Below are 72,089 nucleotides of genomic sequence, written 5' to 3' on the forward strand. Positions count from 1 at the left end.
AGTCGTAAACTTTGGCACTTCATCAGTGAAATCCGGCTGTTTTACATATACTTATCGATCATTCATGTCTCTCTATAATTTACTAATTCTTGGGATGTAAAAGTATAATAACTATTTAGTTAATTAAGCTGAAAAATAATTATAAACAAGTATTAATCCTACGTCTGCTTACTAACCACTACGGGTGCAAGGGTCGTTAGAACTGTTAGACAGTAACAATTTTCACAGCGGTGTTTGGCGTAATAACTCAACACGAGCTGAGCGACGTTACTTTGTCTTCTCACATGAGAGAACTGGAAGGGAAATACTGGTGAGGTATAGTCTGTCTGTACGCTGCAACGTGAGCAGCGATGAACGGGGTTGTTGCCTTTCTCAAAAGAATGCTACAGCTACTGTGCAGGATGACTAAGAATCAATTTCCACCAGCAATGTAGAACAGCATACAGAGACGTGCGTATATATGCCGTCCACACAGGATTCTTGTGTTAGTATTGTTAGTAAATCATACCGTTATTGCACGATATGTTAGTGCACCTTGTAGAAAATAAACACCCCCAAACATGTCTGCTCACTGAATCGCCAGTGATTCATAAGGCGAACTCCGCAAAGCTCAATATAACTTTGTGCACCCAACAGCCGCTTTCTATTAGGTACTCTGGTAGAGAAACAGAAAATCACCTGCTCGTCCTTCAGTTTACGGACTTGTGAAGGATCGACCCTACCTTCCCTCACCTTTCTAATCTTCACGCCCCTCCCCCTTTCGCCCCTGTTTCATCAACACAACACAATATAGCCCTTAATACGCCTATGCGACGGTTAGGTGTGGTGCACATTTTTAATATTTGTTCTTAGCCCACTTCTCGGAACAATAATCATCAATTAAAATACAATTTTTAACAATCTGCGATTTTTCCACCCCCGTCAACCCAGAAATATTAGTGCTAGTGTAGAAAGTGGACAGGACCTTTTTGGAGGAAATTTAATGCAGTTGTAAGATGTCAGGCAAATTCAACACCTTCCATGAACACCCTGACATGATAAGCAAATCCAGTAGTATGTCACATAACTCCATATAAATCGTGACATTAAATTAACCAAAGTAATACGAGTAACGAGTGAGCAAATGGAATACCACAGACTAACACAAGAATGCCTAAATGCATGTCATACCTTCCCACCGTGAGACATACGCAGTTCCGAGGGGAGAATCGAGAACAGAAGCCGAGAGCAGAACCGTGTTAAGCTAGAAGGCCCTACGATAAGGGACGGACACCCACGTCGCCAGCTAACCACCAGGACCACCCCCCAGCCCATGTTAAAAGCTAGAGCCCTCTAGAAGAACAGTATACATTTTACGATAACACTAAAAGGGCCACACCAGCCACGTGAGACTTTTTTCGTCTCTGTTACGTTGCAGACGTTAAATAACATTGGCCCACCACGAAAAGTAACCGCCAGGACCACCCCCCAGCCCATGTTAAAAGATAGAGCCCTCCAGAAGAACAGTATAGATCTTACGATAACACTAAAAGGGCCACACCAGCTGCAAGTTTTAGCGTGAGACTTTTTCGCGTCTCTGTTACGTTGCAAACTTTAAAAACATTGCCCCACCATGAAAAGTGGATAGACAGAATTTTTGTAGGCGGAGCTTAAGGTTAACATTGAGACCCTGATTTGTCAGATGAAAACACAGCCAGATAGTTTTTTTAAACCAACTTCGGTAAATTGTAGTAAGGAGAAGTTAGGAGAGAGTTGCTTCCGAGATGGCGAGCTGTATGGAGCTGCCCCTGACGTACACTGACAAGGTAATGAACGCACGCCATGCCGCATTTTTGAGCGCATAAGGCTTCACTCAGAACTACAGAAGTCTCATCTGTTACATCCCCTCTTTACGTAATACTTGTGTCGATCGTCAATTGAAGCTCAAGGTATTCAAATTTGCTACGTGAAGTAAAAATTGAAACGCGATGATTGTTCTCTTATATAATTATTGAGAAGCCACATCAGCCACTGTACTTTACGACAAGTTAAATAGATAATTAAAGATAATTGAGGGTCACTGTAGACCATTTTCGATAGTTTTCTCTTTTATGAAACTTAATTTAAACCTAGATTAAAGATTTGATACGGCATAGGACATGCTTCGTTCCATTGTAGAACTTGGAAGCCCATTCAGGGAATATTCGTTCACATTTTTGTTGAACGCAGTTGGTTTTTATTATCCTGTACTAATACATTTTATTTTATCAATAGTGCAATTTATAAACAATGTTTTGTGAGTAGAATAAAATTTCCAGTGGTAAACTTAACTGCTTTTTCGACGTTATTTTACCAGCTAACTAAAAATAGGAAAGCCTTGAACCTCTTCCACTAACTTTAGTTAGTATTAAGAGTCTTTTACAGGGAGTGCAGTGGAGCTGACGCTGAAATCATTAAGGATTTGATTATATCATCGCTAGTCTCACTGAACTCTTCTGAACTCTACATGTCATGTGTGGTCTGGCGTCTCCTTACCAGCAACAGGTCGCAGGTTCAAACTAGTTAATTCCCAAAAAAAACACGCTGAGAGCGTCGTTGCGCGAAAGTGGTAGTGAGACATGACTTAGAACAATCAGAAACCACGCAGAATGTTAGATAGTTAAATTTTGTATATTGGAAACTTTTTTATTACTACACTGTGCGGTTTTCGAGTTATTCAAGAAAAACATGTAAAAGGGACCTTTAAGGCTCCTCCTCCACATGTCCTGTAATTATTTTTAGTAAGTTGTTTGTATCACTTCCTCCTACCAGTGTACAAAAATTTGCAGCTACGTGATTATCTTCCCTTAATTTTTCTTCGTTGGTTTTGCTTGGAATAGTGTACCAACAAGAAATAATAGAGTGGAAAATTCCAAGTTGTTTGGTGCGCATTTTGCGAAAACCAAAACCGAAAACAACATGTAATAGACTTGCTAAAACTTTTAGGTTGTGTTGCTATTGCCATAGGAAAAAGTGCCCCCATTGTAGCTGTAGAAGTCCTCAAGTTAAAATATTCTGCCTATTTTCACTGAATGCTACGGTATGGAATAATATGCTGAGGTAACTCCTCACTTAGAGAAAAAGTATTCATTGCACAAAAGAAAGTTATTAGAATTATGTGTGGGTTTCACGCATGTACTTCTAGCAGGCATCTATTTAACCATAGACTCACAGTAAATGTATTTATTTATTAAATTTGTTATCAACGAGCCACCTGAGTTTGAGAGTAGCAGAGAAATTCACAACACAAAAGAAGATCTGTATTTCTCTTCAGTAAATACAACTTTGGGACCAAAAGGGATGAGAAATAAGGTGTCTGACAAATAACAAAAATGTTTTTAAATTTAGATTAGTGATGGTGCTCTTAACAATTCCTTCTACACCTCTGAGGAATTCTTGAATGGAAGGAATTAATCATTTACGGAAAAAACTTTTAAAGTGATAACCTGTAATAGCTTATAAATATTTTCCATATATACAGAACAATGGAAAAATGGTAGAATATCCACATTAAGAAACAATCTTCGACAGTTATTAAAGAAACGAAAAAACCATACGGCTAAAGAATACTAAATGAAACCGAGGAAGACTTCAAGAGAAATAACACGAGAAATTTCTATATATCATTCATGTAATACCTTCTTCAAAATAACTGACTCATCTCTAGAAACAAATGCTAAAGAAAACTTCAAAATTCTTAAAAAATACTGCGAGAAACCTAAATAAAAATTACACGTCACGAAAACAGTACCAGATCCAACCTCAAAACCACCTATAATCATAGAGGCAGAAGAGGTTAAAGACAACTTAGAAACAGATCCCAGGAGGGGATGGCATTATCTCCGATATCTGGAAACTAACATGACAAAGATAATTCATAAAATTCCTCCAGAAATATGAAATACAGACAAATTCCACAAAAATGGAAAAGTCCGTTGATTCACTCACTCCACAAAAAGACCCACGAGATAGACTCAAGCATTACAGTGGTATTTCATTATTATCGGTCCCTACAAAATTCTCTGCAAGGCGTTAATCGACAGACTAGAATCGCAAGCTTATACAAAGAGTCTTCAGGAAAGGAAGAACCTGTACTGAAAAGATTTGAAACCCGTGAACACTCCCGAAGGCCTGTCAGACGAACAAGCTGTAGTCATCTTCGTGGACTTTAAAAAGGCCTACGACTCTATAGATAGGCAGACTGTGTTTGATGCACTGGAAGAATATGGAATAGACAGAAAGCTAGGGCACTCATACAACACACTCATAGACACCACTTCCAAAATTAAATTTATGGGAGAAATCTCGGAATAATTCGAAATAATTACAGGGTTCAGACAAGGAGATCGTCTCTCATTGCTTTCGTCCAATATGGTCCTGGATAAAATTATCAAACAATGGAAAGAAAAAGTAAAATGGGTTCAGTTAGATAGAACACAAGTAGGCAAGACGATTACAAAATGCGTTGCAATTGTAGATGACCTCGCAATATTCAGCAACAATAAGCAACAGCACAAGAAGCGCTGAAATACTTACAAAAAGTCTCTGGTGAAGCAGGACTACAAATATCGTATAAGAAAACGCAATACATGGAGAGAAAGAACGACACACAAGACATGCACACATAATACGGGAAGGTTCACAGAGAGAAAAACTTCAAATATCTAGGGCAATATATACGAACAGAAGCAGTAAACAATGCATCCATCATAGAACGAATAGAAGAACTTCAGAAAGCGTACAAACTAACATGGACGCACTACAATAAATGAAACACTTCAAGACAGGCCAACCCCAGGCACGACAATGCATTTGTACTACCAGAAGCATGTACGCATCAGAAACGACCACAACTGGAGCATCAGGCATCACAGAGACAGAAAAAAAAGCGGAATGTAAGACCCCCAAAAACATTTTTGGAGTGGTACACCGAGATGATAAGTGGATGAAGAGACCAACCCATGAATGATCATAGAACGTCGACTAACATTCTATAGACAAATACATAGAATGGGAAAAAACAGACTCATAAAGAGGGTTTTTGTATAATAAACAGCTTAGTAAAAAAATCAATAACTGGCTTAAAAATAGAAGAAGACCTAAACCAAGCAAAACTCGGTAGGATAATGACAAATGAAAGAGACAATTTTAGAAACAAAATTATGAACATGAAGTCTGAAGTTGAATAAAGGAAGAAAATAGGGAAAATATGGACAGAGCAAAGGAAACAGAAACAAAGAATGAAGGGATACTGGTAAGAGAGAAAGAAGAAAATAGGCAAATATAATCATGTAACATTCAAGTTAACAAGCACGTAAATAATTAACCATTGTCAAGCTTCGCTATGCTAATATAATTCTTTCAGTGTGAAGCTTTATCTGTTTACAGAAACCAATGTATGATGACCCTGTTAAGTCACAAATAAATTAAATTACGCATTTCGTCTTCTTTTGGAACCAACCTATATTGCTTTCTTTTTCTGGTGATAACGTTTTGGACCTCTTAGTTTCTTGCGACTATGTCTAAAAGTCTAACTGTCTTTCGTTATCGCTAATGTAATACGTGGCTTTGTTAGCCTTGATACATTTAAGAACCAAACAAAAATGAAGACGATTAGATCTGTTTGAAGAATGCGATCAATGTATTCTTCGAGGCAAAAGCGATTTCTTTCCCATGTTAAAGAATAAACAGTACCTTTAAAACATCACGCAAGTCTACTGGGTTAGGAAAGTAGAGATCATGGCTGTCAGTGATAATATTGGGAAACGGTGGACAAAGGGTCGTCGCCTCAAAAGCCACTAAGTTGAAAATTAAATGTAATTTTGCCCAAAAAACGCAGTGTTTCACTGTAAGGTGTAGGAAAGTGCCATCGCGTCAGTCTCATACTCACGTACAGAACTTCATACGAAACTTGATTTTTCCTTTTTTCCTTTTTGTTGTCGTTGCTTCCCAATAATTTCGTTACAGTAATATTTGAATACTGTTCCGAATGTGAACGGCAAAATTTGACTTTACGAGTATATAGCGTAAACATTAATATGTAGGAATTGTATCGCCGGAATGCTAGCCTCTGGGAATATTATGTTTTGTTCTCAACGAATTTTCTGCTTTTGTGAGACTTCAAGCATTCATTAAAAAATTTTAGATGTTTTTATGAATCATTGGTTGCATTTTTATGTACACTGATTAAGTAATCCGACTTACTGACATAGTTTTTGGTTACGCAGTTTCGTTTCAACAACGCCTCTAAGAAAACTGAGTAATAAAAGTCCTAGGGTTATCCAGAGTAAACCTATAGATTCTGTCTAGTCCAATAATGAGTGGAGTGAATTTTCGTATTGTAGTTTCCGTGGTCATCTTACTCGGATATCCGAAGGAGAATGTTCATAAGTTAAACGAGCGGTTTCTGCCGTTGAATGTGACATTTATAAAATTGCGTATATCTCATCATAAATTAACCACAGCATTTTTCATAACTTGCCCTCTCCTACTTCTCTTCTCCTGGCATCAGTGATGGAAATTTCTCGAGTGTACTGAAAACTTAGTCTTTCGTAGTAACTTCTAGATACCTATTCACAAGTCTATCGTTCACTTCTTATATGGCGCTATTTATTGCAGACCTGTGTTGTACCTAGAAGGTACTTATCAGAGCAGCTGCAGATGTATTATTATTTTGTTCTGTTACATTAATCAGTTATATAAATAAAACGCATGTTTAACATTTTCTCGGTATAATGTTGAATGTTAGATTTTTTAGCACAAAATTATTACTTACTAATTACTCTGCCATAAATCACTATTCCATACGGCGCTTTCAGTTCAGCAGAGCGCTTATCAAAATTTTTCGATACGCTGGCAGAATTAGTTTTTGAAATTATTAATGAGTAAAGGAGTATTAACAAACATTGAAGTTTTATTTGAAATTCATTACAAGTGTGGTAACTGTACATACAGAGCTCTCGATAATAGCGAAAAACAGAACAGTTAATTATCAAAGCGGATAGCTCTTAAAAATATCCATATGTAGAGAGCAAGCTACATAAGAATTGGAGAACTGAATAGTATCCGAACAAATCATGATACAACCCTCATACTTCTGCGTTTAGTGTCAACAAACATGAACTAACCAACAACTAACAAACTGTTACCAATCATCTGTTGGTAATTAACCAAAAATAAAATACCTTTTTATAAACGTACTCAGTGAACGTTTGTTTTCATAATTTCGGTTAAGGAGCTGTAGCTGAAAGTATTATTAAGCAAGCAGCTGAGAGATTTTAAGACTTATACTGATAAGATTCACAACATTTTGCAGAACTCCTTGCAGAAATTACACTCACGTACACAAGTTAAACGATCTTTTAATTTCAGGAAAGCATTAGTCACTTTAACTGCATATGTCCTAGTCTGTAAAGTTTTGTTAGGATAATGAGGAACCATGAGGCTTAGCTGGAGCGTCAGACCGAGACTCTTAAGAGTGCCTTTTATAGTACATTTGTACAGATGATTGCCTAAAAATTGTCCTTCAATGGACCGTTCTCCAACTTGTACCATTCTGAGAGTCACAGGAAGCAGGCTTATGTCAGAACTTTATGTCGTTAAATACCAATCCACAGTCTCATCTCATTAAAATTTTGGAAAGTGGTCAGTGACCTCCATTTCCGAACACTTAAGTCACAGCTTTCACGACCAAGTAGCTCATAATTCTCTGTGTAGAAAGCACACTGCTGGAATGGACCTGTTGATAACCGAGTTTCCAAGGTTGTCTTTTGAACTTATTCCCTGGGACAACGCGCAGTTCTTCATTTCCCAAATTTCTCGGAAGGAGCTTGCTGCGTCCGCCATAGCCGCGCCAGAACAACACGTTCTCAGAGTACCTGCTTCTAGCGAATGAGGAGCGCTCTCATGCACCATCAACATCCTGCTTTTAAGTTGCCCCTGCGAGCGGGGTAGCAGAGTGTGCTGGACGCTGCCCCCCTCTCATCTGTTAGCCCTTCAGTTTGCAAGCGGATGTTCTACATACTTCCACCAATTACCAGATGGAGAGGAGATTAATAAAGATAACTTGATCTACACAGTCACAATCACTGTCGTAATCTTCATCATTTGAATGGAAAAATAACGGGTAGATCAGCCTACCCGTGAATGTAATCAGCAACGGATGTGATTTGCATAGTAAAGGAAACGAAAAGTGTCAGAGTGAGAATGGCTTGGCGATTTTCACGTTATAGGACAATAAAAATGTTTCATTTATTTATTTATTTGTTGTGGCCATCTAGGACCACTTTAAGTCTTGTTGCACTTAGCATTGAACCAGGCTGTTTCTGAGCCCAGATTACCCTTATTCGTTGTGAGAGTTCCCGCTTGCGCTCTTTTGTCCAAAGGACACTGAGTCTTCTTTTTTGGTTGCTTGTCTCGGGTTACTTCGTACGTCACTATCTCCTTTCGGAAAAGATCTCTGTAAAAACCATCTTTAGGTTTGATATGTAGCATATGGAGATTTTCTTTGGTGTTTTTAAACCGTGGCATCGTAGTTTTTGGTTTTGGTTCAAAAAATAGAAACGTATTTTTGATTAACCTATTTCCGTCCGCTCGTTTGAGGTGACCATAAAATCGTGCTCGTCTTTCACGGATTGTGTCTGTAATTTTTTCTGTTTTACTGTAGACATTCTTGTTGAATCTTCTCTGATCGCTACCATTCTTGTACTTCGATCTTAGAATTCACCTAATGATTTTGTGCTCTTTTTTCTCCAGTTCTCATACGAGTCTTTTATCAGCGTTTAGGGATAAGGTTTCGGCTGCATACAAAACTATTGGCTTCAAAACTGTTTCGTAGTGACGTATCTTAGTGTTCTGGGAAAGGCATTTCTTATTGTAGATTATGCGGGATGTTTCGTAAGCTGTTTCTAGTTTGCGTATCCGTACCCTAAACACTTCATTGTCCAGTCCATCTTTCATGATGATCTCACCCAGGTACCTGAGTTTGTCTACCCGGGCAGTTTTGGTGGGGCGTCTTTAATGTTAGTCACCACTTCTGTTTTGCAGACCAGTTTGTTCAGCGATTTCTTTTAACAGTTCGATTTGAACACTAGCGGTGTCTACGTCGTTTGACAGAATAGCAATGTCATCGGCAAAAGCCAAGCAGTCTACCCCGATCCCTTTCGATTTGGTTCCAGTTCGCAAAGGGCTATAGTTCGTTTCCACTAATCTTTCACGCTAGGTTCTGAAGATCTTTTCAAGGACGCAGTTGAAAAGCATTGGAGACAGGCCATCACCTAGCCTGACACCTGTTTTGACATCAAAGGAATCCGACAGACACCCGACGAATTTTAGTTTGGGTTTTGTATCTGTTAGGGTTGCTCTAATTAATGCCTGCAGTTTAAGGTCAACTCCGAACTCATTTAGTATGTTCAGCAGCACCTCCAGGTCTATGGAGCCGTATACCATCTTGAACGCCACATTGAGACGTAGCGTTTCGACCTTAGAGTATAACATCTTGTTATTGTTTTGAGGTTGTTGACGTGGTCGGCTGTTGAGCGACTTTTTATGAAGCCCCACTGGTATTCACTTATATGATGAGCGACTTGTACTTCTAAAAGCTACAGAATAGCAAGTGAGAGAATTTTATAGCTTACCAGTAGCAGGGATATTCCTCGGTAGTTGTTAATATCTTTCATGCTGCCTTTCTTGTGCAGGGGATGGATCACGGCCGTTTTCCGATCTTCGGGCAGTGTTTCCCCACTACACATTTTTTCTGTTTGTTTTTGTAAGGTTTCTAGTGATTCATTTGAGGCATATTTCCACGGTTCTGCTACGACTGAGTTTTCTCTAGGGGCATTGTTGTTCTTGAGACTGGCAATGTGGCGCTTGATTTCATCTTTGTCAGGTGGTCTGTACTCTGGGCACCGGAGCAGTGGTTCTTCGGTCTCAATGGGTTTGGGGTTTATCACAGTTCAGTAGGTCCCGAAAGCAGTCTGCTACAATCTGAAAATTTTCTTCATTTGAAGTAGCCAGTGTACCGTCCTTTCGCTGAAAGCATAGTGACGGCGGTTTGTAACCGGTCAGTTTGCTTTTGAAGACGTTGTAGTACTCTCTGGTTTAATTCTTCCTAAAATTTTGCTCTATCTTTTCAATGAGTGATTTTTTGTACTTACGTTCTCTGTTCTGATTGCCCTAGCCGTTTGGGCACGTGGGATTTTGCAGGTTTCCCAGTCAGTTTCCAATTTAGCTGAATAGTATTGTTTGCATGCACTGAGCCTTTCCTTCAGGACTGACTCTCATGTGTCATTCCACCGGGCGTACTTTTTCCTTCTTTTGATTTCTGCAACTTCTTTGGCAGCCTTTACAGTATTTATCTATAATTGTTGTGAAGGAAGACTACCATATTAGTAAGTGACGTTTAAATAAATGTGCAGTGCTAACAAATTACTCTTATTAAGATGCGGTACAGTTTATACAACAGTATTAAGGATGCTGTTAGCTGGTTTACTTACAACTTTGAAGCGAAGGTCTCGCAGTTGTATGCTGTCACATTTACAGTAAAAATTATGTTTTACATGTATTCAGTGGAAGTATCTGGGAACGATTAGTGATTGCAAATCTCTTGTAAATTGCGAAACGGTGTTGTTGTTATTGTTGTGGCATTTAGTCCAAAGACTGGTTTGATACAACGCTCCACGCTAGTGTGTTTTGTGCGAGCCTCTTAGTCTCCAGATAACTGCTGCAATCTATATTCATTTTAACCTGGTAATTGTAGTCAGTCCTTGGCATCTGTCTTTAAGTCACCCAGCCGAATCTTTCCTTTCCCTTGCACACTTCTCTCCGAAACAAAATTAGCGGTTAATTGTGGCGTATCAACCGATACCTACTCTTAATCAAGATGCGTCATAAATTCCTTCTTCTGTGCTTCGATTTAGTACCTCCTCATTACTTATCCGATCTACACATCTGGTCTTCACCATTCTACTGTAGCATCACAGTTTAAAACCTTGTAATCTCTTCTTGCCTGGACGTTTCATTTCTGTACAAGGAAACAGTCCAGACACATAACTTCAGAAAAGAGTTCCTAACATTTAAATTTATAATCGGTGTTAACAAATTTCTCTTTTTCAGAATTACTTCACTCTTTTGGCAGGTGTTAACAAATTTCTCTTTTTCAGAATTACTTAACTTTTTTTGGCAGGTTGCAATTTACACCGTGTCTACTTTGGCATGGTCAGTTATTTTGCTGCCCAAATAGCAAAACTCACAGACTGCTTTTAGTGTCTTATTTCCTAACCTAACTCCTTTGGCTTAGCCTGATTTAGTTAAACTACATTCCATTACCCTTTTTTACCCTGTTTAAGCAAATTAGAAACTTGAAATATATTGACGATATAACGGGTATAGGTGCAGATATTTCTATTAGTGAGTGTGAAATGTGTACTGAACAACATTACATTAGTGTTTATGTCATTTTCGACATAATAATTAGCTGTTTTTAGGTTGGGTAGTCCCTCCAAGAATGTGTGATACAAGCGTCCCATTAATGTTCATTTTCCTAGGGGCAGCAAGTCAGGTGTTGAAGTGTGGACACATGACCACAAAATGATTAGTTTATACTGACAGGCATACAAGTTATGACCATGTGGAAAACATAAGGTCGTAAAGTTGTTTTTGGGAAGACTGTTCGACACAGACAAAAAACAATAAGCCTCTGCTGTGTGTATATGTTAACGTACCACATATAAAAATCTGCACTTTATACCGCATATCTAGGTACACACATAAAAAAAAGTTTTGTATCACCCCAGTTCTCAGAACTGAAGGTAGACATTGACTGTGGATATTGTATCACAGACACAGTCCCTATGACTGTTCAGAGATGTCACTAAACCCGGCCAAAGTTGTAAACAAGCAGGAATGAGCAGCGCCTATTAGTCGGAAGGTGTCCAACAGCCAGTCAGTTCCAGTCAGTCCACCGGGCAGGAGATACACGGCTCGTGTTGTCTGATGTTCAACCATGGTCAGCAGCGCGGTTCGATCGCATCCGCATTACTTTGTGCCAGGAACCAAAGCGATGTTGTTCGGACATGGAGGAGATACAGAGAGACAGGAAATGTCGATGACATGTCTTGCTCAGGCCGCCCAAGGGCTACTACTGCAGTGGATGACCGCCATCTACGGATTATGGCTCGGAGGAACCGTGACAGCAATGCCAGCCTGTTGAATAATGCTTTTCGCGCAGCCACCGGACGTCGTGTTACGACTCACATTGTGCACAATAGGCTGCATGATGCGTAACTTCACTCCCGACGTCCATGGCGAGGTCCATTTTGCAACCACTACACCATGCAGCACGGCACAGATGGGCCCAACAACATACCGAATGGACCGCTGAGGATTAGCATCACGGTATCTTCACCAATGATAGTCGCATATGTATTCATCCAGACAATCGTCGGAGACGTGTTTGTAGGCAACTCAGTCAGGCTGAACGCGTTTAACACATTGTTTAGAGGGGGCAGCAAGGTGGAGGTTCCCTGACGTTTAGGGGTTGCATTATGTGGGACCGATGTACGCCGCTGGTGGTCATGGAAGGCGCCTTAACGGCTGTACAATACGTGAATGCCATCCTCCGACCGACAGTGCAAGTATATCGGCAGGATATTGGCGAGGCATTGGTATTCATCGACGACAATTCGGGCCTCCATCATGCACATCTTGTGAATGACTTCCTTCAGGACAACGACATCGCTCGACTAGAGTGGCCAGCATATTCTCCAGACATGAACCCCACCGAACATGCCTGGGATAGATTGAAAAGGGCTGTGTATGGACGACGTGACCCACCAACCACTCTGAGGGATCTACGCCGAATCGCCATTGAGGAGTGGGACAATCTGGACCAACAATGCCTTGATGATTTTGTGGACAGTATGCCACGACGAATACAGGCAAGCATCAGTGCAAGAGGACGTGCTATTGGGTGTTAGAGGTACCAGTGTGTACAGCAATCTCGTCTACTACCTCTGAGGGTCTCGCTGTATGGTGGTACAACATGCAATGTGTGGTTTTCAAATAAAAAGGTCGGAAATGATGTTTATGTTGATCTTTGTTCCAATTTTCTATACAGGTTCCGGAACCGAGGTGACGCAAAACTTTCCCATTGTACCGTCTATTGTTTTACAAAAATAGAAACGTATTGTGCAAAGGTGGTGAATTTACCTATGTAATTGCGTCGATACTCCACCGTATCTGTATCGGAACTACACATCAGAATAGTATGGTATATTTTTTGAAATAGGTACCTGGCAGCAGGAGGGGAGGGGGCGGAAGGGGGAAGAGATAATAGGGGAGCAGAATGGAGTGAGGGGAATCGGGAGAGAAGGCGGGAAGCACTGGTGAAACGCTTCAAAGGAAACGTAGACAGAATTGTCACATAGCGTGTTAAAGCTTGCTGAGTGTAGCTTCTACTTTGAACAACATTTAATTGATTAATAAATCGCACACACAGACATGAATTCATCAGTTACAATATAGTACTGTAGGTGTTATTTGTAATCAGAATGGTTAAGGCGTCTAAAGAGAGAAATTCGCGCTACCAGTGGAAACCAGTATAAGTATTCAAAGTTCAATAAAAGCCGGGAAACAACAGCAATTAATAAACATGCAATACAAGTGACGCACATTATGACAATTACAGTAATACGCGATGCGCTGTCCCTCTTACAGCTGTGTCTCACCTTCTAGCAACTAAGAATACATATTTTCTCAATGGAACATAGTAATTAGTGAGTACCATTCCAAGTAATAACTCCGTCATCTGATATGAGATAAAAACCGATTACATTCGTGTATCAAATGTAACTTAGCGAAAAAGTACGGTAGTTTTCTGATGCTAAGTTTATTTAATTTCGCGTCTTGATGGAGTAATAACTGTAATTATCTCGGGAACTAAATAAGGTACTGACAATCATTGAAGATGGTTGAAATCAGCGTGAAAGCGTTGAATTTTGCACTCTAAAAACTGTATTTTTGTACAGTTTCTTAATAGCAAAACATAGAGAACAATGTGATAAATCTTTGCAAGAGCGCAAGGTATTTTGAACGTTAGTAGTTTTCAAATTATGACACCGAAAACATTTTTTAATGAAAGTCTTTTTTCTACCACATTTTCCAATGCCTTTGAATAGGGCTTCATTGACAAGACATGTGCGAAATTTGTTTAAATAGTAACGAAATGGCAGCGCCGAAAACCACTGTTTCAACGACAGGGCAAGAGGTTCCACAAACATCTGCCCTACTGTACGAAATGTAAGCATATCAGTAACAAATGTACGGATGGTGTGTTTACCTGTTGTCTTGCAGGCCATCAGTCTGCGATCTGCTGTTATACCGATCAGATAACTCGATCGCAAACCTATTCAAACTTTCAAACTGTACGCTACAGAGAAAAAGTTTACGTGGTTGCGTACGTTAGAAATTTGCTCCATTATCCACTGTAAGTTAGCGATAACCGCACCTGGCCCTGTTCACCCGCCCTCTGTGTGATTGAAGAGACCTGTGTTAGGAGCCTCATCGTGTGTAGGGCGGCGCCCACAGAACCCTATTCACAGGTAATCAAAACGCGTACGGCTGCTATTCCAGTCGATCCCATTGCCGTTGGTTTATAAAAAATGCAAGTATTTATTTTCTTATTCATAACCTATGAGGCTCAGGTGGCCACAAATCCGCCGTAAAGATTGATGTGCCATTATGCGGCGTCTGCAGCTGCTGTTGGGACCCCTACAGTTGTCATGACCTACTTTGTCAGTTGGGACATGGCGCTGTGGGACCGACGAACTGTAAGTACAAGACGAAGAAAATATTTATGTCAAAGAAACATATTACTTTATTTTCTTAAAGTCTCAACTGCACCAAAACAATAAACTGCACATGGTTGTAGCTGTGAGGCGTAACAATAAAACAAGAAATTAATCAAGTCCCGTACTGGCCCTTGAGGAATTTGTGACAACGTATTTTGATGCAGGTAATTTATTACCAGCACCCACCAAGCACACCTTACCCGGCAAACTTGACAATTTCATGCAACAACCTAGGCGTATATTATGAGTAGAAAATTTAAATGGCAGTTCTCATTATACGTGGAAATGAATGAAAGATACACAGTGGTAAAAATACGAAAACTGACTACTACCGATTACATTTAAAATCACTCTGAGAGCTCTGAATAAAAATTAATACAGACCTGATAACATTAAGTGGAAGAACCATTAACATTCGAGAACCTTTCAACAGGCCATAATTAACTTTGATATCAGAGAACGATCACCTACACGAAGATAAACACTTCTTAAATTATGGAATTGATTTACAACCCTTTTTAACACGCTGGCAGAGGAGCAAATATCATGAGAACACAGGCAGAGATAAACTGCATTGCGACGACATTGAAATCAAATGAATACATGAAAGTTCCATAAAAGTTAACTAAAGTTCGTCTTGTATTCAGTTCTGCACACAGGTCACCCGGTGTGGTACACAGGCAACTGAATGCGTGTGTTCTACAAAGTTTCTCACCAGACTGTCTTCAGAGGTGGCCTGGCGGTGCAGCGGACGAAGTCGCTGCCATCGAGTTCCTCCGCTGTAGCTAGCCTCGTTCCGTAACCAGATCGATCCTTCAGGGTCCAGCACGTCTCCTCCAATGGCGCACAGCGAGTGGATCTCCCCTGACGGGCCTGTGTGGGTCATTGGGTTTTGCTTCTATGGAGTGAGCATAACCTATTGTGCATATTATCAACATCAAACAAGTTTAGTGACGTGATTTTGGGACGACGACGCTTGTCTACAGTTTGGGTAATAGCAAAACTTGAGTGTTAGACATATTATCATTGTTTCATACACGTTTGAGTTTTAGTAACAGCTATGATGCAGTACTGTAAAGAGAAGTATATGAAAGGAGGACCAGATACTTTTCATAACTATGTGCAACAAATGTAAAACTGCAAATATCATATTGATATGATACTTTATATGATGAAAAATATCGACGGACGCTATTGTAAAGTCTTGTGTTGTAGAGATAATTCTGCGGTTGTATGACCGTGTGTTTACGAGACAAACGCTACATAAATGGAAAATATGCAGATAAAACTTACACATGACAGTCTGATTAATTTGCTCCAATTTACGCAGGTTCTCGAACTCTTGTGTGTATCTACGTATTTCTGTATGTACAGTGTCATTGTTACGTAATTAATTAAAACAGATTCGTCAGTATGAATCAGTGCAATAGGAAACGTAAAAAATATTGTTGGCTGTCAATTCTTTTATTAGTCCAAAATTCGACCATTGATCTTGTGTTTTGAGTATAGTGTGTCGTTTTACTTTTCTGGTGAGATGGCGAAAGAAATTTTATAGGTATTGTCCCTGTCTGTAAAAAGGAGAAGGGTAAATCAACAAAACCTGACAATAATAATAGACAAGCAGGTGGTGAAAAATGACTTACCGTATGTAACGTAACAGTTTCATAGTTCCAAAAGCGATAGTTTTTGGTGACACTTCGGCGCCATCTATAGTGTCAGTATGATGTAACTAAATAGAACAGAGATTCGACACTGTGAATAAGTGCAATAGAAAACATAAAAAAATGTTGTTGGATGTCACTTCTTATCTCGTGACCAAAAAATCGTAAATAATGTGAAATTTGTGCTAGGAGACTGTGGCGAAAAACCACAGTACCACTTCTCTTTACATTTTTAAGGCAGATTCAGTTCTGGTTTCAAATTATGTCTGTAAAACGTGCATACAGTGTTTCACGGTACTGCTTAAGGTGATCTACAGTACTGGCCATTAAAATTGCTACACCAAGAAGAAATGCACATAAGCAGGTGTTCATTGGACAAATGTATTATACTAGAACTGACATGTGATTACATTTTCACGCAATTTGGGTACATAGATCCTGAGAAATCAGTACCCAGAACAACCACCTCTGGCCGTAATAACGGCCTTGATACGCCTGTCCATTGAGTCAAACAGAGCTTGGATGATGTGTACAGGTACAGCTGCCCATGCAGCTTCAACCAGATACCACAGTGCATCTAGAGTAGTGACTGGCGTATTGTGACAAACCAGTTGCTCGGGCACCATTGACCAGACGTTTTCAATTGGTGAGAGATCTGGAGAATGTGCTGGCCTGGGCAGCAGTCGAACATCTTCTGTATCCATAAAGGCCCGTACAGGACCTGCAACATGCAATCGTGCATTTTCCTGCTGAAATGTAGGGTTTCACAGGGATCGAATGAAGGGTAGAGTCACGGATCGTAACACATCTGAAATGTAACGTCCACTGTTCAAATTGCCGTCAGTGCGAACAAGAGGTGACTAAGACGTGTAACCAATGGCACCCCGTACCATCACGCCATGTGATACGCCAGTAAGGCGATGACGAATGCACGCTTCCAATGTGCGCTCACCGCGATGTCGCCAAACACGGATGCGACCATCATGATGCTGTAAACAGAACCTGCATTCATCCGAAAAAATGACGTTTTGCCATTTGTGCACCTAGGTTCGTCGTTTAGTACATCATCGCAGGCTCTCCTGTCTGTGATGCAGCGTCAAGGGTAACCGCAGCCATGGTCTCCGAGCTGATAGTCCATGTGGCTGCAAACGTCCTCGAACTGTTTGTGCAGATGGTTGTTGTCTTGCAAACGTCCCCATCTGTTGAGACAGGGATCGAGACGTGGCTGCAAGACCCGTTACAGCCATGTGGATAAGATGCCTGTTATCTCGACTGTTGTGATACGAGGCCGTTGGGATCCAGCAGGGCGTTCGGTATTGCCCTCCTGCACCAACCGATTCCATATTCTGCTGACAGTCATTGAATCTCGACCAACGCGAGCAGCAATGTCGCTATATGATAAACCGCAATCGCGAAAGGCTACAATCTGACCTTTATCAAAGTCTGAAACGTGATGGTATGCACTTCTCCTCCTTAGACGAGGCATCACAACAATGTTTCACCAGTCAACGTCGGTCAACTGCTATTTGTGTGTGAGAAATGGGTTGGAAACTTTCCTCATGTCAGCACGTTGTAGGTGTCGCCACCGGCGCCAACCTTATGTGAATGTTCAGAAAAGCCAATCATTTGCATATCACAGCATATTCTTCCCGTCGGTTAAATTTCGCGTCTGTAGCACGTCAGCTTTGTAGTGTAACAATTTTAATGGCCAATAGTGTATCTGTGGGAGCAATGTAATAACACTATGAATACGCTAAGCGCTATACGGGCTAAAATGCGTCGTTCGAAAAATCACGTGATTTGAGCTGCAGGAGATGGTGTGGATAGAATCCTCTTTGTACGCAACCGAATGCTCGCTCCATGGATATTTCTGCCAGTGGTCGTCACACTGCGGCCCGTGGGCCTCATACGGTTCGAATCAAGTATTCATGTCGTCTGTGGTTCTCATCAATATTTTAGAATAACGTATATCTAACAATACGAGCCAGTTCCAAAAGCGTCAACTAACAATAAGAGCTTCTTAACAGTGTAGCTTTCCTGCTTAGAAACAAAAAAAAAAGCTTATAGAGACAATAATATTTTAAGGTATGCGTAATTTTGATTGACTTTGGTGATTTCGGCCTTGAGCTAAGAAGACCTGGCCTATTATCCTAGGGGTAAGCAGCGTGGCCACTCTGTTTTTAGAGGATGTTGTAAGAGGTCCATGATTAAGGAATTTGTTGTTAGCGCACTCGAGCAGATGTAATTTCGATGTATTGCTCACGCGCTGCCTGCGATATGGAAGCTGTAAGAGAATCTGAGACCAAAGAGCAGTGTTGACTGCAGTAGGAACTGTGTGGCAGTAGCAATAAGTAGTTGCTAGCGAGCAGTCTGGTGTATCGTGTTGGCTGGGCCGGTCGTGTGCAGCGATGGCGGAACCTGAGCGTTGTAGGATAAGGTAAAAGCAGCCTCGCGCATATGTAGTATTGTTACATCAAGTCCCATGTAAATGTTTTAAAAAAATCTGTTAATAATAATCTTTTTCATAAAAAGTAACTCTTGATATTCATCTCAATTTAAAGAATTCACTAATTTCTCCAATCCTTGGCCATCCCGATTATTGAAAAGAAAAATCAGTTCTTTCCTTTTATATAAGACAAATCTATCGGCCAGCATTGCACTTAGCTGCGCCAGGAAAATTTCTTATAGGAGCAGATATATACGCGTTATCCGGCGATCTAATTAAGGTAAGATTTTTCAGTTTATTAAGGGCCATGACGCAGCATTGCTGACGTCCAAAATTTACCAGGTTAAATTGACTGTCAATTATTGGAAGGTTATAAGTGACCCACATTTTTTATTGAGAGATTAGTCACATTTTATTGTTGATACGTTACGCAATTTTGCTGTTGGTAGGTTATACTGAATGTGAACGACATAATTATATTCTTTTGCTGTTGAGAGGTTTAGGAATTTTTGTGTTTTGAGGTTACACTAAATGAGAATATTAGTCATATTATTTTATTTTGTTGGGAGGTTACGGAAATTATTTTTTGGGGAGATTACATTTGGTATTTTGTGGGGAGCTTACAATGTGAGATTGCGGAAGTTTCACTTTTCCTCTTCCAGCACTGTCAACCCACGTGCTTGCGCGACTCGTACCGATTAGCTGATATGGTATAAATTTTGATACCGAAGTAACATGGATTCCTGAATGTGTATTATAGAGACGGTCATCTTCAAATGTGGCACATTTTTGTAGCAAGGAATATGACATTAAATTACGGCTGTTGTACCACGACACATTGAGTAGAAGAAAACTGACACGCAAAACATATAATAAACACTTGTGATCATGTCTTACATTTAAGAAAGATAATGTTTAGCGTACCTTCGACATAGAGGTTGGAGCACAAGCTCGGATTAAGGAAAGCTCTGGCTCTAAGCACTACGGGACTTAATATCTGAGGTCATCAGTCCCCTAGACTTAGAACTACTTCAACTGAACTAATCTAAGGACATGACACACATCCATGCCGGAGGCAGGATTCGAACCTGCGACCGTAGTTACGGACTGAAGCGCCTAGAACCGTTCGGCCACATCGGCCGGCGATTAAGGAAGGATGTAGAAGGAAATCGGCCGAGCCCTTTCAAAGTAATCATACCAACATTTGCCTTGAGCGATTTAGGGAAATCACGAAAAACATAAATAACTATGGCCGGTCGCGGATTTGAATCGTCGCTCTGCGGAATGCTAAAAAACAAAGATTAAGGTTTAACGTCCCGTCGACATTGAAGTCATTAAAGACGGAACACAAACTGTGTGTCGGGGATAGGGAAGGAAATCGACCGTGTCCTTGCTGAGGAACCACCCAGGCGTTTGCCTGGAGCGATATAGGAAAATCACTGATAACCCAGATCAGTATGGCCGGACGCCCACCCGAATGCGAGTCCAGTGTGCTAACTATGGTGCCACCTCGCTCAGGCAAGAATGAGAGTCCCGTGTGCTGACCACTGGTGTCTCGTACTGCATACTGCATTTAACTACACTCCTGGAAATTGAAATAAGAACACCGTGAATTCATTGTCCCAGGAACGGGAAACTTTATTGACACATTCCTGGGGTCAGATACATCACATGATCACACTGACAGAACCACAGGCACATAGACACACGCAACAGAGCATGCACAATGTCGGCACTAGTATAGTGTATATCCACCTTTCGCAGCAATGCAGGCTGCTATTCTCCCATGGAGACGATCGTAGAGATGCTGGATGTAGTCCTGTGGAACGGTTTGCCATGCTATTTCCACCTGGCGCCTCAGTTGGACCATCGTTCGTGCTGGACGTGCAGACCGCGTGAGACGACGCTTCATCCAGTCCCAAACACGCTCAATGAGGGACAGATCCGGAGATCTTGCTGGCCAGGCTAGTTGACTTACACCTTCTAGAGCACGTTGGGTGGCACGGGATACATGCGGACGTGCATTGTCCTGTTGGAACAGCAAGTTCCCTTGCCGGTCTAGGAATGGTAGAACGATGGGTTCGATGACGGTTTGGATGTACCGTGCACTATTCAGTGTCCCCTCGACGATCACCAGAGGTGTACGGCCAGTGTAGGAGATCGCTCCCCACACCATGATGTCGGGTGTTGGCCCTGTGTGCCTCGGTCGTATGCAGTCCTGATTGTGGCGCTCACCTGCACGGCGCCAAACACGCATACGACCTTCATTGGCACCAAGGCAGAAGCGACCCTCATCGCTGAAGACAACACGTCTCCATTCGTCCCTCCATTCACGCCTGTCGCGACACCACTGGAGGCGGGCTGCACGATGTTGGGGCGTGAGCGGAAGACGGCCTAACGGTGTGCGGGACCGTAGCCCAGCTTCATGGAGACGGTTGCGAATGGTCCTCGCCGATACCCCAGGAGCAACAGTGTCCCTAATTTGCTGGGAAGTGGCGGTGCGGTCCCCTACGGCACTGCGTAGGATCCTACGGTCTTGGCGTGCATCCGTGCGTCGCTGCGGTCCGGTCCCAGGTCGACAGGCACGTGCACCTTCCACACACCACTGGCGACAACATCGATGTACTGTGGAAACCTCACGCCCCACGTGTTGAGCAATTCGGCGGTACGTCCACCCGGCCTCCCGCATGCCCACTATACGCCCTCGCTCAAAGTCCGTCAACTGCACATACGGTTCACGTTCACGCTGTTGCGGCATGCTACCAGTGTTAAAGACTGCGATGGAGCTCCGTGTGCCACGGCAAACTGGCTGACACTGGCGGCGGCGGTGCACAAATGCTGCGCAGCTAGCGCCATTCGACGGCCAACACCGCGGTTCCTGGTGTGTCCGCTGTGCCGTGCATGTGATCATTGCTTGTACAGCCCTCTCGCAGTGTCCGGAGCAAGTATGGTGGGTCTGACACGCCGGTGTCATTGTGTTCTTTTCTCCATTTCCAGGAGTGTATAAGTACTATTACTGTTACTGGTCAGTTAATGACCTGTTCAGCCAGACAACACAATAATATTTCTGCAGGAAATTATAGTGTCACAACTTTGGGATTACTTATAGTGGAAGCAGTCTGAAGCTGGAAGAGTCGTCATGAAGTATTCCGAATGCGCTGACGGTCGGCCGTCACCATACCGCGCCCTTACTGTAGCTAGTCTGTTAGGGGCTAACAACATACTAATTTTTGTAGATTAGAAATAACCTAGGTGCTAATGAGGCTCTAGGTGTCACTTCCCCCCCCCCCCCCCCCAAAAAAAAAGGAAAAAAATTAAATCCTGCAAAGACACGTTCAAAATGAAAGGGGCCGACTTGTGAGACTCAAGCCGACGGTAGAGGGCTACTGCCTCTCGTCAGCCTGGGCGCAGGTACTCTGATGAGCAGCACTGTCCTACTGGGTACCATTCCGGTGGACCCGAAATTTTTTATATGAGCTGTAGGAAGTGAAGAGAAGTTAAGACGAAATGGCTGTGGGAAAAATGTGAAAAACTCGAAAAAGTTATGATTGTCGGAAGGACTGACTAAGCATATAGGAAAGTCAAAACAACTTTCCGTGAAATTAAAAGCAAGGGTGGTAAAATTAAGAGTGCAGAGGTAATTCCACTGTTAACTGCAGAGGAGAGAGCATATTGCTGGAGAGAGTACATTGAAGGCCTCTGTGAGGAACAAGATTTGTCTGACGTAATAGAAGAAGAAACAGGAGTCGTTTTATAAGAGATACGGAGTCCAGCATTAGAATCAGAATTTAAAAGAGCTTTGGAGGATTTAGGATCGAATAAGGCAGAAGCGGTAGACAAAATTCCATCAGAATTTCTAAAATCATTGGGGGAAGAGGTAACAAAACGACTATCCACGTTAGTGGGTAGAAGTTAAGAGTCCTGCGGCATACAATCTGACTTTCGGAAATATATCATCCACACAATTCCTAAGACTGCAAGAGCTGACAAGTGCGAGAATTATCGCACAATCAGCTCAGCAGCTCATGCCACCAAGTTGCTGACAAGAATAATACACAAAAGAATGGAAAAGAAAATTGAAGATGTGTTAGATGACGATTAGTTTGGCTTTAGAAAAGGTAGAGGCACCAGAGAGGCAATTCTGACGCTGCGGTTGATAATGGAAGAAAGATTAAAGAAAAATCAAGACACGTTCATAGGATATGTCGACCTGGAAAAAGTTTTTGGTAGTGTAAAATGATGCAAGATGTTCGAAATTTTGAGAGAAATTTGGATAAGCTGTAGATACAGACAGGTAATGTACAATATGTACAAGAGCCAAGAACGAAGTGCACGGATTAAAAAGGGTGTAAGACAGGGATGTAGTTTTTCGCTCCTACTGTTCAATCTGTACATCTAAGAAGCAATGATGGAAATAAAAGAAAGATTCAAGAGTCAGATTCAAATTCAAGGCGAAAGGATATCAATTATACGATTTGCTGATGACATTGCTTTACTGAGTGAAAGTGAAGAAGAATTACGTGATTTGCTGAATGGAATGAACAGTCCAGGAGTACACAATATGGACTGAGAGTAAATCGAAGAAAGACGAAAGTAATGAGAAGCAGCAGAAAAGAGAATAGCGGGAAATGTAACAGCAGGATTGTTGGTCAATAAGTAGACGAAGTTAAGGAATTCTACTACCTACACGGCAAAATAACAATGACGGAAGGAGTAAGGAGAACATCAAAAGCAGACTAAAGGTGGCAAAAAGGGTGTTTCTGGCCAAGAGAAGTCTGCTAATATCAAACATATGTCTACCATTGGGTGGTAGTGAAACATGGACTATTGGAAAACCGGAACAGAACGGATTCGAAAAATTTGAGATGCGGTTCTATAGACGAATGTTGACAATTAGGTCGACTTAAAAGATAATGAAAGAGGAGGTTCTGCACACAATCAGTGAGGAAAGTAATGTTTGGAAACACTGACAAGGAGAAGGGACAGGATGACAGAACTAAGCCAAAAACACAGGAGTAATGAACAGTGGAGGGTGTCACCCGTAGCAAGTAAACGGCCGTTTTACAACCAGAGTCCAGGTTGCTCAAAGCTTTCCCGAAGGACACTGTTATCGGCCAAATGACTTCCCGAAAGGCAGGTGAAATGGGAAACAATTTGAGCACATTCGTATCTCCTGCTGCTCCTAGAGAAGCGACGCTATTCAGCTATATTTGTTGTATTTTCGGTCTACCAGAGAAAGCAAGTTGCGTCAACCTGAAGCGATCGACGGTGGTGTGAGATTTTCTTCCACCAAAGGTCTTATTGGGGGATCTTAAAAAAAATGCTCCAGAGTGGTAGACTACTGACTTTCTATAAATTTTGTACACGGGATTATCAGGGATTGAAGGACTAAAAAAGAAATCGATTATATAGGATAGTCAGATAGAATGTTCTAGAAATAGCATTGGTGGGAAGCTGGCTGGTTGGGGAACCTTTTACATTGGTTCTTTAGTCGGAGAACAGACAGTCCCTTAACAATAACTTCACTGGGCAGAATTTGGCACACCTTTTTCCATTGGAGAATTGTGTTTGTGGCGCAGGCTATGCTTAGAGCAGGGACAGGAAATGCAGTAGACAATCCTTGGGGTTAGGACTGAGAGGAGAAGAAGACTTGCTGCTAAGATTTCGAAGAGTACTCTCGTTCAGAATTAAGGCTGGAGTCTTATGACCTTCAGAAATGGGATGCAGCAGCTAGCAGAACTTCTGCTTTGAGAGGCAGATTGTCATTGTCTGACGAGTGGTGGTGGCAACCATCAGGGCCGTACGTAGCTCACGTCTCTGCACATCGACTATGGTGAGCTTATTTGGCGGCGCTGGATGGTTAGGGAGGATTGAAATTAAGCGTTTCTCGGCAGTCGGTTGAATTCATCTGAGCTCATCCATGACCAGGTAACTAGGATTACTTGCGTGTTTGTTTTCTTTCCTCAGTTTGATACGATCTTACAAGCTGTTTGTAGCCACAAGAGGCCATTTTTCCCATGACTGAGTTGTTAGGAAATTAATTACTTCTGAAATCCCCAATTCCTTTTCTGAGAACGTTTCCAAGTTGACTAGAGCTTCTTCTATCTCGTTTGTTCAGTTAAGTGATACTTTTTCAAAAACGCCTAATTAAGACTCATGTTAATGTTATGTTTCATGTATGCACACTGGGAATGACTGTAATAAAATAAGATTCACTTGGGACAAGCCTTTAATTCAGTAGCTTGTGATTCCGTTTTATCCGCCAGTATACTTTTAATGATTTTTGTCAAGCCCAACACCCAGGACCACCAGTTTCCTATCTGCTGCTGCTCTTAGGAAAGTGATGCTATTCAGCCATGTTTGCTGCGTATTCGGTCTTCCAGAGAAAGCAAGTTGCGTCCACTGTAGTTTGAAGTTTTTTTCCGCCACAAGTTGGTAGATGTTCTTTTTAGGCGTTCTTAAAAAATAATTGAGAGTGGAAGGCTATACTTAGTTATTGTCAAATCCACAGCGAACAGTTCTTAATGCAGTATCTGCGTTCTTTGGGAACGATCTGCTTTTCAGTAGCCCAGCTGATGCACATCGGTATAGCAGTTAGAAGGCTCGAGTTCATGGCCTAGTTGGCACTTGTCAAGGTATTCGTAATTTTGTACAGTTTTCAGTTATGTCAGCAGAAAAGACTGAACACATCGCTAATTATTCTCCCCTCACTACAGCCGATGAGACATAGCATTTGAATAATTTAGCTAGTAGATGATAACCTGATTTTAAACTTTTACAAGTCCCTACATGTTGATAACTCGACACGACATACAAGGTTTGTGCGATGAGTAACTGCTGTTTTCATATAATAGACACCAACAGTCCTAGGATCGTCATATATAGAAACTGTAGTTTATTGTTCTGCGATGTTGCTATTTTCACTAGTCGGGAATCAACGACCGTCGTGCAAATATGAAATGGAGGTCTTCATCTCGACACCAGACAGGACCTCAACGGGCCCATCTATCAGTCCCCAGGAGCAGAGACATACTGTTTACTTGCCCATACAGTGCAGTGAAAACAAGGCACATACATCGGGTGAGTAACCAGCCTTTTTTGAAGCAAGAAAAGAATACATACCGACAATGTGTGAATTGTTACACTATTATTTTATCTAAAATTGTCCCATAACTAATATAAAATCAGACTATAAAGACCCCTCAGATCGGAATAATTAATCAACATCGAGAAATAAAATTTACATAAGTAGCAGTGATTGTCAGTAGTTAATTTAGATTTTTACTCGGAATTACATGGTTTGTATAAGTACGAAGCCACTTGAAAGCACATTGGAATGACTTCCCAGTACTCGAGAGCGCAGCGAGGTCACGTAGCGAGACGGGAACACGACCTCTATGGGAATTCTCAGAAGGAGGCGCCAGCAGAGTCACTAAGTTGACCAGACTTTCCTTTGAGATACCACAACTGGATGGCGGGTGCTCCACAGGCAACATATGATGTCATATGAGGTAATGCCTCCAGCAGTGAATGTTTTTACAACTTGAAGGTGGAAAGAGGAGAAATGCTGTTTTTTCGAGGCACTATTCTGAACAAATCTTAGAAAGCTGTGTTTATTTTGAATGCACCAGATGCCATAGATAACATCTAGAAAATGGGATGCGAACTCGCAGTTTGGGACATCTCTACAAACGTGATATGACTTTGAACGTTGGGTCCACAAAAACTAAAAGCTTACATAGTATAAGAAATGCAAGGATTGGCTAATGTAAATAAACTGGATATTAGAGAGAGAAGTTCGACTGTGCTGCTGACTTCTCACTTCACTGACCACAGAAAGAGGACGAGGGTTTTTCAGCAATAAATGGCAGGAAGCTAAGTGCGTTACTGATTATCTGCCTGAAGCAGATTAAGAGAAGTGGACCAGCATCTTTTAAGGAATCTTTTTGCTGTTCGGTGCTCGGAATATTCATAGTCCAACCAATCCAAGCGAAGGAAAGAACGTAAAACGCAAAAGTACAACTCTTCCTTTTTAAGAATCTGTCGGCACAAAATCATAGACTGTCGGCACAATATCACTAGACCTCTGGTAGTCTTCTCCACCGGGAGCCTTCACCATCAGACTTCTGTGGCGACCTTCGTCACTGCCAGGGTCTTTCTCTGAGTAGATGAGTTGAGAGACTTAGAAAGATATTCCGCTGACTTGAACTTAGCTCCAGGCGCAGGTAGTTGGTGACTGATTCTACAGCCGCTTCAACCTCCACCTCCACACTGATATGGTGAGGTCAAGGAACTAGAGTGGCATGATCCGCATGGCCGGTAAAGTCATTTTTATAGAACTTCGATAACTTCAAAGTTCACTCTAAAGTCTTGCTTTCAGGTTCATATGACCAAAATGCTTTCTACTCCAGCCACAGATGTAAAGCAGTTCCTTCACTAGCACTATCTGTCTTTTAAACTGACGACAATCACGGCACGATTTCGCGAATGTAATTGTTTCATTTTGATGCATAAAAATTAGAAGTATTCCCCGGATTCTTTAGTCAGATATGCCACGGTTTTACTTAAGAAATGCTTTTGCTTGTCAGATGATTTATGAGTCACTTTAATGTGATAAACTGGATTAATTGTCATTCTTGTTTCATTTAGTAGTCACTGAATTTCTAATTCATTATTTTGGCGGAAGTATGTTTAATTTATATCAGAAACTAAAATCACGATAATAACTGCACGGCGTATAATAATCGAACCGCAGAAATGTGCCTCAGTTTGAAGTACGTAGGAGAATGAAAGCTGTGTGCGGTGGTGATTGCATTGACATCAGTAATGTGCGACGTTGGGTTGTTCGTGCTCGTAAAGAGGGAAACGATGGACATGTGTGACAGGGCTCGGAGTGGACGACCCCGTACCGCAACTGACAAAACTCATCGGTATCCGCTTGATGAACCCATCAGACAAAATCCTCGGATAATACACACGCAGCTCTCAGTTAAGTACGGCATATCACGAGACCATCATTGCAGAACTGCGTTACAGCAAACTGTGTTTATGGGATTGCCCTGAATGCTAACTCCTGACATGAAGCAGAGAAGATTGGACATCTGTCAACAATTTCATTCCCTTTTGGAGCGTGAGGGTGATGGGTTCCTTAACAACATTGTGACAGGTGATGGAAGTTGGATTCATCATTTTGACCCCAAAAAACAAGAGAGCATCGATGGAGTTCCACCACAAAGTTTTCACCGACCTCCAAAAAGTTCAAGATCATGCCATCACCAGACGAAGTCATGCTGACTGTGTTCTGGGATGCTCAAATGAGGTACATTTGGAATTCATACCTAAAGGCGCGACCATAAACTCTGTAAGGCACTGCGAGACACTCAGGAGACTAACAGAAAGAATTCCACACATGGAACCCCCTCTCCTACAGCATGACAAGCCAGATCACAAATTAAGCGCTGCGACATCTGCGTCAAGTCTTGGGTCCACTGTCATCGATCGTCCTCCATACAGTCCCGACTTGGCCCATACTATTTTCGTCTGTTTCAAAAACTTAAAGAACAGCTTGAAGGACTCCATTTGAATAATGGTGAAGCGGTCAGAGGTGAGATTGTGGTTCTGTCAACAAACATTGTACACTGCCGGTGTCAACAAACTGGTCTCTCATTGGGAGAAATGTGTTCGTCGCCATGGTGACTATGCTGAGAAATAAATATGTAGACACGAAGAACATTATATTTAAAAAGACTTGGAGTTTTCACATAAAGTATTCTGAAGCGTTACTTTTCAGCACGCACTTGTGTTTCAAATGTCATGACGTTCCTTGAGGTAAACAAGGGTTTAGGAAAAATCGTATGCACCATCTTGTAAAGAACAAATTGGATTGAACAGGAACATTCTTTTTTCCTTGATTTCCTAAAGGCATTCGACATTTGATCACATCGTCGACTATAATCATGACACGATGCTGTGGAATAACTCAGCTCAAGGAATATTTGAGTAATGGAAAGGCTAATGTTCAACAGAAACGAAAATAACATCAGCTGAGTTATTTACTTATTTATTTATTTCTCAAGTAAAGACCTGATGCCTGTTGTTATATAGCAGGTCATTCACCTTGTGATTTTACATGTCATATTACACGAATTCTGTTTTATTACTAGTATGTATGATGTCGTGGCTGTGGTAATACTTAATCAATATTGTATTGATTAATTAGTGGAGATTGGGATTGATTTAAAATTTCATAATCAGTAGCATTAGGTGGAGGGCTCGGTAAACACTTGGAGCCAGTCGCACATGACGCCGCGAAAGAAGAAGAAATGTCACAACTTAAGACATGAAATGGTATAACAACCAACCATATAGAGAGTTACAGTTTCAGACTGATTCGATTTTGTGTTGAAGAACCTAAGATTACTTTCGCTATGTTTGTATGTTTATCTCGTCTTCACTTCCTGTGAGTGATGCGGCATCTGATTAGTGTCTATGTTTGTATCTGTGTCGTTTACTATGTCCTGCTGATCGGTCGGACGTGGAGCCTGTCTTATTCTAGTGTACAGTCTCTCCTGTTTGTATGCCGCATATGACGTTCACGATACTTCGTCTGCAGTGTTGTTTATAAGGTTCCAGACATCTTGATTGCGTACTAACTGTGCTATGTCCTGATACCCTAAACTCTGTCTTAAATGTCCTATGGCGTTGTAGATGAGCACTATCTGCCATTCTCACCACAGGCGCAAGTGTGAGTCTCTTAGACGAAGCCTTTGGAGATACACAGGATATATGCCCGTGAGGAAGTGCGCCATGCCGCGTGTTGAATTTATGTACTTCAAATTAACTCTCTCTCGGATATTGGGGAAAACAGACTAGACTCGTCTTCCCTTATCAGTTGTGACCGATTCTGTCTGTCATGTATCAGTTTTCCACTCGTTTAATTTTCCTTTTATCGGTTACGTCTTGTCTAGTTATTTCTCTTTCTTTGTCGCATCTTCCCCTCTTCAGCCCGTAGGCCGCTGGTCTGTGGCGAATTATAATGTCTATAGGGGAAACTCCCAGCACTACACACATTTCCTCAATTGAGATCGTACCGGATGCCCTCGAGCTTCTGAGTAGAAAACTACTCTGATCTTGTCTCACAATGGTTTTATGCATACCTAAGCATAATCGATGTGCCCAAGCACTAGCCGCATAACAAGTTATTTACTCGCTGAGTGCTGTGTAATACATCCTCATTGTCTGTAGTGGTAGTGTGTATCTTATAGTGTTCAGTCTTGCAAATTTATGCATGAGTTTCGTCGCTTTGTCATTTGTCACTCTGGAATGTTCGTTAAATGTAAATGTATGTCAATATAAATGCCGATTTGTCTTCCATAGGCGTCATCTTTATAGATATGCTGCGTAACTTTATAATTAGATTTCTTTTCAGTGTGTCTCTTAGAAGTAGCTAAACAGTTTTGTTAGTCGCTATTCTGAGCTTGTTGTTCGTTCACGATTCACCGATGAACACAAAGAGCCACGTGGCTTTACTGTCTAATTGGGACCTGGAGTTTTCAGATGCCTTGACCAAAGATCATCTGCTTACGCAGCCACCCGGTTTGCAATGTCGTTGTCTTCTAGTGCATCTGTATTGGTTCTATGGCTGTGTCCCAGAAAATCGGTCTGAATATGGATCCTTGCAGACAACTCCCTTGTTACACTCGGTGTAACCTTTTGGCGACCAGTCTTCCGTTACACTATCCTGTTTTTACAATAATCTCTGAGACTGTTGTATAGGGCCAGAGGAATATTCATCTCTCTATGTCTTGCAAACAGCGCCACCCATCAAAGATTGTCGATAGCACCAGCTATTGCAATTAGGATTGCTATTATGCATTTGTCGTGTATCATATGTGTCATTTCTATGGCCTAGTTTACTACGTCTTCGATGGATTTATGTGGTCGAAAACTAAACTGATGTGGACAACGACCGAAGAGCTATCGGTGCGACTGAAGTCTGTCCCACAGCAGTCTCTCCTGTATCTTTGCCATAATATAATGTTAATGAGGCATACTGGTCGTTGTGTCTTAAGGTCAGTCAGATCTTTGTACTCTGCTTTCTTGATTATAACAGCGTTTGCCGTCTTCCATATTTTCGGTATTCGTTCTTCTAGTAGAGCTTCATTCAGTAAGTCTGTCAGGTATGGTACGGTAACTGGATCAGCTTGTTTGATGATTTCGGGGTGGATGCCACCAGGGACCAGAGACTTTTTGTTCTTTACTTTGTGTACTGTCAGTACAACTTCCTCGCGAGATAAGGGGATGGCGATTCCTTAGTTTTCGTACTTGTCGTAAAGTAGCCTGCGAAGGGTGGTGTTAAGTTGGTTGTCCTAAGTGTTGTCATGGTCTGGAAGTAGTTTGTTGAGAAGAAACTATGTTGTGCATGCCAGCCTCTTGTGATAGAACCATCTGGCTTCTTCAGTGTTGATAATGCTGTAGTGGTCTTGATACGTTAAATCTGCACCCCTACCCCCCAGGTATTGATCTGTGAGGTTGTCCTAAGGTATGTGACCCAATGGGCTTTCCTGGTCTTATGGAGTTCGTCTTTGTATCGTGTTTAAGTGTCGTGATAATGTTAAAGGCTAATTTTTCTGTCCTGTGCTGTATTTGATTTTACCGTGAGTGTTTTTTCTTAGTCTTGTTAATAGTGCAGACTACGGTGCCCTTTGTTTGGGTGCGTCGCGTGCTGCAGGTATTGCTGTAGCTTGTGCTCTCTGTAAGATGTTTGTAAGAACGTGAGCCCTGTTATGTAAGCTTCCTTCGGTGACACAAAGAGGAAACTCTTCAGTCACGTGCCTTAGTTTTTGCCAATTTGACTGCAACCTCGGGTGTTATGATGTGTCTGTGTTTGTTTTAGTGTACATAATTATTGCGTTATGATCTCTGAGTATTCTCTTATCGAGCACCTGATAGTTCGCTATGTGTATTAATGATGTGCTGTTAGCCACAGAAATGTCTGTGTTGCTGCTTACTCCATTATTTCCTTGGTGAGTCGCCGATTGGCCTATTTTGTTTAAAATGAAAAGATTACATTCGTTTATAACGTCGACCTTTATTTGTCCCCTGTGGTCCGTTCTGTCAGAGTGGCAAAGGGTGACCAAGCATTTGTGTCTGTTAAGATAACTAGCCGTCTGCCACTTGCAAATCACGCAACTTCTTTTATTACTTCGGCAAAAGCCTCTGTATCAAATGAGCACTGGGCGTAGATCGATACATGTTTTCCCGCCTGAAGTTATCTCGACTGTAAACGTTTGTTGTGAAAAATGTAATGTTATTTATGTTACTGTGATTTTAGTGTTTAGGCCGACCGCTGTGGCCGTGCGGTTCTAGCCGCTGCAGTCCGGAACCGCGGGACTGCTACGATCGCAGGTTCGAATCCTGCCTCGGGCATGGATGTGTGTGATGTCCTCAGGTTAGTTAGGTTTAAGTAGTTCTAAGTTCTAGGGGACTGATGACCTAAGATGTTAAGTCCCATAGTGCTCAGAGCCATTTCAACCATTTGTTAGTGTTTAATATAACGATTGCAGCTTTGGTCTTGTTTGTGCCTGTGATTTGTACGTACTACCTCGGCCAGCCTGGAATTCTTCCCATGTCGTCCTTGTATACACAGTATGTCCGCGTATACCTCATTCACCAGCCTGCAAAGCGCTGCATCCACCGTCGTGCTACCCATACAGTTTACCAGCAAGACTTTCACCATGGATGATAGACATCCGAGACACGGTCATGTCCACCAAGAACAGGATTATACACAGTCGTTAAACACAACACACCAGACTTAACAGAAGTACATAAAAATGACGATAGACGTCCGAGACACTGTCAGTTTAGTAAAAACAAAGTACTTCGCCCAGCTCTGGGTGTAAGCGAGGTACACGTGTGCATGCGCCCTTATCAACTCCTCGTAGACACTCCTTCGGTCACATGATTTGGTTAAAAGGGTACAGAGTTTGAGATTATGTGTCGGAAGATTTTCGGTTCGTAGAATCATTCTGTTTGTTCAGTCGTGAGGTTACACATAGTGTCACCCAATGGATGATTTAGTCTTGTCACCAGTCTTAGCGTAGTTTGAAAAATTCCTTTCTCTTCTAGTCTACATAGTCGCAAGTTCTCTTTGACGTCATCTGGTCTATTTTCTTTCTTACTTCATGGTTTGTAACACTGTTTGATGTTCTGGGACGTGATGTTCATCTACTGATGGAGTTGCCGGTTTTGGGTGATATGATGTCTCGTCAGTTGAAGGTTTGTGGTCACTTTTTGTTGCTTGAAGTTTTCTGCTTGCGTTTGTTTCTCATTGCTAGTTGTTTCTTGCACCTGAATTGTCTTTTAGTGCATATTGCCGCTGTAGACCATGCCTCGGACGTGTATCGTCATTTTTATTTACTTCTGTTAAGTGTGGTTTGTTATGTTTAACGACTGTGTATAATCCGATTCGTTGTGGGCATGACCGTGTCGCGGATATCTATGGCCATTTTTATGTATGTCTGTTGTATGTAGTTTCTTTACTAAGGGTTCTTATACTCTAAGGAAGGTCGCCATTTGGAGTGCTGTCCACTGGAAAAGTTCGTGCTTGCACACTGTAGCCCATGGCGCCGTAGAAACACGCGCTGTCGATGTAATCTGCTAAGTTAAAATATTTTTCTGCACGATATTGCAACTATTGGGGGGATTTATGTACATTGGAGAGTCTGTCGCCAAGAGCAGCCCAAGTTGTTGCCTGCAGGTTACTGCACGTCGCAAAGTTCTTGTTTTGGTTGCTGGTGGTTTGTGTTTGCTTCTGCGAGGTGGCATGCTGGTGTTCATATCTGTGCTTTGTTGAGAGGACGTCTGTACATCTTAGATGTTGATATTTGTTTTCATATCTCCACTTAGGTGTCCAAAGAGTGTTGTCTCACTGCTATTGTTTTGGTGTGTGCTAGTTGACGTTGTTTGTGACATCATACTCTGTTTTTTCTATTTGTCTTTTGTAGAGTTCTTTATACGTAGGCATCCTAATACACCAGCTTTGTTATATGTCCTTTTCCTGCTCTTGCAAGAAATACAGCCAACAACTGTTTCTTCATGATAATCGTTTTTTTATGACCACGTTAACACATTTCCCGTAAATACACTCCTGGAAATTGAAATAAGAACACCGTGAATTCATTGTCCCAGGAACGGGAAACTTTATTGACACATTCCTGCGGTCAGATACATCACATGATCACACTGACAGAACCACAGGCACATAGACACAGGCAACAGAGCATGCACAATGTCGGCACTAGTACAGTGTATATCCATCTTTCGCAGCAATGCAGGCTGCTATTCTCCCATGGAGACGATCGTAGAGATGCTGGATGTAGTCCTGTGGAACGGCTTGCCATGCCATTTCCACCTGGCGCCTCAGTTGGACCAGCGTTCGTGCTGGACGTGCACACCGCGTGAGACGACGCTTCATCCAGTCCCAAACATGCTCAATGGGGGACAGATCCGGTGATCTTGCTGGCCAGGGTAGTTGACTTACACCTTCTAGAGCACGTTGGATGGCACGGGATACATGCGGACGTGCATTGTCCTGTTGGAACAGCAAGTTCCCTTGCCGGTCTAGGAATGGTAGAACGATGGGTTCGATGACGGTTTGGATGTACCGTGCACTATTCAGTGTCCCCTCGACGATCACCAGAGGTGTACGGCCAGTGTAGGAGATCGCTCCCCACACCATGATGCCGGGTGTTGGCCCTGTGTGCCTCGGTCGTATGCAGTCCTGATTGTGGCGCTCACCTGCACGGCGCCAAACACGCATACGACCATCATTGGCACCAAGGTAGAAGCGACTCTCATCGCTGAGACGACACGTCTCCATTCGTCCCTCCATTCACGCCTGTCGCGACACCACTGGAGGCGGGCTGCACGATGTTGGGGCGTGAGCGGAAGACGGCCTAACGGTGTGCGGGACCGTAGCCCAGCTTCATGGAGACGGTTGCGAATGGTCCTCGCCGATACCCCAGGAGCAACAGTGTCTCTAATTTGCTGGGAAGTGGCGGTGCGGTCCCCTACGGCACTGCGTAGGATCCTACGGTCTTGGCGTGCATCCGTCGTCACTGCGGTCCGGTCCCAGGTCGACGGGCACGTGCACCTTCCGCCGACCACTGGCGACAACATCGATGTACTGTGGAGACCTCACGCCCCACGTGTTGAGCAATTCGGCGGTACGTCCACCCGGCCTCCCGCATGCCCACTATACGCCCTCGCTCAAAGTCCGTCAACTGCACATACAGTTCACGTCCACGCTGTCACGGCATGCTACCAGTGTTAAAGACTGCGATGGAGCTCCGCATGCCACGGCAAACTGGCTGACACTGATGGCGGCGGTGCACATATGCTGCGCAGCTAGCGCCATTCGACGGCCAACACCGCGGTTCTTGGTGTGTCCGCTGTGCCGTGCGTGTAATCATTGCTTGTACAGCCCTCTCGCAGTGTCCGGAGCAAGTATGGTGGGTCTGACACACCAGTGTCAATGTGTTCTTTTTTCCATTTCCAGGAGTGTAGCTCGTCTGTCACCTCTTTTCGACGAGTGTCCAAAATCCCAACAGTTGAGGCACTTTTGTACTAACACATAGTCCCTAATGCCGAAGGATTCAGATTGTGTACACACACTAACCATCTGTGGTAACAGTACTCTTACCCTTGGTGTCACCTGTAGAATATTATTTACCATTCTCTTCCCTTTCGGACCTTTACTGAATCGTATTTGGACTTCTTGAAATTTCTTTTTGGTGATGTGGTCGCTGAGATTTATTTCATACAGTTCTTCTAGAAAGTCTTGATCTGTGGTTGTTGTTGGAACATAGTGTACTGCCAGTTGCTGTCTTCGTTTTCTGGGTTCTTCGCATCGAATGTCCTTTAAGTGTGATGTTTTATCAGTAATCTTCCTTTTGTCTGCTTGTGTCTCAGTTTCAATAATTACTGTGTTTGTAGTGTCCTTATTGCTTTAACTTTTATTTTATCAAGTCTAGGGTTTCCCTGGTGCTCTGATTTAAAAAAAGAGTACAGTTGCCTATTAATTTTTGCTAATTTGATTTGTTCTTCAACCCTGGTTTTCGGGTTGGTGACTGGACCACCTGCTCCGACTGGAACGAAAGTCAGTGGTGTTGGCCGAGTTTCAGTGCGTGGTTTTTGGTTTTCTTCCTTGAGGACTGTGATCCCCACTTCAAACGGTGAGTTCAGTGTGTTGCGTCAGGGGCATTTTCTGCGGCTAATTCCCTACACAATCTTTCGTTTTCAGGTCTTGGTTTGTTATTTTGTCCACGAACTCTGACCTGGTTCAAACGGCTTAAGCACTATGGGGCTTAACATATGAGGCCATCAGTCCCCTAGACTTAGAACTAATTAAACCTTAGTAACCTAAGGACATCACACACATCCATGCCCGAGGCAGGATCGAACCTGCGACCGTAGCAGCCGCGCGTTTCCGGACTGAAGCGCCTAGAATCGCTGGGCCACAGCGGCCGGCGAAGTCTGACCTGGCGGAGTGCTAATGCCCATCTTTTGTTCTTGACTGGTGCACCCTTTTCTGCTTTAGTTCTACTTGATAATCCGTCAGAATTTCGTCTGCAGCTGGTTTCATTTTTGATTCCATGCTTGTACGTCTGGGTGTTGAGCCTGTTCGTCTGAGCGCTCCTTGTTCCCCTGTTGGCGTGTTGTCATTCCGGTTTCCTACTGATCTCACTGTACTGTTTAATTTTGTCATCTGACCGCCTTCACCGGTGTTCGATGCAGGCGACGCCAACTTGGCCCACGATGTATGCTCCAGTGTCCGCGTGTTTGAGCGGGCTTGGAGGTTAACGTAGTGGAGAGCCCGATAAGCACGTGCTTAAAATCTTTCACAAGATGAGGTAAAGGGAGCCCACACCGGGCCGTAGTTGTAACCGACAGCCAGCTCCCACCGTCTGCGTCTACTGTAACTGAAAAACAGTCTTAGTCCCGGTAAGCACTGTACACTTGGCTTTCGCGTTGAGGCAGCGTGCCCGTGTGCCGGTATCAAAGGAGCGCGAGGAAATAAGAGCCACATGCTGATTGACAATACCTGCAGCCAGCTTTCCTTAGATGGCGCTCTCTGAGTCGGCCGCTGCTGTCTGGGATGCCTGACACAACGAACAGCTGTGGCCCGTGCAGTCTGCCCGCCGCAAGGCGCGTTTTCAGCACGTTCCGCGTCCTACGTCATCGTAGCCCGCTGCACGCCGCATCGTCAGCAGAAGGCGCCACGCTTCGCCGCCGCCAGGGGGCAATGGCTTCCCGCTCCGCCTAGAGAGCCTGTATACAGAGAGAGTGGCCGTAGGTGAAGTTGCCCGTGATTGGTTGATTAGCTTTGGCGCCATTTTTCTGCCAAACGACTGTCACGCTTCCTAAGTTCGCCGTGCTTTTGAGCTGAATTGAAGTTCAGTGGACTTTTGGAAAAGATTAAAAGGTATTTGAATTATTGAGAGACTTGTTATGCGTTGTGCATGCATGTTAGATTTAGTTGTATATCGTTTTTAGTACGTAATTAGCGTTTGCGATCTTAAATAGGAGTTGAAATAATGAAGCGTTTTGTGATGAAGCCGGTAGGCCCACACGTTTGAAGTAAACACGTTAGTAATTGAAACTTCCCGGCAGATTAAAACTGCGTGCCTTTCGCGGGCAAGTGCTCTACCATCTGAGCTAACGAAGCACGACTCACGCTCGGTCCTCGCAGCTTTACTTCTGCCAGTATATCGTCTCCTACCTTCCAAACTTTACAGAAGTTCTCCTGCGAACCATGCAGAACTAGGAAGTAGGAGACGAGATACTGGCAGAAGTAAAGCTGTGAGGACCGTGCCTGAGTCGTGCTTCGGTAGCTCAGATGATGCCTGCATCTCGTGGTCGTGCGGTAGCGTTCTAGCTTCCCACGCCCGGGTTCCCGGGTTCGATTCCCGGCGGGGTCAGGGATTATCTCTGCCTCGTGATGGCTGGGTGTTGTGTGCTGTCCTTAGGTTAGTTAGGTTTAAGTAGTTCTAAGTTCTAGGGGACTGATGACCATAGATGTTAAGTCCCATAGTACTCAGAGCCATTTCAACCACCATTTTCAAGACTGCCGGCACGGTAACTCAGCGTGTTCGGTCAGAGGGTTAGCTGCCCTCTGTAATAAAAAAACTGAGTTAATGGAACAACGAAGAACTGAAATGGGTGTCTTGCGACGTCCGCCCCGAGCAGGTACACGAACGAAAACGAACAAAAGAAAAAAAAAGCCGGCACGGTAGCTCTGCGTGTTCGGCCGGAGGGTTAGCTGCCCTCTGTAATAAAAAACCGGGTCAATGGAACAACGACGAACTGAAATGGGTGTCTTACGACGTCCGCCCCGAGCAGATGAAACGAACACAAGCGAAAAAAATGAGATTAAAAAAATATATGGTAGAAACCCGCGAAAGGCAAAGGTCTCGAGTTCGAGTCTCGGTCGGGCACACAGTTTTAATTTGCTAGGAAGTTTCATATCAGCGCACACTCTGCTGCAGAGTGAACATCTCATTCTGGACGTTAGTAATTGTACAGTATTGTTTTTGACAACTGTAATTCGTTCTGCAGACGTTCGTAAACGATGCCAGGTTGTGCTGCATTTGGTTGTTCCAATAGAGGCGAAGGTGGATTTCGCATGTTAGCATTTCCACGCAATGAAGAAAAACGAAAGCAGTGGGCAGTCGCAGTTGACAGGGCTGACATAAATCAAACAAGAGCCTTGTGGAAACCAACCAAGTACTCTTATCTATGCGGAGTAAGTCGTTTTTGCTTTTTACTACATATAAAACAACTTGCAATATACATAGTTAAATTTGAAGACAGACCTGTAAATTGGCTGTGTGAAAATTATTATAACACATTATTCTTATAAACATAGGATTAAAATGGGATTGTGTATCTAACGTGTAAAAATTTTGCTAAGCTACAGTCGTCATAATTAGGTCCTTCAGTGTCATAAGGTGTTTTTTTCGTTCCGAATCAGAAAACTAGGCTTTATTTTGGTTTCAGTATTATTGCCTGACTGTTGACGCTGCAAGTTGTAAGCACATTTTCCTCAGTTGTCGTGGTTGCTGAAACATTATTCGTAGTAAATAATTGTAGGTACTCTTGAAGACAGTTTGTAATAGGCCTATTTATTGTGGGTTATGAGGGATACGGTAGTTTTCTTGTTGTATTTGACCGTTAGCCTAAATTTAACATTACCTGATTTTTGTAATCATATATATATATATATATATATATATATATATATATATATATATATATATATATATATATATATAGAAAGAAAGAAGTCGTAAGCAGTTGTTTACTTGTGACATGCAAAAAGTTTGAAGACGTGCCAAGAAGTACTAATACGTCTCACACTTCTTGCATGTCACAAGTAAACAACTGCTTACCACTTTCATTCATCTGACGTAATAAGGGTAGGTTAAATCTTTAGCGTTATGCACTTCCGATACAAAACAAATGCTATACACTATATTTCTTTTATTTACTTTACTTTCATTGCAGTACGTCTAGTAAACGAACTTTAAAGAAGATAAATGCAAGCAACGAATAATTTTTACAGCCACTGTATCAAATTTTTCTTTGCTGTACGTAGTAGGCTACTATGAGTATATTATAGCCGTAAAGAAAGGCATTTAACGAATGATTTAGCCATATTGTCTTCTGATTTTGATTCGCTGAGTGTGTACTCCACTACTGGCCATTCAAAAGTTCCGGCCGCAGTTTGGCAGAAAAATGGCCACCGTATCGCCCAGTTGGCCACTCTCTCGCTATACAGGCTCTCTAGCTCCGCCGACGAAACTTGCCACACTGCTCTTAAGAATACATTCACTACCCCAGAGAAACAAGCTTCTCACGGCCAAACTACAGCCCCGAGCTAGTCTTTGCTGTGTTGCAAGTAAGGGTAATACGACCTCTAATGTTTCTGGTACCCATAAACGATTTATTAGGCAGGATCAGCAACACTAGATGATTGTTCGCTGACGATGCTGTCATGTAGAGGAAAATAATGTCTTCAGAGCATCGTACTGAAATGTAGAAAGACTTTGAAAAAATTTCCACTTGCTGCAATGTGGATATACGTAATCTAAAACAAGAAACAACCAGATGGTATCGTATGACATGGTTAGCAAATGAACCTCTTCAGCACGTCACTTTGGTTAAATATGTAGGGGTAAGTAACAATACTAAATGAGATAATCAAGTGAAATCCGTATTAGGAAGGACAAACTAAAGATTTGGTGGAAGGATTCTAGTAAAGTGCAATGAATATGGAAAGAAAATTACTAGACGTTAACGCTACCAGGTGTAGAGTATTAATCTAGGATTCCTTATCAAATAGACCTGGCGTCTATGGAACTCAGGGATGCACTGCTAGGATGGTTACAGGTCGATGCAGTCCACACCGACGTGTGTCAGAAATCCTCAGGGGTCTGCAATGGAAGAGGACAGAGAGGATATTAGGCGAATAGACTGGCCTGCCCGTTCCCTCGACCTGAAGCCCATCGAGCACGTATGTGACGCGTTTGGGAGAAGTATCGCAGCCAGTCCACATGCACCAGCGACCATCTAGTAATTATCAAAAAATGGTTCAAATGGCTCTGAGCACTATGGGACTTAACATCTGAGGTCATCAGTGCCCTACTTAGGACTACTTACACCTAACTAACGTAAGGACATCACACACATCCATGCCCGAGGCAGGATTCGAACCTGAGACCGTAGCAGACGCGCGGTTCCGGACTCAAGCACCTAGACCCGCTCGGCCTCAGCGGCCGGCATTAACACGCATTACCGTAGGCGGTGATAACACCTGCTATTGAGATCTATGTCCCAACTTGCTTAATGTCCAGGGGACCACCATGAATCACGGTGACATCACTGAAATCATTCTAAATGAATAAAAGTGTCACTTCATTTCGTCAGGTTGCATACTTCCGTCATTTACCTTCTGTATTCTACTGTAGCATTTCTTCCTCTGTATGTTACAAGTTTCATCACGCTGTGTTACTTGGCCGTGACACGTCATGTGAAAGTTACTTTTGTCCTTACGTTCTGCACACCAGCCTATGAAAAACAATGTACTTTTAACAAAAAGTTCTCTTGGCGTCATCACATGTGCGACGAACCTGTGACGGTCGGTTTCCGACCAGCAGTGTATATAACATTCCGTTTACTCGTCTCGTCTCTTGCAGTTGGCACTGGTAATACGATGCACCGCCCACATAAACCTTGTGTAGTCGCTCTTATGTCCAAAGACATTTCTACTACTTCTCATTACCTTCGTCTTTTTCCGATTTACTCTCAAACCATACTTGTATTCATTAGACTGTTCATTCCGTTCAGCAGATCATTTAATTCTTCTTCACTTTCACTCAGGATAGCAATGTCATCAGCGAATCGTATCATTGATATCCTTTCACCTTGTATTTTAATTCCACTCCTGAACTTTTCTTTTATTTCCATCATTGCTTCGTCGATGTACAGATTGAAGAGTAGGCGCGAAAGGATACAGCCTTGTCTTACGCCCTTCTTAATACGAGCACTTCGTTCTTGATCGTCCACTCTTATTATTCCCTCTTGGTTGTTGTACATATTGTATGACCCGTCTCTCCCTATAGCTTACCCCTACTTTTTTCAGAATCTCGAACAGCTTGCACCATTTTATATTGCCGAACGCTTTTTCCAGGTCGACAAATCCTATGAACGTGTCTTGGTTTTTCTTTAGCCTTGCTTCCATTATTAGCCGTAACGTCAGAATTGCCTCTCTCGTGCCTTTACTTTTCCTAAAGCCAAACTGATCGTCACCTAGCGCATTCTCAATTTTCCATTCTTCTGTATATTATTCTTGTAAGCAGCTTCACCCTCATAGAGGCTTTCAATGTATTCTTTCCCCCTATGCTCTCTCCTCTGCATTTAACAGTGGAATTCCCGTTGCACTCTTAATGTTACCACCGTTGCTTTTAATGTAACCAAAGGTTGTTTTGACTTTCCTGTATGCTGAGTCTGTCCTTCCGACAATCATATCTTATTCGATGTCTTCACATTTTACCTGCAGCCATTTCGTCTCAGCTTCCCTGCACTTCCTATTTTCTTCATTCCTCAGCGACTTGTATTTCTGTATTCCTGATTTACCCGGAACATGTTTGTACTTCCTCCTTTCGTCAATCAAGTGAAGTACACTCCTGGAAATGGAAAAAAGAACACATTGACACCGGCGTGTCAGACCCACCATACTTGCTCCGAACACTGCGAGAGGGCTGTACAAGCAATGATCACACGCACGGCACAGCGGACACACCAGGAACCTCGGTGTTGGCCGTCGAATGGCGCTAGCTGCGCAGCATTTGTGCACCGCCGCCGTCAGTGTCAGCCAGTTTGCCGTGGCATACGGAGCTCCATCGCAGTCTTTAACACTGGTAGCATGCCGCGACAGCGTGGACGTGAACCGTATGTGCAGTTGACAGACTATGAGCGAGGGCGTATGGCGGGCATGCGGGAGGCCGGGTGGACGCACCGCCGAATTGCTCAACACGTGGGGCGTGAGGTCTCCACAGTACATCGATGTTGTCGCCAGTGGTCGGCGGAAGGTGCACGTGCCCGTCGACCTGGGACCGGACCGCAGCGACGCACGGATGCACGCCAAGACCGTAGGATCCTACGCAGTGCCGTAGGGGACCGCACCGCCACTTCCCAGCAAATTAGGGACACTGTTGCTCCTGGGGTATCGGCGAGGACCATTCGCAACCGTCTCCATGAAGCTGGGCTACGGTCCCGCACACCGTTAGGCCGTCTTCCGCTCACGCCCCAACATCGTGCAGCCCGCCTCCAGTGGTTTCGCGACAGGCGTGAATGGAGGGACGAATGGAGACGTGTCGTCTTCAGCGATGAGAGTCGCTTCTACCTTGGTGCCAATGATGGTCGTATGCGTGTTTGGCGCCGTGCAGGTGAGCGCCACAATCAGGACTGCATACGACCGAGGCACACAGGGCCAACACCCGGCATCATGGTGTGGGGAGCGATCTCCTACACTGGCCGTACACCTCTGGTGATCGTCGAGGGGACACTGAATAGTGCACGGTACATCCAAACCGTCATCGAACCCATCGTTCTACCATTCCTAGACCGGCAAGGGAACTTGCTGTTCCAACAGGACAATGCACGTCCGCATGTATCCCGTGCCATCCAACGTGCTCTAGAAAGTGTAAGTCAACTACCATGGCCAGCAAGATCACCGGATCTGTCCCCCATTGAGCATGTTTGGGACTGGATGAAGCGTCGTCTCACGCCGTGTGCACGTCCAGCACGAACGCTGGTCCAACTGAGGCGCCAGGTGGAAATGGCATGGCAAGCCGTTCCACAGAACTACATCCAGCATATCTACGATCGTCTCCATGGGAGAATAGTAGCCTGCATTGCTGCGAAAGTTGGATATACACTGTACTAGTGCCGACATTGTGCATGCTCTGTTGCCTGTGTCTATGTGCCTGTGGTTCTGTCAGTGTGATCATGTGATTTATCTGACCCCAGGAATGTGTCAATAAAATTTCCCCTTCCTGGGACAATGAATTCACGGTGTTCTTATTTCAATTCCCAGGAGTGTATTTCTTCTGTCACCCACGGTTTCTTCGCAGCTACCTTCTTCGTACCTATGTTTTCCTTTCCACCTTCTGTGATGGCCCTTTTAGACATGTCCATTCCTCTTCAACTGTACTGCCTACGTTTACCAAGGAAATTTCCAGGGAGTACATTCCGGCAAGAGTCGGACAACATATTATTTCCTTCCACATATACCTCGCGACATGACGACGACAGGAAAACTCAAGAAATTAGAGCTAATACAAGGGTTATCAACAATCGTTCGCGAATGGAGCAGAGAATGGGGAACCAGTTAGTGATCCGCCACATACCGTCAGGTGGGGTGCTGGGTACTGATGTAGGTACTTCGCACATTATTTTTTTATTTCACACACGTTTATACACATATTTTCTCTCTGCAGCGTCGTTTTCATGCAGCGCAATGTTTATGATGTCATATCTCCTCAACTATGTGTCGTATAGCGACATAATTTAGCTGATATATCGTGACATATGAGAATACTGTCTGAAAAGTAGCAAAAAAGTAGTAAATTAAAAGGTAATGCGTGACGGGGCTATTTTACTTCATGAACAAAGTAAATGTAGTAAGTGATAATTTTTTTTCCTTTCATTTTTTTGGGGAAGATCAGCTAGAAGAAATTATCTGTAAAGTTTGTTGTAAGCTCTAACTTCTCTCACTCTCAAATACTGGATAAATTAGGTCTGGGTATTCGTGCCACATTGGCTACACCTCATAGGTAGGTGTCTTTATGGCCGCGGCGATTATTTCCTGGCACTATGTGAAATATGTATCAAGTGCAGTTTAAATCGGTCCAGTGATTCAGGAGCAGATGAGGAACTTACATACTTGCATACATACACTCATAAACATTTTTAATATGTACCTGTGGTCTAGGCAGTGCGGCTCTCGCAGCCGAGCGAAGCGGACGTGCGGTGTGTGCTCTCCGCTGGCAGAGAGGGCCCGCGCGCCTTGTTTACTTTCTTCGGCCGACACTAACGTGACGCCGTAGCGCTCCAAGACCATGGCAAACCAGTACAGAAGATCAACCTTGAAATTCACATTTCGGAACGACTTTACCCGACCAAAGGCGCTCGAAGTCGAACGTTTTTTAAAAGAGGAAGCCAAGATCCCGGCTGCCGACATTGTCGGCATTCACTTTTCGATCGTCAGTAGCACGGTCTATGTAAAGCTCATAAACGAAACTACTTGCGACAAGGTGCTTCGAGAGATGAAACAAGAACTCCGCTTCTGCCACGCAGATGGAAATGTTGGCAACGTCGAGGTCGGCCATGCCGCAATGGGACTGCGGACTATACGCATCTTCGAACTTCCATTTGAACTCCCGGCGGCAGAAGTTGTAGCGGCGCTCCGCCCCTACGGCACGGTACACGAACACGTGGCTGAAAAATGGACCCAGTTTAAGACGTATCCAGTACTCAATGGAGTACGCCAAGTGCGCATAGATCTCCAACGACACGTGCCATCCTATCTACAGATAGGTGGATGCCGGGCCATAGTTATTTATGACGGCCAACCGAAGACGTGCTCCGGATGCGGTAAGGAAGGTCACCTTCGTTCCGAGTGCCTCCAGCGTCGGATCACACAACTCCCACCGAAGGAAGTTGCACCACCAGCGGCGAAGACTATTCTACCCGTTACTTACGCGGCGGCGCTCACGACGTTCTCCACACAACAGACACGGCCGACCGCTTCAGCGGTACAAGAATCACTTTCCACGGACAAAGACCTGGATGATCCGCCGACCTGGCCAGTGGTGGAAAATAGCACTACGACTCTGGAGCTACCGAACGCGACAGACATTGACGCCAGTAAGATGGCAATTGATTCCCTTATTGTACCGACCGAAGCGTTTGTTCCGGCGGAGCATGAGTCAGTGCCGTCTTCTGACAATGAAGGCCACGTACGGAAACAGCGATCACCGAAACGCCGAAAGCGGCGTCGTCGGACCGTGTCGGAACACAGCGGTTCGCATTCGGCCGGGGAAGAACAACTGACCACTCAAGAAGCCAGCCGCGAAGCTGAAGCTGTTTCCACTGACTCCAACCTTGCAGAACAGACAGAAAAACGTGCAGCTTTCGACCATCGGCCCATTGACAGAAACATTGAGCAGCGGGAAGGTACCAGTGCAGGTAGCGAAGTCGCCCGGTCCCTTACTATCAAACATTCTGAGGCTATGGACCATGAACAGACATCCGCGCCCGCTTCATGGGCCGAGGACGTTGAGACACAAGATCACGACCCGCGGCCAGCTGAGGCGCCGCCGGATCATGCAGCATAAGCAGCACAAGGAGGACCGCGTTCGGCGGGGGGTGACATCACTTCCGATGTTCGCATCTCTCCACCTTCACTATGGATAACCTCGCCCAAACAACTCGTTGCCAGGCTTACCGCCTGGCGACAATGAATATCAACATGATCAGTTCTCCTGTCAAGATCCAACTTTTGAAAGAAACCATACGAGCCATGGGGGTTGACTTTGCTTTCCTACAAGAAGCGAAAACGACGGCACTCCCGCACTTTTACGGGTACACCACACATGTGACGCCCGGTAGCCCTGCAGACACCGGAGTGGCAATATTAGTGCGTGAAGGAATTGAAGTTACCGACGTCACGTTTCTTCCCTCCGCTCGAGGAATAGCATTTACGGCACTCAACACCCGATTCATTAATGTTTACGCGCCGTCGGGTACCACAAGACGTCACGACCGCGCCAGATTCTACTCCACAGATGTCGCTCCCCTTTTCCTAGGGCGATACGACCACAGCGTCTTCGCCGGCGATTTTAATTGTGTACTTCACCCCAAGGACCAAATCCCACATTACACGCCTTGTCCGGAACTGGGTGCGATGATCCAAGAACTTCACTTGTGCGACACGTGGGAAAAAGTCCACGGTAACCGCTCTGGCCACACTCATCTTACCAGTCATTCGGCCAGCCGACTCGACCGCATATATGTGTCACAAGATCTCACACAAGGTGTGGTGGACACCGAACTATGGCCTCAAGCCTATTCTGATCACAGTGCCTATATCTGCACTATACACCTACGCTCCCAACAAGTCTGGCGCAGCAATGGCTTTTGGAAGCTCAACATAACTCATCTCCAGGACCTGGATTGCCGTCGGCAAGTTGCAGCAACGTGGACTGACTGTGAACGCCGCCACCCTCGATACGCCTCGACCCTGGAGTGGTGGCTCCTCTGTGCCAAACCAGCAATCCGCAGGACACTTACGCAATATGGCAAGGACGTGACTGCGTGGCATCGACAGACCCTCGATTTTTACTACGCGACTCTCAGGGACCTCGACGCCTTACCCCCTTCCCCGGAGAGACAACATGATCAAAGCAGAATCAAGGCTCACATACTATCGTTGACGAAGCGCCGACTAGAAGGTGCAGTCGTCCGCTCGCGACGGCACGACCGAACGTTTGCGGAGGAACCCACTATGCATCACGTTGTGGCGGATAAGCGCCGACAACGCCAACACTTAATCACACAACTCAGGACACACGACGGTCGCTTATGTACGACCCAAGCCACCATAGTAAAGGCGGTGGAGGATCATTTTCGTCATCTTTACAAGGAAAGAATCGTCGATGACGAGGCCACTACTGAAGTGTTACAGCAGGTAACACGTACTATCGACGAGGCTACCGTGAATGCACTAACAGAGGAAATCTCACTCGAAGAAGTCGAAGACGCCGTGGACAAAGGTGCGGCCAATAAGTCTCCTGGACCTGATGGATTGCCCATCGAATTCTACCGGACTTTCCGTGACATCATGATGCCTCGCTGGGTTATAATGTTCCGCGAACTTACGTCTCCAGACAGTGTTGTGCCGCCAGCGTTTGTAGAAGGACTTCTCATACCGGTACATAAGCCAGGTGGAGGGCTATCGATTAACGACTATCGGCCGCTTACAATGCTGAACGCCGATTACAAGATTTTCACCAGGATTATGGCGAGCCGTATTAAGACGACTTTGCCGATGATCCTCGCTCCTGAACAGACGTCGCAGGGGGGAGAAGCCAACATACACATGGCCACCGGTGACTGCAGGGATTTAATAGCAATCGCTTCTGAGTGCCGTCTGAGAGCGGCGATCGTCTCCGTAGATTTCAACCGCGCCTTTGATAGAGTGCACCACAACTTCCTCCTACGAGTGATGGACTGTATGGGATTCCCCCCGGGCCTCATCGACATCCTACGGCGTCTTTGGACCGCAGCCAGCTCACACGTCCAGGTTAATGGAAGGACGGTAGGACCAGTACCCATTAAGAGGTCTCTACGACAGGGTTGTCCCCTTTCTACCTACCTTTATGCCATCGCACTCGAGCCACTCCTAGGGGGCCTTAACCACCGCCTATCTGGCATCACGCTGCGGGACGTCACCTTTCGCTATAGGACATACGCTGACGACCTGCTACTGCTGGTTCGTTCCAATGACGAAGTTCAAAGCGTACTAACCTGGATTGAGCGATACGGACAGGCCGCCGGCTGTCTTCTGAACATCAACAAGTCGGCGGCGTTGGATATTGGGCGAGGTCTCGGACCGGAAGCCCTCGCTCCCCTCCCACCAGTTTCTGATCTGCGATATTTGGGAATCACGTTCAAGAAAGATGTACGTAAAACAGCTGCAGCAAACTACCGACGGTTATTACAGATCATACGCGCAATGGTGCGACAGAACCTGCTCCGGGACTTGAACCAGCTACAACGTGTTGAATACCTGAACCTCTACGTGGCATCAAAACTCAATCACGTGGCACAAGTCCTCCCACTACCGCTGCAGATAGGTCGCCGGCTTCAAGCGGCCTTCAGTTACTACGTTTCCGCAGGTCATATCTTTAAAGTACGATACGACACTCTTACCCTCCCAGTGCACAAAGGAGGGCTGGGATTGGTCAACGTCAGGGCGAGAGCAGCTAGCCTTTACATGAGCAACATGAGGAAACGATGGAAAAGTCTTAATACCTCTCTCACGGGTCGTTTACTACAGGTTCTGATGCCAGTCTCTAACGTCCCGCCGGTGGCGGTTGCGCACGTCGCACCACAGCTCTCCCATGTGTCGACCTTCATTCTTGATTATAGCTATGTCAGCTCGAACCTCTCCGCCACGCGTCCACCAAAGGCGAAAGATTTTTACACCAACCTTCTGCGTGCTGTTCCCCATAACGTGGTGGAAAACAAGTACCCTACGGTTCACTGGCCAAGAGTGTGGAAAACGATACACCACAACTTTCTGTCCTCCACGGTGCGTTCGAAGTGGTATCAGATTGCCAACAAAAAATATGCCACACTACAGCGACTTCACACTATTGGACTGGCAGACTCCCCTTATTGCCCAGATTGTCACCTTTTGGATACTGATGAACATCGTTTTACTTGCGCATCATCGTCCGGAGTTTGGCGACTAACACAGAAGATATTGGCTTGTTACCTCCGGGTCACACCTGATATGATTGACCCTCAGACCCTACTCTGTCCCGATGGAACTTACTTTCCGGCTACAAAATATCATGCGCTTACATGGTTCAAAGGACTTACAGTCGCCTACATCTTTCGCGACGGAGAGAAAGAGCAGCTTGATTACTGGTGGTTCCTGCAAAATGCTCACAATGCCCTCGAACGCACACCGAAATACCGTACGCTCTTCGCAAATTATTTACGCAGCGTTTTCGTTAACCCCCCACTCAGCTGGGGAGTGCCGAGCAGCGGTTAATGTTCTGTGCCGCATCACACAAACGGCTGAACGTTCTGCCTTGTCAGTCATGAGCGAAGGAAGAGACAAGCTGCTGCAAGGATGCTGTTTTCCTTGAGGCACTAGCGAAGCTGAATGCCTCCGTTGCAGATGCTCTTCAAAGGCGCAATTGGAGATATCAAATAACGATGACGAGGCTCCAAGTGGAACCAGTTACATTATTGAAGAACCTTTTAGTTGGAATTACATCAGAGATTTATGTTTTTATTTCTGGATTACTCTTTTATGCCACCTTTGTTGTTGTAACACTTAATTGTAACACTTACTTACTAGAATTCACATGTAACCAAAAAAAAGTGGCAAAGGATAGCCCTAACCTTGATTTCCCATATTTCCCCTGATATATAGGCAGCTCTCTGGGGTGGGTTTACTCAGGAGCCAACGCCTGAAGTGGATCAGATTTTTTATTATAGGATGAAAAGTGGCGGTGGCACTTAGGGGTTTTTTTAGTTCCATTTTCCTAAGGGGCTTTTAAGGGAAATTACTTTATAGAGAGAGAAAAAAAAAGGGGTGGCGTCTTTGATTCATAATCAAAATGTCTTCGGTCCCGGGTTCGATCCCCGCCACTGCCTAAATTTTGATAAATAATCAGCATTGGCGGCCGAAGACTTCCGGCATAAGAAGTCAGCCTCATTCTGCCAACGGCCTTGTCAAAGAGGGCGGAGGAGCGGATAGAGATTCAGGGCACTCTCTTGTCCTAGGGGTGGGAAATTGCCCCTAAAGGCAATGATCAATGACATAAGATGAAGAAGGCAATGAAAACCACTGCATTAAAGACACGTAACGTGTATCCACAGGACATGTGGCCTGTAGTTGAAGAGGTGTTATGATGATCTCTCCATTGGCTAAAGGTTCCCGAATAGTCCCCCATTCGGATCTCCGGAAGGGGACTGCCAAGGGGGAGGTTATCATAAGAAAAAGATTGAATAATCAACGAAAGGATAATGTTCTATGAGTCGGGGCGTGGAATGTCAGAAGCTCGAACGTGATAGGGAAACTAGAAAATCTGAAAAGGGAAATGCAAAGGCTCAATCTACACTCCTGGAAATTGAAATAAGAACACCGTGAATTCATTGTCCCAGGAAGGGGAAACTTTATTGACACATTCCTGGGGTCAGATAAATCACATGATCACACTGACAGAACCACAGGCACATAGACACAGGCAACAGAACATGCACAATGTTGGCACTAGTACAGTGTATATCCACCTTTCGCAGCAATGCAGGCTTCTATTCTCCCATGGAGACGATCGTAGAGATGCTGGATGTAGTTCTGTGGAACGGCTTGCCATGCCATTTCCACCTGGCGCCTCAGTTGGACCAGCGTTCGTGCTGGACGTGCAGACCGCGTGAGACGACGCTTCATCCAGTCCCAAACATGCTCAATGGGGGACAGATCCGGAGATCTTGCTGGCCAGGGTAGTTGACTTACACTTTCTAGAGCACGTTGGGTGGCACGGGATACATGCGGACGTGCATTGTCCTGTTGGAACAGCAAGTTCCCTTGCCGGTCTAGGAATGGTAGAACGATGGGTTCGATGACGGTTTGGATGTACCGTGCACTATTCAGTGTCCCCTCGACGATCACCAGAGGTGTACGGCCAGTGTAGGAGATCGCTCCCCACACCATGATGCCGGGTGTTGGCCCTGTGTGCCTCGGTCGTATGCAGTCCTGATTGTGGTGCTCACCTGCACTGCGCCAAACACGCATACGACCATCATTGGCACCAAGGCAGAAGCGACTCTCATCGCTGAAGACGACACGTCTCCATTCGTCCCTCCATTCACGCCTGTCGCGACACCACTGGAGGCGGGCTGCACGATGTTGGGGCGTGAGCGGAAGACGGCCTAACGGTGTGCGGGACCGTAGCCCAGCTTCATGGAGACGGTTGCGAATGGTCCTCGCCGATACCCCAGGAGCAACAGTGTCCCTAATTTGCTGGGAAGTGGCGGTGCGGTCCCCTACGGCACAGCGTAGGATCCTACGGTCTTGGCGTGCATCCGTGCGTCGCTGCGGTCCGGTCCCAGGTCGACGGGCACGTGCACCTCCCGCCGACCACTGGCGACAACATCGATGTACTGTGGAGACCTCACGCCCCACGTGTTGAGCAGTTCGGCGGTACGTCCACCCGGCCTCCCGCATGCCCACTATAGGCCCTCGCTCAAAGTCCGTCAACTGCACATACGGTTCACGTCCACGCTGTCGCGGCATGCTACCAGTGTTAAAGACTGCGATGGAGCTCCGTATGCCACGGCAAACTGGCTGACACTGACGGCGGCGGTGCACAAATGCTGCGCAGCTAGCGCCATTCGACGGCCAACACCGCGGTTCCTGGTGTGTCCGCTGTGCCGTGCGTGTGATCATTGCTTGTACAGCCCTCTCGCAGAGTCCGGAGCAAGTATGGTGGGTCTGACACACCGGTGTCAATGTGTTCTTTTATCCATTTCCAGGGGTGTAGATATAGTAGGAGTCAGTGAAGTGAAGTGGAAGGAAGACAAGGATTTCTGGTCAGATGAGTATCGGGTAATATCAACAGCAGCAGAAAATGATATAACAGGTGTAGGATTCGTTATGAGCAGGAAGGTAGGGCAGAGGGTGTGTTACTGTGAACAGTTCAGTGACCGGGTTGTTCTAATCAGAATCGGCAGCAGACCAACACCGACAACGATAGTTCATGTATACATGCCGACGTCGCAAGCTGAAGATGAACAGATAGAGAAAGTGTATGAGGATATTGAAAGGGTAATGCAGTACGTAAAGGGGGACGAAAATCTAATAGTCATGGGCGACTGGAATTTAGTTGTAGGGGAAGGAGTAGAAGTAAAGGTTACAGGAGAATATAGGCCTGGGACAAAGAATGAAAGAGGAGAAAGACTAATCGAGTTCTGTAACAAGTTTCAGCTAGTAATAGCGAATACCCTGTTCAAGAATCACAAGAGAAGGAGGTATACTTGGAAAAGGCCGGGAGATACGGGAAGATTTCAATTAGATTACATCATGGTCAGACAGAGATTCCGATATCAGATACTGGATTGTAAGGCGTACCCAGGAGCAGATATAGACTCAGATCACAATATAGTAGTGATGAAGAGTAGGCTCAAGTTCAAGACATTAGTCAGGAAGAATCAATACGCAAAGAAGTGGGATATGGAAGTTCTAAGGAACGACGAGATACGTTTGAAGCTCTCTAACGCTATAGAAACAGCAATAAGGAATAGCGCAGTAGGCAGCACAGTTGAAGAGGAACATCTCTAAAAAGGGCCATCACAGAAGTTGGAAAGGCAAACATAGGAACAAAGAAGGTAGCTGCGAAGAAACCATGGGTGACAGAAGAAATACTTCACTTAATTGATGAAAGGGGGAAGTACAAACATGTTCCGGGAAAATCAGGAATACAGAAATACAAGTCGCTGAGGAATGAAATAAATAGGAAGTGCAGGGAAGCTAAGACGAAATGGCTGCAGGAAAAATGTGAAGACATCGAAAAAGATATGATTGTCGGAAGGACAGACTCAGCATACAGGAAAGTCAAAACAACCTTTGGTGACATTAAAAGCAACGGTGGTAACATTAAGAGTGCAACGGGAATTCCACTGTTAAATGCAGAGGAGAGAGCAGATAGGTGGTAAGAATACATTGAAAGCCTCTATGAGGGTGAAGATTTGTCTGATGTGATAGAAGAATAAACGGGAGATAGGGGATCCAGTATTAGAATCGGAATTTAAAGGAGCTTTGGAGGACTTACGGTCAAATAAGGCAGAAGGGATAGATAACATTCCATCAGAATTTCTAAAATCAGTAGGGGAAGTGGCAACAAAACGACTATTCACGTTGGTGTGTAGAATGTATGAGTCTGGCGACATACCATCTGACTTTCGGAAAAGCATCATCCACACAATTCCGAAGACGGCAAGAGCAGACAAGTGCGAGAAGTATCGCACAATCAGCTTGACAGCTCATGCATCGAAGCTGCTTACAAGAATAATATACAGAAGAATGGAAAAGAAAACTGAGAATGCGCTAGGTGACGATCAGTTTGGCTTTAGAAAAAGTAAAGGCACGAGAGAGGCAATTCTGACGTTACGGCTAATAATGGAAGCAAGGCTAAAGAAAAATCAAGACACGTTCATAGGATTTGTCGACCTGGAAAAAGCGTTCGACAATATAAAATGGTGCAAGCTGTTCGAGAATCTGAAAAAAGTAGGGGTAAGCTATAGGGAGAGACGGATCATATACAATATGTACAACAACCAAGAGGGAATAATAAGAGTCTACGATCAAGAACGAAGTGCTCGTATTCAGAAGGGTCTAAGACAAGGCTGTAGCCTTTCGCCCCTTCTCTTCAATCTGTACATCGAGGAAGCAAAGATGGAAATAAAACAAAGGTTCAGGAGTGGAATTAAAATACAAGGTGAAAGGATATCAATGATACGATTCGCTGGTGACATTGCTACCCTGAGTGAAAGTGAAGAAGAATTAAATGATCTCCTGAACGGAATGAACAGTCTAAAGAGTACACAGTATGGTTTGAGAGTAAATCGGAAAAAGACGAAGGTAATGAGAAGTAGTAGAAATGAGAACAGCGAGAAACTTAACATCAGGATTGATGGTCACGAAGTCAATGAAGTTAAAGAATTCTGCTACCTAGGCAGTAAAATAACAAAAACCGGCCTTAATTTGAGGAAGAAATTTCTGAGGATATACGTCTGGAGTACAGTGTTGTATGGTAGTAAAACATGGACTGTGGGAAAACCGGCACGGAAGAGAATCGATGCATTTGAGATGTGGTGCTATAGATGAATGTTGAAAATTAGGTGGACTGATAAGGTAAGGAATGAGGAGGTTCTACGCAGAATCGGAGAGGAAACGAATATGTGAAAAACACTGATAAGGATAAGGGACAGGATGATAGGACATCTGCTAAGACATGAGGGAATGACTTCCATGGTACTAGAGGGAGCTGTATAGGGCAAAAACTGCAGAGGAAGACAGAGATTGGAATACGTCAAGCAAGTAATTGAGGACGTAGGTTGCAAGTGCTACTCTGAGATGAAGTGGTTAGCACAGGAAAGGAATTCGTGGGGGGCCGCATCAAACCAGTCAGTAGACTGATCACAAAAAAAAAGGTTGGATCTAAAGACAACAAATGAACCTGATCTCTTTGAGGATGCCCACATCGAAACTGGTGTCAGCATCCATGAAGCATTCGTAGCAGCAATGACTGTCAAAACACAATGGGCTACTGAAACAAGTACAAAGATTCATATATTCAGTAAACTATACTACTGGCCTTTAAAATCGCTACACGAAGAAGAAATGCAGATGATAAACAAGTATTCATTGGACAAATATTCTGGAACTGATCTGTGATTACATTTTTACGCAATTTGGGCGCATAGATCGTGAGAAATCAGTACTCAGAACATCCCCCTCTGGCCGTAATAACGGCCTTGATACGCCCGGGCATTGAGTCAAACAGAGCGTGGATGGCGTGTACAGGTACAGCTGCCCAGGGATCGAATGAATGGTAGAGCAACGGGTAATAAGACATCTGAAGTATAACGTCCACTGTTCAAAGTACCATCAATGCGAACAAGAGGTGACCGACACGTGTAACCAATGGCACCCCATATCATCACACTGGATGATACGCCAATATGGCGATGACGAATACACGTTTGCAATGTGCGTTCACCACGATGTCGCCAAACACGGATGCGACCATCATGATGACGTAAACAGAACCTGGATTGATCCGAAAAAATGACGTTTTGCCATTCGTGCACCCAGGTTCGTCGTCGAGTACACCATTGCAGGCGCTCCTGTCTACATCTACATCTACATCCATACTCCGCAAGCCACCTGACGGTGTGTGGCGGAGGGTACCCTGAGTACCTCTATCGGTCTCATGTTGTACGTGGAGAGAAGGACTGTCGGTATGCTTCTGTGTGGGCTCTAATCTCTCTGGTTTTATCCTCATGGTCTCTTCGCGAGATATACGTAGGAGGGAGCAATATACTGCTTGACTCTTCGGTGAAGGTATGTTCTCGAAACTTTAACAAAAGCCCGTACCGAGCTACTGAGCGTCTCTCCTGCAGAGTCTTCCACTGGAGTTTATCTGTCATCTCTGTAACGCTTTCGCGATTACTAAATGATCCTGTAACGAAGTGCGCTGCTCTCCGTTGGATCTTCTCTATCTCTTCTATCAACCCTATCTGATGCAGATCCCACACTGCTGAGCAGTATTCAAGCAGTGGGCGAACAAGCGTACTGTAACCTACTTCCTTTGTTGTCGGATTGCATTTCCGTAGGATTCTTCCAATGAATTTCAGTCTGGCATCTGCTTTACCGACGATCATCTTTATATGATCATCTGTGATGCAGCGTCAAGGGTAACCGCAGCCATTGTCCCCGAGCTGATAGTCCATGCTGCTGCAAAACGTCGTCGAACCTGTTCGTGCAGATGGTTGTTGTCTTGCAAACGTCCCCATCTGTTGAGTCAAGGATCGAGATGGGGCTGCACGATCCGTTACAGCCATGCGGATAAGATGCCTTTCATCTCGACTGCTAGCGATACGAGGCCGTTGGGATCCAGCACGGCGTTCCGTATTACCCTCCTGAACCCACCGATTCCATATTCTGCTAACAGTCATTGGATCTCTACCAACGTGAGCAGAAATGTCGCGATACGATAAACCGCAATAGCTATAAGCTACAATCCGACCTTTATCAAAGTCGGAAACGTGATGGTGAGCATTTCTCCTCCTTACACGAGGCATCACAACAACGGTTCACCAGGCAACGCTGGTCAACTGCTGTTTGTGTATGCACGTGTCAGCACGTTGTAGGTGTCGCCACCGGCGCCAACCTTGTGTGAATGCTCTGAAAAGCTAATCATTTGCATAGCACAGCATCTCCTTCCTGTCGGTTAAATTTCGCATCTGTAGCACGTCATCTTCGTGATGTAGCAATTTTAATGGCCAGTAGTGTAGATTAACAAGCAGTGGTGTCACTTTTCAATGAGATCTGTATTTAGCTCGGGACAGAAGTATGTAGAAGAACTATGGCTCAAGATTAAAAGAATAATCGACCATGCGCTGCATAGATTTGTACACAATAGAGCAGTTCTTGATGGGAGGAACGCTCCATGGTATATTGTCGGTACAAAAAAATTCTGAAGAAACAGAGACTGCTACGTATTGTAACACAAATCGTAGAGCTGTAGGCAGAGAGATGTACAATGAAATGCTTTTGGTTGTCATTAGTGCAGTGCCTGAAGCCTTGAATGACTACCGTATCAAATACTGTCGAAAAAACTCTCGTAAAACAAAATGAAATTCTGGTCGTATGTGTAGGACATAAGTGAAGCCAAAGTTTCTGTCCAGTCACTCGCGGATGAGAGACTAACTGAAACTGGGGATGGCAATGCAAAAGCAGAAGTGCTGAACTCTGTCTTCAACAGCCCTTTACAAAGGAAAACCCTGGAGTAGAATTTCATTTTCTACCACTAAAAAGATGAAGTAGATGTTATTGTCAGCGACGTTGAAAATCAGCTAAAATCGTTAAAACTGAACAAAGCTCTAGGGCCCGATGGAATAACTATCAGATTCTATTCCGAATTTTCGGACGAGTTAGCCTCTCTTTTAACTACAATCTACCGTGCCCAATAGTTGGAATAAGGCACAACTCTCTACAAAAAGGTAACTGAGGTTATCCACAAAACTATTTCCCAGTGTTCATGGCATCGATTTGTTATAGAATCTTAGGACATATTCTGAGTTCAAATGTAATGAGGTACCTCGAACAGAATTACCTCGTACATGCCACCCACCGTGGATTTCGGAAACATCGATCATGTGAAACCCAGCTCGCACTTTTCTCAAATGAAATATTAAAACCCATGGAGCAAGACAGTCAAGTAGATACAGTGTTCCTCGATTTCCGAAAAGCATTTTACGCAGATGGAGAGTCGTCGACACATGTGTAGCTGACTTCGGGAGGGCCTAGCAAAGCGTGTTGTGACCCTTGTTGTGTACTCGTATATTGTATGTTAATTACCTTGTTGAGGATATGAATAGTAAGCTTCGACTTTTCGAAGGTGATCGAATCATCTATAACGGAGTACTGTCTGAAAGACACAGAACACATTTCAATCTTTCTAAGATTTCGAAGCGTTTCAGACATTGTCACCTTGTTTTAAATGTTCACAAATGCGAACTTGTGTACTTTACAAAACAAAAAAACGTCGTTTCCGGTGTCTACAATATCAATGTAATCAGTCAGTTCACATAAATATCAGGGTGTAACACTGCGCAGGAACATGAAATGGAACGATCACATAAGCTCAGTCGTAGATACAGCGTGTGACTCACATCGGTTCACTGGTAGAATACTAGGGAAATGCAATCAGTCTACAAAGTAGTTTGGTTACAGAGCACTCGTGCGGTGCATCCTAGAATATTGGTCAAGTATATGGGACCCAGACCAACTACGACTAACAGAGGAAACTGAGCGTATACACAGAAGGGCAGCGCGAATGGTCACATGTTTGTTTGACTTGTGGGAGTGTGTCATGAAGATGCTCAAGGCTCTTGAAGATAGGTGTAAGCTATACCGAGAAAGCCTACTTGTAACATTTCAAGGACCGGCTTTAAATATTGACTCTAAGAATATACTAAAATCCCTACATTTCGGTGGTGAAGGAACCGTGAAGACAAGGTCAGATTAATTACAGGGCGCACACAGGCATTCAGTCAGTGAGTCTTCCCTCGTTCGATACGTGAATGTAACGAGGTAAAGTCCTAATAACAAATACAACGGGATTTACGTTCTGCCAAGCACTTCGCTGTGGTTTGTAGAGTAGTTGTGTAGATGTACATCCAGATGTAGAAGTATAAGTATACAAATGAAACTGAGAAACTAAGACCTGTCATGCAACATTACATAGTTTCAAACAAAGAATTGAAACATCGTTAATAAATTTTTATTGAATAAAATATGGTGTTGCAGGAAACGTTAGTTCCATTTAAAACAGTAGGTCATCGCGTGATGTTCTGTTTGCGTAATATACACTGCAGTGGTATTTTCTACGCTGTGATTGATACAATTCTCTGATTTAATCCTGATAAATCTTTTCCGTTATTAGGCATCGCCTACTGATATTCTATAATCACTACACCTTCAGATGGATATTTCTTTCTCAGTACGGTCTTGATAAGAGGGATATAATCACAATTATAATTCCAGTTAATTTTCGCATTTCCTTTAATTTCTTACGAGTTGTGTGGGAGCTGTCAAATGCCACACGATAAGATAGTGGAATAACTGATCCCACGAAATGCCTCTCATTGTTTCGCTATTTATTTATTTGAAGACTGATTTGAGGCAGTCCAAAGGACACCTAGATGTACATCGCTTAGAAATTTGTTCTTGTACTGACCAAATGAAAGTTCATGTGATGTTGGTGGAGACTAAGGAAGGAAAGAGGATTAGGAGGAAGAAACAGAAGCCACGGTGGTGTCCTATGTTTGATAGCCCTATGTACAGAGGATAACTGCCTTTAAAATACGAATTAGGGGCATGGTCACACAGGCGGACGCCACATTCAATGCAGGGCAAGGTAGTGGGTATGAAAAACTGATAGTACCACAGTGTCGGTACACAGACACAGGTTTCACGGATTGCGATTTTTTAAATATCCCACTGTCAGACCTATACTACTGAGGCAGCAGAGGATCAAACAGGCAACGATACAAGGAGTTGTAGAAATCATTGAGTAACACACAAGCTATTGAATTTAACTGACAGGAGGAATTTTTTATAACTAACTGCGTACCTAGTGTAGCACGGGTATGTATTTATTTCGATTTACTCCTTCTCCTCCTTCCCCCTCTATCTGTCCCCGTATCCATCTCTTTCTCTCCCCTCTGTCTGTCCACCTTCTCCACATCCAGTCTCCCCATCTCCTCCTGCCCCTTTCTCTATCTACCTGCTACTATCCCCCCTCTCTCTGTCCGACTGTTACTCCCCCTCCTCTCTCTGTCCATCTGGTACCCACCCTCTGTTCATTTGTTAGTTCCCCCTGTGTCTCCTCCCCCACCCACCCATCTTTATCTCTTCCTGTATCTCTATCTCTATATCTGTCTGGAAGGTTGCCAGTTCTTATGCTCACAGTATATCTTTCCAGATAGTAAGTAATATGCGTACCATGTTTGGTTGAAATCGATCCAAGGGATTAGGGGGAGTTATATATCTGCCACTTTGCCCGCATACGCACTTTTCACATATGCTTTACATATATTTCACACATATTTGTACGCATACAGGGTGTGTCAAAAATGTATAAACACTTTGAACTGTCATAGACAATTTGTTTCCCATTCTACATGGTTAAATATCTCTGAGGAAGTAACGTTATGTTTCTTCAACAGGTGGCAGCACTGGCAAGGAAGTAATTGCAACATGGCGGACGTGCATCTGAGCTTTGAAGCGCGGAAGCAGATAATTAAGTGGTACTGGAAGTTTGAGAATGTAGCTGCAGTTCGAAGACAGTGGAGAAGTAAGTATGGTACAGAACCACCTTCAGGGTTAACAATTACATGTCTATGAGACAAATTCGAAATTCATGGAACAGTGTGTGATGTGCATAAAGTACGATCAGGGCGACCTTGTACAGCTACAAGTGATGATTCCACAACTGCGGTCTTGGAACTGTTTCAGCGTTCGTCTCAAAAATCTTCAATGCAAGCGGTATGTGAGAGTAATGTAAGTGCTAGCAGTGTGCTGCGCATTCTGAAGAAAGGCAAGTTTCGTGTGTACATTCCAAGGCTGGTGCAACAGCTAAGACGACGATCCATATCGAAGGTTAGAATTTTGTGAATGGGTTCAGAAGATGGTGAGACGTGAACCAGGATTTACGTGTAGCATAATTTGGTCGGATGAAGCCCAATTCAAACTCAATGGAAATGTCAATAGGTACAGTTCTGTATGCTGGGATGAAGATAATCCTCACATTACCGTTGAGAAAGCTGTGAATTTGCCTGGTGTAAATGTGTGGTGTGGTTTGTCTGCAAGGGGACTCATTGGGCCTTTCTGCTTTGAAGGTACTGTTACTGGAGAAACGTACCTAACAATGCTTGCTGACTCCATATTCCCTGCCATTCGTGCATTATACGGTAATGATGAGTTTTATTTCCAACAAGATGGTGCCCCGCCGCACTGCCATAGGGACGTACGAGCATACCTGGATCACAATGTGCCAGGCCAGTGGATAGGACGCAGGGGACGAATCGAGTTTCCTGCACGCTCTCCAGACCTCACGCCGCTGGATTTCTTTTTATGGGGCACAGTAAAAGATGAGGTGCACAAACGTAAACCACGTAACCTGGACACACTTCGGAATGAGATTCAGGCGCTGTGCGCAGATCTCTCATTGGACACTTGTGGTACGATGTATGGGATCTTTGGTGACTCGTACTCAGAAATGTATTGATGCGGAAGGCCACCAGTTTCAACATTAATCGCGTTTGCAAAGTACATTCATTTTTCCAATTGGACTTTAAGCTTTCCATTTCCAGAAATGTAACACTGTAGAACTGGAAATAAATTTTATATGACGCTTCAAAGCGTGTATACATTTTTTTGACGCACCCTGTAGTTTGGCTGTATCTCCAGCGCATTTCGTCCTGATGTTTTATTTTCACACTTCTCCTCAATGTTTATGACGTCATCTCTCCTGAATTATGTCTCCTACAATGTTATAATTTTGTAGGTACAATAAGTGGCAAATGTGGATACTGTGTGCAAAATTTGTTGCGAAACGAGTTAGTAGAAAAGATGAAATAAATTTGAAGGTCATGTATGATGCGGTAGTTTTTCACTTATCTGAGTGTTTATGACGTCATAACACCTAAACTACGTGTTGTACAATGATACAATTTTGTACGCACATCAGCGGCGTGCGAGGATACTGTGTACGAAATTTTCTGCGAATGGAATTAGCAGCAAAGACTATTTGTCGGACAGTGATACAATTTTGTTGGTACATTCAGTGGTATTCGTGAATAGTGCCGGCAAAAGGCGTTGCAAATTGTGTAAGTAATTAAAAAAAGTATTAAATTTAAAGATCATTTCTGACGCGGCAGTTTTATTGCATGATCAGCGAAAATATCGTAAGAGATATACTTTTCTTTTCATTATTTTGTGAGGCTTGTCAGTAAGAAAAGGTTTTAGAAATGGTTTGAAATTATGTGCATAGCTTTTTGTAAGTCACTAAGTCCTCTCATTCTCAAATACTGGATCAATAAAGTCAGGGTATTTGCACCTCGTGGGCTACATCCTTTATTCACCACCATCCCTTTCATAGGTAAGTGTTCTTACCCTCACAGTGACACGTGTAGCCAGTTTTTATGTTCTTCAAATCTATTGAGTGGTTCAGAAGGAAATGTGGAACACCACCACTGTCTGAGGTGTAGCAACTTTGTTTGAAATTGGTCCAGACGTACAGAAGGAGATGTGGTGTACCACCACAGTCTTGGGTGTCTCCAGACACATCTTCGACCTGGAATCTCAATGACTAGAGTAGAACTGTCTTCAGTGATGTGTCCCGCTTCGAAGTGAGCCCTGCTTATCATCGAAGACGTGTCTGGAGAGGCAGTAGACAGCGGTGGAGTACCCACCTGACTGTCGCCCGCTACACGATCCGAAAATCAGAAGTGATATTTCGGGGGCCATTACTTCTCATAGCAGGACCTCCTGTGATTATCATCCTCGCCACCGATACAGCACAGTGGTACGTCGACAGTATTCTACGCCTCGTTTTGTTGGCCTTCATAGCATGCTATGTTCGGCTTACATTTCAGGAAGATAATGGAAGCCCGCATAGGGCAATACTTTCTACTGATTGTCCTCGTGCTTGCCAAACCCTACCTTAGTCAGAAAGGTCGCCGGACCTCTCCCCAGTTGAGAACGTTTGGAGCATTATAGACAGAGCCCTCACATTTTGATGTCTGGCCTGTTCAGTGAATATTTTTTTTAAAGAGACGCGGTATTTTGATCGTACAAAGGTAATATAATCATTAGTGTCTTAATTAGCGGCTGGGATGAATGGCTTGACCAGAAATCAACTTTCTCTTAATAAATTTTTGAATTTAACTCTTAAGTCAAAAGACCTAAATTTATTTTTAGGACGAGTTTCATCTTCATCTGTTACTGGTCACACATGCCACTTCTAATATGTGTACTTTTTTGCCAGATGGGTGTTTTTACGATTTTCAATTTTAATTACGACTAAGGCTATTGGCAGCACTTCATGATTAGCATGTTAAGTGTAATAAGACTTCTGCGGGAGTCCCGTTTATCCGGGCTGAAACCTAGGTCAAGAGCTATTGACTGCTACCTTCCGCAACTGATGGTTGCTTTTATTCCATATATTACATCATCGACTGTGCGGCTGGTCCCGGCGGAGGTTCCAGTCCTCCCTCGGGCATGGGTGTGTGTGTTTGTGCTTAGGCTAATTTAGGTTAAGTACTGTGTAAGCTCAGGGACTGATGACCTAAGAAATTATGTCCCATAAGATTTCACACACATTTGAACATTTTTTTATTACATTATCAGAGATGCTGGTGCAGCCATGCTTAAGATTCTGAAATTTGTAATCATTTGTTTATTTGTGCTTGTAAATCTATCGATCTGTATGTATGCCTTTAGAAAATGAGGCACGTAAAAAAGTTAGAACAGGTAGAACAGGAAGTGGAAAATGGCTGTGCGGGAATGGTAAGAGAGACGCAAAGTGACAAGAATTGGAAAACGGAAAAGCAGTAATGGCTTGAGAAATGCAAAGATATGGAAACAAATATTTGTACAGACGATACAAAAATTAGGGGCAGTGCAAAACACAAGTCGAAAGAAGATTCCTGTGGTAGGCGACGTTCATTTAAAATTGTTAACATCCTTCGGAGAACTAGCCTTGTCAAACCCTTTGTGCGTAGTATGCAGCAAGTATGAGATGGGAGAAATAACCTAAGACTTCGAAAAAAATCAATAATCCTAATATTAGAATGAAGTATCAAAGTCCGCAGCTCGTGGTCGTGCGGTAGCGTTCTCACTTCCCGCGCCCGGGGTCCCGGGCTCGATTCCCGGTGGGGTCAGAGATTTTCTCTGCCTCGTGATGACTGGGTGTTGTGTGATGTCCTTAGGTTAGTTAGGTTTAAGTAGTTCTAAGTTCTAGGGGACTGATGACCATAGATGTTAAGTCCAACAGTGCTCAGAGCCTAAGTATCGTAACTCATGGGATACCTACCAACGTCGTGTCGGACCTCATTTTTCCAAGCTTAGTTCAGCAACTCGTCTTGGTATGGGCTAAATAAATCGCTGGAAGCCCCCAGCAGGAATGGTGAGCCATGATGGCTCTACAGCCGTCCGTAATTGCGGAAGCGGCGCAGGTGTAATGTTTTGTACATGAACTGATCTCTCGATTATGCCCCAAAAATGTTCGAGGAGATTCGTGTCGGGCAATGTGGATGGCCAAATCTTTCTCTCGAATTGTCCAGAATATTCTTCAAACCAAACGCGAAGAATTGTGGTCAGGTGACATGGCGCATTTCCGTGGGAACATGAAGTCCATGTGTGGCTGTAAATGGTCTTCAAGTAGTCGGACATAACCGTCTTCAGTCAACGACAACTTGGGTCCATGTTTTCGTGGGGTCTCGAACCCTATCATCAGATCTTACAACAGAAATCGGGACTCAAGTGACCAGGCTATGGTTTTCCAGATGTGTAGGTTCCAACAGATATAGTCAGGATGTATGGTGTCAGGCAAATCCAACACCTTCCATGAATACCCTGACATGATAGCAAATCCGCCAGCATGTCACATAGCTCCGAATAAATCCTGACATTGAATAAACCAAAGTAATACCATGAACAAGTGAGCAAATGGAATACCACAGACTAACACAAGAGCGCCTAAATGCATGTCATACCTTGCCACCGTGAAACAGACGCAGTTCTGAGGGGAGAAACGAGAACGGAAGCCGAGAGCAGAGCCGTGTAAACTGGAAGACCCTACGATAAGGGACTGACACCCACATCGTAGGCCAATCACTAAGAGCAGCCCCCAGCCCACGTTAAAAGATAGAGCCCTTCAGAAGAACACTATGAAACGTCCCCTTAGAAAAATTATAAATGACTGTGCTGGTAAACCCCTTACGTTATTTGATTTTTCAACAGCTGAGCAGAACTGAATGTACTCAGACATTTCTCTCTTTACTTATTCTGATCAACACTAAACTGACACACAATATTTTTGATGCGACGCAATCTGACTTTCAAAAATCCCTACAAGAGAATGGCCCTGACTAACATTAACCTATACGTTTCACAAATCACTTACTTCACAAAAATCTTCGTTACTCGAACTACTGCAATACAGCGAGCGCCAATACTGCTAGCTAAATAAGAGATTCTAACTACTGAAGGCACTAACTACTGATAGGCATAGTTAAAAAATGAAAGATTTTGATACAGAACAAGTAATGTATTTACCTTAATAGTGTTCAAAAGTCATAATATATATATCAGTACATGACATCCAATATTACAAATTTACTCTTTCTGATAGACACACGTCCAAATCGTCCGCTCTCAAAATTCCGCCATCTCTCTCCCCACATTCATCACTGCTGGCGGCTCACCACCAACTGAGCAACGCTATGCGCTGTTAACATCCAACTGCCCAACGCTACAATGGCGAATATTACTCCAACAAAGCAAACCAACCACAGCCTTCACACAGTACAGTCAGTGATTTTCGTATAGAGCGCTACATGGCGTTACCAACATAAAAACCTAAACAGCCTACTTACAACTATAGATCTTACAATAACAAAAGTGCCACACCAGCTGCAAGTTTTAGCGGGAGACTATACGCGTCTCTGTTACGTAGCAAACATTACAAACATTACCCCACCACGAAAAGTATGATGTTTCTCATTGGATAGACAGAATTTTTGTAGGTGGAGCTTAAGGTTAACATTGAGACCCTGATTAGTCAGATGAAAACACAGCCAGATAGTTTTTTAAACCAACTTCGGTAAATTGTAGTAAGGAGAAGTTAGGAAGGGAGTTTCTTCCGAGACAGCGAGGTGAGCGGAGCTGTGCTGCCCGCCGCCCCCTGACGAACACCGACAGGGTAATGAACGCACGTGATGCCGCATGAGAGCATATAAGGCTTCACTCAGAAGTGTAGAAGTCTCACCTGTTACATCCCCTTTTTACGTAATACTAGTGTCGATCGTCAATTAAACTTCGTGGTATCCACATTTGCCACTAGAAGTTAAAATCTGAAACGCAATGATTTTTCCGTTATATAATTATTGAGAAGCCACATTAGCCACTGCAATTTACGACAAGTTAAATAGATAATTAAAGATAATTGAGGGTCACTGTAGACCATTTTCGATAGTTTTCTCTTTTATGAAACTTAATTTAAACCTAGATTAAAGATTTGATACGGCATAGGTCATCCTTCGATCCATTGTAGAACTTGGAAACCCATTCAGGGAATATTCGTTAACATTTTTGTTGAACGCAGTTGGTTTTTACCATACTGTATTAAAATATTTCCTTTTATCAATAGTGCAATTTATAAACAATGTTTTGTGAGTAGAATAAAATTTCCAATGGTAAACTTAACTGCTTTTTCGACGTTATTTTACCAGCTAACGAAAAATAGGAAAGCCTTGAACCCCTTCCACTAAATTTAGTTAGTATTAAGATTCTTTCACAGGGAGAGCAGTGGAGCTGACGCTGAAATCATTAAGTATTTGATTAAGTCATTGCTAGTCTCACTGAACTCTTCTGAACTCTACATGTCATGTGTGGTCTGGCATCTCCTTACCAGCAGCAGGTCTCAGGTTCAAACTAGTCAATTCCCTAAAAAAAGACGCTCAGATCGCCGTTGCGCGAAAGTGGTAGGGAGACACGACTTAGGACAAACAGAGACCACGCAGAATGTCAGAAGGAAGCCAGGAGAGGAGCTGCAGGTGATGTCGTGCTGTTAGCAAAGGTACTCCCGTCTGCTGCTACTGCTATAGCCCATTAATGCCAAATGTCTCTGCACTGTCCTTACGGATAATTTCATTGTAAGTCCCAAATTGATTTCTGCAGTTATTTCAAGCAATGTTACTTGTTTGTTAGAACTGACAACTATATGCAAAGGCTGCTGTTCTTGATCTTTAGGTCGTCAGCCTCTGCGTTGTCTGTGGTGAGAGGTGATGTCCGAAATTTGGTATTCTCGGCACACTCTTGACCTCGAAATACTGAATGCCCTAACGATTCTAAAATGGAATGTCCCATGCGTCTAGTTGCAATTATCGTTCGTGTTCAAAGTTTGTTAATTCCATAATCATGTCGGAAACCTTGTCACATCAATCAACTGAGTGGAAAAAAGAGCTCCGCCAATGCGCTGCTCTTTTATACCGTGTTTACGTCATAATACCGCCATCTGTGTATGCGCGCATCTCTATCCTAAGACTTGTCACCTCACCATATACGATATGTATCAAACTTCATGGTGTAAACAAGTAAGGTTGAAAGTACACGATACTACGAGCGGTGATCAGAAAAGATTGAGACTGATTTTTTCCTATAGCTTCGTGATAGTTTCCTATCTGTCCCATGAATATTTGAAAAGAGCGGGTTTTTATGTGTAATGTCCATAGGCGACTGCACTCTCGTGTCGGTAGGTTAGTAGTAATGCTCTATTTTGCGGACGCTCTTTGCCTTTCGCATACCAAAGATTGGAGAAGAGGTGATAGGCGCAGTGCGGCGCAATTAAAATTTGTATTCACTGAAACAATACAGCCTTGAAAGTTAAGAGATACTGCAGCAAGCGTACAGTGAAGATGCAGTGCCTCATGCAACAGTGTTTAGGTGATTCAAGGACTTCAAAGAAGGCCGAATTGTCTGCGTTAAACAAGGCCGGCCTCGTGTTTCGACTTGGCTGAAGTTAACATCAACACAGCTACTGTAATTGTCCGTGCGGATCGGTGGAAAACACTAGGAAAACACTACGTAACCTCAGCGAAGTGTTGAGAATTTTATATGGCAGTGACGTTACGACTACGCATGATCATCTCCACATAACCCATGAATGTGCCCGTGGGTGGCACGTCTACTGACTGTGTAAATGCAGACAAGTCGTGAAGTGTTGCGTCTCTTTTCTGATGGAGGCGTTGCGTTTCAGAAATCGGCTATCACCGGTGATGATTCATGGCTGCATCATTATGATCCTGAAGGAAAACGAACCAGTAGAGTGTGGAAATCGCCAGGTTCTCCAACAGCAAAAATGGCGTAAGTTGTTCCATCTGCAGGGAAAGTGATGGTGATCACATTTTTTGACTTCCATGGAATGATTTACCAACATGCAATTCCTCCTCACACTACTGTTACAACAGAATACCACACGTCAGTATTGGGTAAACGACGAGAGTACGTTACAAGGAAACGATCAGAATTTTCTCGGATTGGGTGATGGCTTCATCATGGCAATGCGCAGCTTCACGTCGCAAGTCATACAGTCTGTGGCTCAGTTCAACATGACTTATGCACCTCATCCGCTTTATAGCTACGATCTTGCACCATGCGATTATTTTTTCTTCATAGTACAGGCAAAGCTTCGTAGCATTCGATTTGAGCACTCTGAAGCACCGCCGAAGAAAAGTGTGGCCATTCTCAACGACCTGACAGATGGCGTGTACCATGTGTTCGAGAGCGGGCAGAGCCGCTATGAAAAGTGCATTCAAGTAGGAGCGGAGTACTTTGAAAAATCATGTAAACATTAAAATGGAGTAATAAACACCTATGAAAGTGTTGATCGGTCCCCGTAGAAACAAGGAATTCTAGCAAAGATGGGTTCTAAAATGCGTATCTTAAGAGCAATAAGCCTTTTCATAATCGATAGTGTGAAACACGTCTCTTCCACCGCAATCTCTTTGTTTTCCATGGTTTTAGAGGTTGTTGTGGGATCAAACGAGAAAAAATGTGTTCAGTGAACGTGGTCCCTAAAGTGCGTACCTCAAGAGCTGTGAGCACTTGTCCATTTTGGTACTGTGAAACATATCTCTTATACTTAAGAAAGTATTCATAGCTCTTAAGGCATGCATTTTATAGCCCATGTTTACTGGACACTTTTCCTAGTTTTGGTTCACACTACCTCTACTCAAAAAATGAAAATGAAGGGAATTTTGGTTCGGGGTTCGAGAGGTGTGCATAACAACAGTCCAAAAATAACCAGTTTTTATTAAACAACACAAAAACCCAAACATCAAAACGAATACCGAATTAAGAGTTGAGTCAGAACTAAAATTTTACAAACACCATATACAATGACGCCTAAAATGTATAACCATTTAAAACAATGCCTTAAGAATTTGATAATGACCTTCCATAATGACGCCAAAAATGTACAGTAATTTAAACAATACTAAACCACATTACTTAGGAAATTGCGCAACCGTTTCAAATCTTATTAAATAAGATCAAAGCAAGAATCGTACTATAGAAATAATATGACGCACCAACTCATTTAGCCGCGCGGGATTAGCCGAGCGGTCTAGGGCGCTGCAGTTATGGACTGTTTGGTAGATCCCGGTGGAGGTTCGAGTCCTCCCTCGGGCACGGGTGTATGTGTTTGTCCTTAGGGTACTTTAGGTTAAGTAGTGTGTAAGCTTAGGGACTGATGACCTTAGCAGTTAAGTCCCATAAGATTTCACACACATCTGAACATCATCCCAACTCACTCAAAACAATAAAAGTGCATAACAGCCAGTCGCTGTGGCCGAGCGGTCTCAGGCGCTTCAGTCCGGAACGGTCGCAGGTTCGAATTCTACCTCGGGCATGGATGTGTGAGTTCTTAGGTTAGTTAGGTTTAAGTAGTTCTAACTCTAGGGGACTGATGACCTCAGATGTTTAGTCCCACAGTGCTTAGAGCCATTTGAACCATTTTGAAGTACGTAACACTCTGATAGAGTTTAAATATCAAGTTAACTATCCCACCAATCGCTTCAAATCGCCCCCCCCCCCCCCCAATCCCGCCCGTTAAATGTGACAAAACCTCAGTTTAAATAAAAGAGGTCAGAAAAATACACATCAATCAAATTGAATCTTAGAAGCAACAGTCCCTGCTGAAAGTTCTTGAATTAATACACAGTGACGCCTATCTACCAGGCAACACAAGATAACACGAGTTCCGTAAAGTCAGCTAATGATAAATGGCCAGCCACCTCGCGTGATTAAATGCCAGCGTCAGTAGCCCAATATAGCTTGCCACTGTATAACTTTTCAGTAGGTCAGACATTACCTACAGACAAGAGAATGAGAGCAGGTCCGTTTCTGACATCATATGTTGGGTGAGGGACGCGTTAACGTTTCCCAGTTCGCGTGAGGTCGGCACATCCAGCAAGACGTGCTCCATGCAGTCCAAGTTGTCTATGCTGTGCTCACTTTCTGGGCACCACACCGGAATTAACTTATGTATGTGATGTCTGTTATTTCGGGTACATTGAGGTGACATAAGTCTAGCGACAGCGAGATGCACATATACAGATGGCGGTAGTATCGTGCACACAAGGTATAAAAGGGCAGTGCACTGGCTGGGCTGCCATTTATACTCAGACGATTCATGTGATAGGATTTCCGACGTGATTAAAGCCACACGACGACAATTATGGGACTTTGAACGCGGAATGGTAGTTCGGGCTAGACGCATGGGACATTCCATTTCGTAAATCATTAGGGGATTCAGTATCCGAGATCCATAGTGTCAAGAATGTGCCTAGAATACCAAATTTCAGCTATTACCTCTCACCACGGACAACGTGATTTCCGACAGCCTTCACTTAACGACCGACAGCAGCGGCGTTTGACTAGAGTTGCCGTGCTGACAGACAAGTAACACTGCGTGAAATAGCCGCAGAAATCACTGTGGAACATACGGCGAAATCTGGCGTTCATGGGCTATGGCAACAGACGGCCGACGTGAGTGGCTTTGCTGACAGCACGACATCGCCTGCAGCAGATCTATTGGGTTCGTGGCCATATCGGTTGTACAATAGGCGACTAGAAAACCGTGACCTGGTCACCTGCGCCCCATTTCTGTTGGTAAGAACTGATGGTGGGGTTTGAGAGTGGCGCATAGCCCAGGAAACCATGGACCCGAGTTGTCGAAAAAGAAATAGCAAGCTGCTTTGGGCTGTGTTTACATGGAATCGACTGGGTCCTCTGGTCCAAAAGAACCGATCATTGACTGGAAATGGTTACGTTCGGCTTCTTGGAGCCAATCTGCAGCGATTCATCGACTTCATGTTCCCAAAGAACGATGGAATTTTTGTCGATGACAATGTGTCATGTCACTGGGCCACAACTGCTTGCAATTGTTTTTAAGAACATTCTGGACAAGTCGTACGAATGATTTGGCCACCCATATCTCCCGACGTGAATCCCATATAACATTAATGGGACATAAGCGAGAGGTCAGTTAGTGCGCAAAATTCTTCACAGGCAATTTCCTTCGCCATTATATACGGCTATAAAGGCAGTATGGCCCTATATTTCTCTTAGGGACTTCCAGCGACTTGTTGAGGGCATGCCTCGTCGAGCTGCTGCACTAAACCGGGCAAAAATAAGTTCGACACGATATTAGGAGTTATCCCATGACTTCTGCCAGCTCTGTGTATATAGTCCTCAAGACAAAAATACGGAAAGCATTAGATTACATTGCCCAGAAATTGTACAGAAATCTGAAGATAGTGTTCGTAGCTCTTAAGGAACGCATTTTATATGATTTTAAAAGGAGTTGATGATTGTGAAGGGAGTGAGGCAGGATTGTAGCATATCCGTCATGTTGTGTAGTCAACACTCTGAACAAGCGATAAAGGAAACTGAGGAAATTGCAAAGTGAAATAAAATCAGGCAGAAGACATCAAGAATTTCATGTTTGTCGACGACTTTGTAGTTACGTCAGAGGCACCAGGACTCTTGAAAGAGGGGTTGAACAATTTCTCTAAATGAGGTATTAAAATGAACCTTTTCTTGGAGTTAGTCCAAGTAAGTCAGATGATGCTGAGAGAATTTCAGTAAGCAGCGAGATGCTGAGCGTAGTGGATTGGTTTCTCTATTCGAGATGCAAAACAGCTGACATCGGCGGAAATTAAGGAAATTGCAATGTGGTAGTGAGCTGATGTGAGTGAAAAGATACTGGAACACAAATTTCTAAACATAGTTATTAAAAACAGAAACCAGTTTATTAAAACACAGAAAATGTTGCATGACAATCTGAGCAGCTACCCACAGAATTAATTAAATTAATTTGCAACATCACAACTTTCAGAAATGACTGAATGAAATTTCTAAAAAAATATATTATAGGAACAGAATATAGTTAATAAAATTTGATAGATGCTTGTCACAAAGGTCTAATTAGGTCACAAGTCTATAAAATTAACCTGCTTATTCCACTTCACAGGTTTCAAAGACATATTAAAAATAGCTAACATGTCATTAACATCAGCCATCCACTATCGCGTGACTGTTTGCAGATATTTAGAATCAAGACCACTTCTTCCAAGCAGGCGAAATAAACTGAGAAAATTAAATTCAAAGTATGACAC

This window comes from Schistocerca gregaria, chromosome 3, assembly GCF_023897955.1.
Source record: "Schistocerca gregaria isolate iqSchGreg1 chromosome 3, iqSchGreg1.2, whole genome shotgun sequence".
Classification (NCBI taxonomy): Eukaryota; Metazoa; Arthropoda; class Insecta; order Orthoptera; family Acrididae; genus Schistocerca; species Schistocerca gregaria.